General features: G+C 34.7%; 3 protein-coding genes across 3 annotated transcripts; 1 reads left to right on the top strand and 2 right to left on the bottom strand.

Moving 5' to 3' along the window:
* Window positions 1–13,211: 13,211 nt before the first annotated feature.
* On the bottom strand, window positions 13,212–15,825 carry LOC128215938 (melatonin receptor type 1B-A-like). The gene is made up of 2 exons (XM_052922538.1): window positions 15,531–15,825; window positions 13,212–13,921 (listed from the first exon to the last, which is right to left on the bottom strand). Exons 1-2 carry the CDS (start codon window positions 15,823–15,825, stop codon window positions 13,212–13,214), a joined length of 1,005 nt encoding a protein of 334 aa, XP_052778498.1.
* A 20,762-nt stretch (window positions 15,826–36,587) lies between these two features.
* On the top strand, window positions 36,588–44,045 carry LOC128215937 (melatonin receptor type 1B-A-like). Its single transcript, XM_052922537.1, has 2 exons — window positions 36,588–36,882; window positions 43,276–44,045. Exons 1-2 carry the CDS (start codon window positions 36,588–36,590, stop codon window positions 44,043–44,045), a joined length of 1,065 nt encoding a protein of 354 aa, XP_052778497.1.
* Window positions 44,046–68,006: 23,961 nt separating this feature from the next.
* LOC128215936 (melatonin receptor type 1B-B-like) lies at window positions 68,007–71,979 on the bottom strand. Its single transcript, XM_052922536.1, has 2 exons — window positions 71,685–71,979; window positions 68,007–68,716 (listed from the first exon to the last, which is right to left on the bottom strand). Exons 1-2 carry the CDS (start codon window positions 71,977–71,979, stop codon window positions 68,007–68,009), a joined length of 1,005 nt encoding a protein of 334 aa, XP_052778496.1.
* Between the last annotated feature and the right edge of the window lie 110 nt (window positions 71,980–72,089).

Here is a 72,089-nt window from a genome sequence, read left to right as displayed (position 1 = left end):
GCATAACCCTTGTAGAAGAGTTGAGCAAGATATATATTAGTATTCTGAAGACTTACATTTTATACACAAGTTATTAACACTATAAAAGACAGTTGATGAGTCTGACATTGAGGTTTGAATTAAGTATGTTTGTGATATTTGGGCCTGTAGAAGGAATTAATCTGCCAGAAGCAGTTTATGTGAAATTAATTATTTGGTAGGTTAACCAGGAGTAAAATAAATAAAAGAACATAAATGCCCAAAATAGTGTTTCTACGAAGAATAATAGTTCTTTTAATATTCAGGATTGACATGTTGTTGGACACCTTTTGTCATCAGCAGTCCACAGCCTTCCTCAATGTTATAGTTTTCTGGTTATCTGTGAGCAGAATAAAATATGTATTTCCGTTTTAATGTTGTTGCATTTATCGCGCAGGTTTAACTGTAGAACCATCACGCTTTATCAATGTTCTCTTTCTCAATGTAAGAATGCTGGGGCTTTTTTTAGTTTATCAAGGTCTACCCTCGCCTATTGCAAGATTATGGCTTGACCCTGCCGTAACACCATCACTACCTATACTGTGTTTAATTGCCATACGCGGCATGTAACAGGAGTGACTGCAATTCACAAATACATCCAGCTATAAGAAGATTTTTAGACAGAGTGAAATAAAAGATATTCCAGTGCGATATACTAGCTCTTTGTAAAGAGATCTCTTATTTTTTGTGCTCAGTGTAAAGCATCAGTACGAGGAGTACAACTTTCTTGAGTTTAACCAGTGCTAACTACATCATTTTTCCTGTACAACCCTTTTAAGCCGAACGCTAGGCAAAGGGGCTACTGGTACATATTTCAAGGTCTGTATGTTGGATACGACCTGTGTTTGAACCCGCAACTCTCCTCACAGGCAGAGAACGCCATTCCACTTAGCTTTCGTGTGGTTCTGTGGCCGTATTCAATATTATTCGTAATCTTAACCTTAGACACGCCACAGTTATTCCAATCAGTCAATTGGCCACTTATTTTTACTGTATAATTAAAACGCTTTGATACTTATCTTAGAATGAAGTAAACTTTACGGTGGTTATTGAACACGTCAGTCTAAGGAGCTTGTTTATGTGATTGAGTTTATGAAGGTCTGCCCTTGCCCATCGGCTGCATTAAGATTGCTCCCCACATCGCGACTTCAGTGTTTTTAAATGTCATATGTGACATGGAATAGAAGCAATTTCCAAGCACATCTAGATATCATCAGAAGTGAGGAAACAGATTGAGGTACGAGGAGATCGGAGTGCGATTTCCTTGCTCCCAACAAGGTGACCGCTTGGATCTTTAACATGCCTCATCTCTCCCGGATTCAAACAACTTTTTACTCCAAACATCCAAGTACTACCCTATTTAATGCCGATTGCAAGAATGAAGCTAATCTGACACCAATATTTAACAATTTTCGACATGAAACAACGGGCTAGGGATTGAACATTACACCTTCCACCTGTGAAGCAAACGCTCTCCCACTAAGCTATCAGAGCTACCATATACGGGATGTTTGGTATTAGTTTATGTTTAAATGAATGCAAACATTGTCAGCTGGAATAAATGATATTTAAAAAACAACGATTTTTTTCCAAATTTATTTATTGCATATACGTAGAGAAAATAATAATCTCATTATTCTTCATGCAACATACAATCAAAACCATCAAAATATGTGCGTTCAAAGGAAACATTTCATCAATACAGTGCAAGCTACAAGCACAAAGCCAAATAACCCATTTCAGAGCTATAGGCGTTTATAGTTCAATATTGTATGTTATAGGATCAGTCTGATCCACAATCTATTGTTGATAAAATTAGCAGTCATATAAATGGAATGATTTATACTTTTGAAGGTTGTTCCTAATACGACTTTATTTAATTGATGACAATATGATAATGGAGTAGGAACGTAATATGCTAATCTGAATTGAATCATTCATTGCCTAAATAGCGTCCAATCCTTTTATGATATCAGCTTGAATATACGTAAACACCTGTTAATAGAATACATTTACTACCAAAGAGTTTTTGATACAATTACCAGTTATATAAATTGTTGATTTATACCTGGAAGGTTGAACCTTAATACGGCTTCAGTTAATTGTTTTCTTTTCTCAAGAAGGAATTTTCTATTTGGAATAGGATTGGAACGTGTTAAATCTGAATAAATTTATTGCCCAAATTACCTTGAACTGCTCATTTTCTACTGTCACATTTGATCTAACTTTTTAATTTCCTTGAAAAAAAAGTTGAATGAAACGCTTTAGAACTATACAAAATAGTTTCGTGAGTATGGTGTTAAGCCTGTTATTATATATATATATATACACACCTTCAATGTTAATGGAATAATCTGGTATTTCTCCCGTATGAACTTTTTTCAGGTGAACATTCATTTGGTTAATCCGATTCAGTAGGAACCAGAACCAGGTATTTAAAAAAACAGCATTTTACTGACATTAGACGAGAAAATAGTGCAAACAATGTTTTTTATTTCAGAAAATAGTGCAAACTGGAATGCATTTTTGAAAACACTTGAGAGATAAGTGCTAAATAGAATGTATTTTGAGCGAAAGCAGCATTTAAAGTCCCAAATTCATATCCTTCCCATTTGTAAAATAATATTCGTCGAAAGTTTTCCTTCAATAGCTATTTGTTCCGCTATCTAGGAACTTGAAATAAAACAAACTGATAATGACAGGAGAGCCGAAATGGCGTCATCAAATATGAATTATATATAACAAATAGTTAATACCAAGAAAAAAAATATGGTCTTTCGTATCAAAATAGTGTGTGTTTTTTTCAAAGGACCTTAGTGTCAAAAGTAAGATGGTTAACCCTTTTAACTCTGGTAAACATGGTGTAATAGTTCAAAATAATTAATTATGTTAACAATTATTTTTGAGAGTGAGATGGATTACATTGTTTTCGTTTTCACATGAACTCAAATATCAGAATGGTCACAAATAGAATGGGCGTGACTGTGCTGTAACTATTGTGCGGATTAATCACGATGCTAGTCATGTATACCTTTACCGCACACTATTTTATTATTGAACATCTGAACAGTTATGTCACCTGCAAACCTCACTCACAAGGCTCTGGTACAGTCTCAATCGCGAAGGAATCCGTGTCCCGCAACACTTTGTATATACGCCGCACAATCCAATACTTTGTAATGTAGGTGATGTGACTTTACGTCGACCTCTACGTTCTTGCAAAATTTTAATACGTCACCCGCAAGCCTCACCCGCAACTCTTTTGCAATGTTTCAGCTTGTGTTATGGGTACTAAAACTATATTTCTGACATTGGTAAACACGTGTATTTTAAATGTTTACTTCAATACTCCATTAAACCTGATGACTCAGTTTCTGACTGTGGTAAACATGGCTGCTTTTTTAAAAAAGAAAAGTATTTAACAAAAAAATTATCTATATAAGTGATGACGAATTTCTGACTCTGGTACAAATGTTGTTGTTGTTTTTGTTAAAAAGTATGTAAAAGGAAAATTATGTATATAAGTTATGACCCATATCCGACTGTGGTAAACGTGCAAGTTTTTTTGTAATGTTTTTTTAACAAGAATTGTCCATACATATGTGACGATAGAAGCTGAGGATGTCGGGGTTATACACCCTCAGTGGCTTCTACCACACAAGAGTGAGGACTGTTAAATCACATTTACACCCTCAGTGGCTTCATACCACACAAGAGTGAGGACTGTTAAATCCCATTTACACCCTCAGTGGCTTCAATTCCACACAAGAGTGAGGACTGGCTTCATACCACACAAGAGTGAGGACTGTTCAATCCCATTTACACCCTCAGTGGCTTCATACCACACAAGAGTGAGAACTGTTACATTCCATTTACACCCTCAGTGGTTTCATACCACACAAGAGTGAGGACTGTTACATCACATTTACACACTCAGTGGCTTCATACCACACAAGAGTGAGGACTGTTAAATCCCATTTACACACTCAGTGGCTTCATACCACACACGAGTGAGGACAATTACATCCCATTTACACCCTCAGTGGCTTCATACCACACAAGCGTGAGGACTGTTACATCCCATTTACACCCTAAGTGGCTTCATACCACACAAGAGTGAGGACTGTTAAATCCCATTTACACCCTCAGTGGCTTCAATTCCACACAAGAGTGAGGACTGGCTTCATACCACACAAGAGTGAGGACTGTTAAATCCCATTTACACCCTCAGTGGCTTCATACCACACAAGAGTGAGGACTGTTACATCCCATTTACACCCTCAGTGGCTTCATACCACACAAGAGTGAGGACTGTTACATCCCATTTACACCCTCAGTGGCTTCATACCACACAAGAGTGAGGACTGTTAAATCCCATTTACACACTCAGTGGCTTCATACCACACACGAGTGAGGACAATTACATCCCATTTACACACTCTGTGGCTTCATACCACACAAGCGTGAGGACTATTACATCCCATTTACACCCTAAGTGGCTTCATACCACACAAGAGTGAGGACTGTTACATCCCATTTACACCCTAAGTGGCTTCATACCACACAAGAGTGAGGACTGTTACATTTCATTTACACCCTCAGTGGCTTCATACCACACAAGAGTGAGGACTATTCAATCCTATATACACCCTCAGTGCCTTCATGCCACACAAGAGTGATGACTGTTCAATCCCATATACACCCTCAGTGGCTTCATGCCACACAAGAGTGAGGACTGTTCAATCCCATATACACCCTCAGTGGCTTCGTACATCACAAAGGTGAGTGCATCAAGGTCCGTTTTGACCATTGTCTGAGTTAAACATTCACGCTCAGAAAACTAAAAATGTTGCAAATTATCCATGGTTTACCTCATGTTTACCAATTGATGTGTGCGTATTTGTAGAAATTCGTAGAACAGATTGTTTGTCACGCCTACATAATATTTTAACCTTTTTTTTCTCCTATAATAGCAGTTTAAATACAAAATTAAAATGTTGACGTTCTGCGTTTAAGTCTCAAACACAAACTCAGGACGTTAGTAGGGAAGTTATGATATTTATCCCGATGCTTATAGAGGCATAACCCTTGTAGAGTTGAGCAAAATATATATTAGTATTCTGAAGACTTACATTTTATACACAAGTTATTAACACTATAAAAGACAGTTGATGAGTCTGACACTGAGGTTTGAATTAAGTATGTTTGTGATATTTGGGCCTGTAGAAGGAATTAATCTGCCAGAAGCAGGTTATGTGAAATTAATTATTTGGTAGGTTAACCAGGAGTAAAATAAATAAAAGAACATAAATGCCCAAAATAGTGTTTCTACGAAGAATAATAGTTCTTTTAATATTCAGGATTGACATGTTGTTGGACACCTTTTGTCACCAGCAGTCCACAGCCTTCCTCAATGTTATAGTTTTCTGGTTATCTGTGAGCAGAATAAAATATGTATTTCCGTTTTAATGTTGTTGCATTTATCGCGCAGGTTTAACTGTAGAACCATCACGCTTTATCAATGTTCTCTTTCTCAATGTAAGAATGCTGGGGCTGTTTTTTTTTAGTTTATCAAGGTCTACCCTCGCCTATTGCAAGATTATGGCTTGACACTGCCGTAACACCATCACTACCTATACTGTGTTTAATTGCCATACGCGGCATGTAACAGGAGTGACTGCAATTCACAAATAAATCCAGCTATAAGAAGATTTTTAGACAGAGTGAAATAAAAGATATTCCAGTGCGATATACTAGCTCTTTGTAAAGAGATCTCTTATTTTTTGTGCTCAGTGTAAAGCATCAGTACGAGGAGTACAACTTTCTTGAGTTTAACCAGTGCTAACTACATCATTTTTCCTGTACAACCCTTTTAAGCCGAACGCTAGGCAAAGGCAAAGGGGCTACTGGTACATATTTCAAGGTCTGTATGTTGGATACGACCGGTGTTTGAACCCGCAACCCTCCTCACAGGCAGAGAACGCCATTCCACTTAGCTTTCGTGTGGTTCTGTGGCCGTATTCAATATTATTCGTAATCTTAACCTTAGACACGCCACAGTTATTCCAATCAGTCAATTGGCCACTTATTTTTACTGTATAATTAAAACGCTTTGATACTTATCTTAGAATGAAGTAAACTTTACGGTGGTTATTGAACACGTCAGTCTAAGGAGCTTGTTTATGTGATTGAGTTTATGAAGGTCTGCCCTTGCCCATCGGCTGCATTAAGTTTGCTCCCCACATCGCGACTTCAGTGTTTTTAAATGTCATATGTGACATGGAATAGAAGCAATTTCCAAGCACATCTAGATATCATCAGAAGTGAGGAAACAGATTGAGGTACGAGGAGATCGGAGTGCGATTCCCTTGCTCCCAACAAGGTGACCGCTTGGATCTTTAACATGCCTCATCTCTCCCGAATTCAAACAACTTTTTACTCCAAACATCCAAGTACTACCCTATTTAATGCCGATTGCCAGAATGAAGCTAATCTGACACCAATATTTAACAGTTTTCGACATGAAACAACGGGCTAGGGATTGAACATTACACCTTCCACCTGTGAAGCAAACGCTCTCCCACTAAGCTATCAGAGCTACTATATACGGGATGTTTGGTATTAGTTTATGTTTAAATGAAGGCAAACATTGTCTGGAATAATGATATTTAAAAAACAACGATTTTTTTCCAAGTTTATTTATTGTATATACGTAGAGAAAATAATAATCTCATTATTCTTTATGCAACATACAATCAAAACCATCCAAATATGTGCGTTCAAAGGAAACATTTCATCAATACAGTGCAAGCTACAAGCACAAAGCCAAATAACCCATTCATGTAACGAAGAATGTTGAATTGTAACTGTAAGAAAAACAAATTAAAAAAGGACAAAGACACAGTGCAAACATTCTAATTTGTTTGCTACAAACAGCATTATTTTATTTCCTTTTTCACCAAAAACACGGATGGGTTGGTGTCCATTTGTAATGGCATAATTCCGGTCAAGCTTGTCGGTTTGTATCCATAAAGTCGGTGGTTAAAGTCTAAATACAAATGAGGCAACAACGTTGATTTTGTCTTTGAAGCCTTTCGTACTTGCACTGGGACGGATTTAGTCCTTTTAAAGAGTTTTATGCCGGAAAACCATTTCTTTGAAGATTTTGTTGCGTTTGTCTTCGAACGTGTTTTTGGCGACTCTTGACTGCAGACTCTTTCGTCCTTGTTGTCTATGCATTTTACGCTGACGGCTTCGCAGTCTTTGTCTTACTGTCTTACCGGTGTACCTCGATTTTCTCAGCACATTGTTGTGGTTCTGCTTTTAAGTCTTTATAGTCTTTCTTAAGAGGATTCACAGAACGTGCTCGCAATAAACTGTCTTGGCTTTTCTTTTTTTGAGAACATTTCTGTGTTCTCTTCATGTTGTTTGGATCATTCGTCTGAAACATATCCCTCTTTGAAGAGTAATACTTTCGTTAATTGCTTAATCGCTCATTTCTATTGTTGCCAACTCGCAAGCTCGCAAGCTCGTATTCTTTTGAGCTTGTTGGAAAAAGGTAATGGCTGTGTTCTGCAGATTCTCTATCTTGTCTATAAGATCACAAACACTTTCCTTTATAGTTGACATACAATCGTCGATGCATTCGATGACTTCGAAGGAATCCATTGCTTTATTTTTAGTACATCAAATTAGTTAATTGTTGATAAGAAAACACGGAAATTTATTTTAACCTTGTAAAACTGAAATGCACCATCATTCATGACAAGACACATATATGTATACTTATAGGATAAATTTCTTATAAAAAAACATACCATGATTTCTATGTGTATCTATAGAAAATGTAAAAAACATAATGATAATATGAGTGTCAATGTTTTGTTAGCAGAGACAGGTACGGACATCTCACGTGATTAGTGCCAATCAATCTCAAATAATGGATAACGTAACTGAGTTGTTTATTTGACTTTACAGTTTTGTAATTAAAAATATATCAATATTGTGTGCATTTAATGATGTTCTGATCGTCTACAAAATTCTCGGCTGGGGTTTTATTCATATGTCAATGTAGCTCAAATATAGAGTCTTCGTAAAATACATCAATGTCTTTTTAATTGGATACAAATCAATTCACTAGTCCAAAAGGTTAGCAGCCAGTGTTTCGGATGCAATTTTACAACGTCAATGTGTAACGTAAACATCATAGTACTGTACTTAAGTTTCATTTTGATTATATAACAGAATGTTTTTGGAACTTTGGGTACTTATTATCAATCTCTCAGTGCATTGTACCCAGTAACTGTTAACTAACCTTAAATGAACATAAGCTATTTTCATCTGGCCGTCGCGGCTGGAATGTCAGTAAGCGTATGTGAAATTGTATATAAAATGAGTGTTCCAAAAGTAAGATATCGGAGAGGGGTAGTGAAGATAGGTTTATCTAGAGCATTAAAATGTTGGAGAACTTTATGATAAAAGAAATCATCTTGAAATTGTAATCATGGTATTACGAATTTAAGTTCACACCGTTTCATTCGTTGCCGTTTACAACGGGCACTTGCATAATGCATTGGTTATACAAATTCGAAATAATCAAGGAGATATTTGTACTTTTTAATTAGCTTTGATTTTTTTAGTGAAACCGAATAATGACCGTGTTCGAAAACCTTATAATCACAAAAAGCACAACAAAATATATCTTAAATATGAAAGAAAATATCAAGGCAATCGTAAATTTGGCCAAAGGCTTGTATTTGTTGTTGGTACTGCCACTAAACTGAAAATGCTATTTGTCTTAAACATCCAGGAACATGTTAGTTGTCAGCCTTTTGTTAACCATTAAGACTACTAAGTGCAACACGGACATGATTTAAATTGGGATATTTTTCGTGAACTTGAATTTTGAATTCGATATTCTTCGAGTGATCATCCCTAGTAGTCAAATATATATTTACTAAATATATCTCCTATAGTGCTAAAGATAAGTTATAGTCATTTCCAATCAACATTTTCCCGCGTATTTATGCAACGTATAATGACATTGATACGACTGTTATTAAACAAGATGCATCTTTGGATCATTTTGGAAAATAAATAAATGGCAATTGCTCCTTTGGAGATCTTTTAGCCTGCTTATTTCCATATACAAACAACACTATGTATTTTGTTTTCGGAAAACATTATTGCCGCATCGGAGCTGAATGTTTTCAGAGGTAACAATGAGTTATATTTGCTTTAAAAAGGTCTTTTGTGTGCAATATTATCAAACAATATACAATACAGTACAACATGATACATTATTATACAATAAACAAATACAACAGTTTTCAATAATATGACCCCTTAAAACAGAACTTGAAAATCATCCTGTGCACATGTGACAATAAAGATCATTCTAGGCGTTTTCTTGTTTCTCGAATTTATTCACCACCTCAGCCCAAATATTAACAGGTTTGCCTCGCTCACATGTCCACGTTGTGCATGGTTAAACGTACGTATGTGGTAAGGGCGAATGACAAGACGTATAGTTCATGCTATATTAATCAATGAAAATAAATTATTGTCAGAGACTCGATTTTTTTAAATAATTTTTTGGCCACATTTGTCTGGCTACTTGGCGCATTTCACATTCCCTGCATATTGATTAGTGCAAATTTCTTTAAATATCATTAATAGGTAATTTCATTGTTTATGGTTGTGGTAATACACCTGATAGATGTAATTTAGATTTAGATTAGCAGTCAATGGGATTCATGCCAGAAATACACGATTGAATGCTCCTTAGGATATAGTATTATATAGATTATTTTTAAATGTGTACGAAATGTTTTTAGAAGGCAACACTGAAAGTTTACGTTATGAACAAACAGAACAGAAACGACAATTTGACTGTTTGTCTTCATTTGAATTTGTATCGGAGCATTAACAAAGGGACAATACTACTGCTGGCGTTTGATTTACAGCGAGAAAAAAATCCTCGTTTATTGCCCTGAAGTAGACAGATACCGCGCTCATCTGTTGCACTCGGCTAAACATTACCGGATATATGTGACACGTGCTATGAGAATTAAATATTTCATAAATGTTGCTTCTGTCCCGAGACTTAGACACTCAAGGAGAAGCCAAGATCTCATCTAGATCTCTGAAAAATCAATGCCAAACAGTATTAGGAGTAACCAAGAGTACCAATGAAAGTTATGAAATGGAAGAAATTGCAATACTCGTTAAAATAATGGTTTGAATTTATGAATATTGGTAGAATGCAAAACACGCTTAGTTAATCTAGTTTTTCACTTTCTATCTAGAACAAGAAGTGTGTGGACATCATAATGTATCTAATATCCTCTTAAACAGGATAAGCCTACTTTCTACCTATCATCAAAAGAAAGGGCGGAATTTGTATTGAAAATAAAATATTCAATTACGATAATTGCATTTCAGAGGGATTTTTTCACTCTAAGGAATGTGGAATTTTGTTATAATTATTGCCTTTTTTTGAAAGCATGTTAAGGAAAAGTCGGCATAATGTTGTCTTTCTGACCGTGTACTATTGTACAAGGGAGACTACAGCTGTTGTCCTATGGTAGGTAAACAGTAATTATCTCATAAAATTGTTTTGGTATAAACAAATAATATTTTTTAATGAATACTTGAAATATCGATTTTTAATAAAAAAAGTATTTTCTGTATAAACGTCCAATCAACTTTGATGTATGTCCGTCCTATTATTGTGGCTTGCAAAAATTGAAAGAAAGCTGAAGTGTTTCGAATAGACTAAAATAAGTTTACTTTGGGCATAATTACCATATTCCAAATTCAAATCATATTCAGTTCCTGTAAGTATATGAGAGGCATTTGTGTATTTTACTAAAATCTGATCCATAAACAAAATAACCTGTTGAACATTGCCTTCAAACAGACAAATTTATTTCGTTTTTGTAGTTTTGTTATTTATCAAAATGGAAAATCGTCATAAATCTTATACAACAAGATCAATTGTTGATAAACATTAGTAGCATATAGTAGTGATAATTGTACAAATACAGAATAAGAATCTGTTATTAAAACTGTAAACATGTGTTTCAAGTCAGTTCTCTTTACTGGGGGTACGGAGAGAGATAGTTTTCTCTGGCAACAAAATTTAATTTCCATTGGAAAAAGGTAAGACGGCATTCTAAAGTGTGAGCAATTATTTGCCCCTGTCCAACATTGGTTGGCATATTGTTTATATTTTTTGTTTTCAACAATTTGGACTCATACATAATTCGTTGATTTTTTTTCCATTTTACATTGGGATCTGTTTTCTTCAAACTTTGACATATCGGGTTTTAAACAATGAGTTAAGCCTTTACAAAAGCTGTCAGGAAAACTAAACCTGATGTAAACCTAAACTAAACCTAAGTAGTGAGGTGGAGTATGCGGTGCGTGAATGACTCCGTTGTCTTGGCTACAGAGATGGTGGGAGAAAGAAAATACCATGGGCACAATTCAGCTACATCGCCTTCCAATGAACATGACAATGAGCCAAAAAGTGTCGATGTTGCCAATTGGGGACATTGACTTCAACATTTCAAAGTTAGTCTGACTAGCCAATTTTGAAAATTCATTATATTTAATTTAACTTTTTTTTAATATTTGAGTAGTTTGAATTAAAATAATTTGTTAGCATTTTTATTTGTGACGCAAGTCATAAATGTTTTTGACTTCTCATCCTTTATAAAAAATATTTAATTGTCATTTGTTTTCCCATACATACTGTCATTTTTGACAGTCATTGTAGTACATTGTCATTTTACCTCGATGTTTATAACATATCAAGTATATTTTACAAAGGTTTACTGTTGGTCTAGTCATAGCATGTGTTCTTATGAATGCCCTTTGAATTTCCAAATCCTTCAATGATCGTATGCATAAATTAGTTATTCATGATGAGCTTTTTTATTTGTCATCATCTATGCTCATACAGTGTGATATATGTTTCACATACAGTTATTGTAAAGTTTGATTCAGTATATTGCAAAACTCCTCGATCATCCAATCCGCACCAACTTAAGTTAGTTATGATCATACAATGCACATCTTATTTTTATAACTACTGTTAATGCATTAAATAACAATATATGGCATTAATCAGATGATACCAGTTAACATTTGTATATTATTGTGAACACTAAAACGGAAGAAGAAAAGGAAGTTATGCAAATAACACTAATGTAAATGCAGAGGTAAATGAGTAGCATGTTATCGTTGAAAAACGCTTTGTTGAAAAAATATTGCTGCGAGTAATTCGTACCAAGTAAAGTGAATTTAGGACCAGAGCCCTCGCCGAATAAAGCGTTCATCAGTCGTTTTTTTAGTGGCTTAAAGGCGACACGAGGATTTGAGCCGATATCGGTAGAACGTTTTGCAAAATTGAGTGGGCATGATGTCAGCCAGCAATGAAATACGATGTAATACCGATATAGCTTGCGATATCTGTTTGGTGTCAGGCCGATGTGTATGATAGTAGAGATTTCCAGATAGGTCGTAACAGAATGTAAATAAATGCCCACATAGGTAGAATACATCATTAATTTCCTAAAAATATGGTGATTAACATTGTAATGGTTTAATTATACTTACACCGTTTTTGCTATAATCATTGGCTTATATCTACACTCAAACTTAACTGCAACACAGTTTATGCACTTATACCATTATACATGGCAAATGAGGTTATACACAAATTATGTTTATTACATGGCGGCAGTTGTGATACAATAGATGTTTTGAAATATACGTAGTGATACCCAATTGAGTATCGGAGAGTCATACATTATGAAATAAAAATTCATTGTTTACAATATGATTCAATCATATTATTATTCAAATAAATTTATACTACAAGATACATAATACATAAAACGTTATTACAAGAACAAACATATTCCTCTTTATACATTGCATCTGTATTGTATAAACATCAACCCGTGACCAGCAGAAAAGGGGCTTAAAGATCAAGTGAAGTTTAAATTAATCAGTCTGTTGCAAAGTAACAGAAATGTTAACACAAATCTATGACGTAATTTTCATTTTTCATATTTGCTCCAGGGTCTGTTTCTGCGTTTTGCGATTCAGATTGAAACAGTTAAACTAAAACAGATAAACTTAATTAAAAAGTGAAAAATCTTTTTTGTATCCAAGTTCCACGTTTATCTATTGATGACATTTTTCAACCAAGCAAAGGTTTCATTATAGGCTTCTTCGAACTTCTTGTTTGTAAGATAGTAAATCAACCAGTTCAGTGACGGGTGCAAATGAGCAAACACCGTGCAAAATACGTGCAACTCGTGTGGAAATGTATCTCTGGTGTCGAGTATAAGCACAAGCGCGTATGGCGACCAACAGCTTATAAAGACCGCGTAGATGATTCCTAATGTCTTTGCAAGATGGAGGCTCTTCACATTATGGTTAGATGATGTTGCACGATCACTATTCACACTTGCTAGCACTTTTCTTCGTCGCCTGCGGACAAACATATATATGCGGACGTAGGCGGTGATTGTAATTAAAGCCGGGATCCAGACCATAACTACCGAATATACGACAGTATACGGATATGAAGCCATTCTGTCCCAAATACATTCCAGGCTTTTCTGGTCAAATCCATGGTCTCCAACGTCCGCTAGATTCAGGAATACAAGGATTCCTCCAAGGAGATAAAGCGATAGACAAACACACAAAGTGTTCCATCGAGAAAATAAACGAGTGTACAGGTCGTGTGAACATATGTAAAAGTATCTGTTGATGCTCATCATCATAATCGTGGTTAGCGAAGTTACGCATGAAATGGTACAGATACTTCCGACTGCTTGGCAAAGTCCCGTGTAGCGGTCAAAGAATTGCTCGCCTTCGAGTTTTCCTGAAAGAAATTGTAGGTGATGTGTTTGCCGTATTTTATGACAGCTGTGCGTTATTACCAAGGTTATTATTTATAATTGAACAAAATGAAAAATAGACACAAACCCAACGATAGGAAAAAGAAAGACTTATAAATGTTGCTCGCATTTGATGTACGATGATGGCTGTATTCTCGAAATTAATATAATTAGTTTACTACATCACACTTTTAAAGTGGGATTTAGGGTTTGAAAATGGAGGAACTAAGTGGGTTGTAAAACATATAATTTCTCCAATAACGTACTTTATACTTCTCGGAATACGAAAGAATGGCAATTTGTTGACAATCCTTAATGAAGATGAGTATCAAAAGCGGGCAACTTGATTTAAATTTGAGGCTTGCTATCTAATGAATTGGATTGAAAAATTCAAACATGGAAATGATAGTTTTTTTCTGGATAATCGTTTTGATTAAAGGATAAGGGAGAAGTTTCTTTTTATTTAAAGAGCACTAAATGTCCTTCAACAACGAAGTTCAAATATATTTGTTTCATTAGAGAATCACAGTAGTTTGTTATTTCATTTGAGTATCACGTTTTCTGAATTTACCCTTTACATCTTTTTATTGTTTGGTTTCTGTAAAAGGAAAAGCAAATAAAGAAATTTATTTTTTCCATTTATTTCTTTAACTGCATCCTTAAATTTCAATGATCTTAAATGGGTAGAAACATCTCATATAACAACAGGCTTATTTCACCCACTCCGTTATTGGCAAAAGTTCAATTCGCTCACATATATGGCAAAATAACGAAAATGTGACACTTTCAACATTCAACTTAGGTCTTTTTTCAACAACCCTACAATTTAAAGTTCACAAATTCATACGGGTTAAACATTCAACTTTGATTTGTAAGGAACTGCGCCACAGTTTGGACCTCACAAATCCACCCGGATTCATCTATCAACTTTGTTCTTTTTTAAACAGCGCCTCATTTTGCAGTTCGGTTGCAAGACGGTTTTTCTTCGTAGCTACATTCGGCTTTGATCTTCATTTTAGACCAAAGAATTGATGTATATAAAATGCTGTGTTTACATTCACCTCAGATAAAAGGTTTATATTGCTATAATTGCTTACATTATATACAATCTGAATGGCATAAAATTAATACTGAAAAGATGAAATTTTGTTTATTTTTGTACTCAAATAACAATAAATATAGCGATCATGGATACCAATTGGTGCCCTAGTACAAGTAGTTCGTAAAATGTATATAATAATGTATCGTGTTATATGTACTACATAGCTCAAATTGATTCTAAGTTGCGTGTATAATGCCTTAATAATAAAGATTCATAAGATCTTAACTGATAACTTTGGAAGTTGTTGTTTCGATTGAAAATGGCCAAGTTGTTCCGATTGCCGGATAGGCAAGTAGAAACACTACTATCGGGTATTATTGTAAGTAGGTCGGGAAGCATAAACAAATATTTATATTTAGTGTATCAAAAAAACAACATTTTTTTCACAATGCGTAAATACTTAATGCGAGTAATTTAAATCGAAATTATTAAAATAATAAATTATTTAAACGTAATTATTGAAAATATTAAAGATAAATAATCATATTTACCTATAAGACTCATAGGGTCAGCAACAACGGTAACATACAGGTCCGAAATAGCCAAATTCACAATGAAAATGGACTCCACATTCCTCAGTTTCTTCTTTGTAGCAATGACAAACAGAATCAACAGGTTACCCAACGTTCCAACAATTGACGCAAAGCCAAGCACAATAATGCATGGAACTGCTAGTTCAGGCATAGTCTGCAGAAATTCATGTCGTCCATATAAAACTACACCTGATGATATGTTGTCTACGACGCTATAATTATTGGTAGCAACCGAGTCATTAGTTTTGTTCATCGTTGTTTTTTAATTCCAATATTAAAAATATACTACTATTTTCCAATATTACCACAAATTTTCGAAATTACAAACACAATGCTGATATATCCAATTGAAGCAGAATTTACGACTAAGTTAGCAAGAGGAAACCAATGAAGCACCTATTCCGAGCCATGCCAGGGTCCAATTTCCAATGACAATTGCGTGTTTCTCAAGCACATTTCTAACCTTAATCTGTTTACGTCCTCAGAAGAAAATAAAAAGCTAATTAAAGCTGTCCCCTATGGTCGCTACTGTCTCATCTTTCTTGAATCTATAATCGCTTCTGAAAGCGATGGTGAAATTGTTTATTATTAGAATAACGCCATGATTCCATCTGATCAATTGTATAAGACTTTACAATTACGGATTTTCTTTTGTATAAACGTAAGAGTAGGTAATCTGCTTCTTACAATGAATATTATGTTGAAGAAGTTGTTTCTTATTTCAAATCGAGATAAATAGATATTTAAAATGTTTATAAGACGGACATTCGAACAATATGTAATTTTTTCTCATAACTGATCAATATTAAGACGTCTTCTCAAAATATATGATAAGAATACAAGCTTCGCAAGAAGACATACATATAATATTTTGGTTGTTTTAACACTGGAATGGTTTAACAGACCTTACGGTTTATAAAAGGGTTTTATATGGATGCTATAGTGATTAGATAAACAAACATGCATCTACACTAAAGTATTGGTGAAATTAAGACTAATGAACGACTCTGAACCAAACTTTCTGCCAATCAACCTTTCATTACCGATCTTAAGGATGGAAATGGATGATGTCGAAATAAGGACGAAACAACATGTTGTTGTTATTTTTATATTCATTCCTGAACAGTTTTCTGTGCAAACTTACTATAAGAGTACATACGAATGCAACATTTCTTTCTATGTAGAAAAATGTTAAAGCTTATATAGAATATTCTTTTAAACCTGCTAAACGACACCCCAGATGCTAAGTAAAATATAACGACAATATCTCCGCGTTTTGCGTAATATGTGAAAATGCTGAAACAATTTGTTTTGTAAAGAGGAGGGGGGGACTCAACCGGTATACATAAGCAAATATTCATTCCTGACCTAGCAGTTATTAAGATGCGCAAAGGAGGACACGATAATCCTTATCGGAAGTAGCACCAACTTGATGGCAATTAGGTAAAACACAGGAAGAAAAACACATCAAATGATTATTTACTTTAAGTACTTGACGACCAGACAACGAAATTATCGGCCGATTATAGGTGAATTCGAATCAACAGTTTGGGTTCCTCCAGTGTGAGTAAAAATAAAAAAGGGTGCTCGGCCAGGCCACATGGTCCCTCCTCCAGTACTGGCTATCGATACAAATTGAATAAGTATGAGTGTTTAATGTACATGATCAGTAGAAATTGACTATATCAGAGATTTGCAACAAATCAAAGGAAAATCAACCTTCCCAGACAATATGTACGAGGTCGGGAGCACTTAAAAATTGAGACTTCTATTAAAAAAAGGCCTTCTAAAGGATGAGTCAATCACACATTTGTTTTGGTCCTTGCTGATCTTCTACGCCCAGCTAACAGGGTTGATGCAATCATTCCGTGGCTGCAAGTATAAGCAGCTTTGAACTACTAGGACACAGGTTTTTTTGAGAGCGTAATTAATTTTTATTTCCCAGGATTGTAGTTTCTGTATCACTCGTCATGACATCACGACTTGCTGACTCTCACAATTCCCTGTAGTAGTGTCCGTCTAGAAACCGAGAGTGGGTCCAAGGATCTAGGAGGCATACCATGAATTATTTGCTGTATCGACTACAAGGAAATTAACAACCAATTGTTTAAATTCTTGTATATGCTCTGCTGCATATTTGTCAGTACATAGTTTCTAATAATAATAATAATAATAATAATAAGAAGAAGAAGAAGAAGAAGAAGAAGAAGAAGAAGAAGAAGAAGAATACTTATAACAATAATAATAATAATTTTTAATTAAATCAAAGGACTAAAGCTTAGATATGTAATGACGTTTTATTCCACTGTATTATGGTTTGTAAAAATTTCATCCTCAAAACTAGAAAGCAATGTTATTGCCATTATATCATCGGCTTAAATAAGATCCCAGCAATTCATTAAACCTATCAGATCACACCGCTGCTGGAATCATTTTAATTCTTAGATTATGTTTTGTCTTAAAAATCACCATATAAATTGCTCAGTTACAAATCAAAATTTTCAAAAATGGGTAAAGGATTACATTTTAATCAATAGATTCGTTCCAAATGCATTTAGGCATAACTGATATTCGGAAACATATCTTTTTAGCTATTCATTATCGCCAACCCGTTAATTAATTCCGTTTACGCATCATTAGTACCGTAAGATGATTGACTGACAAAATCTCGTTTTCATTAATATTTATGAAGGCGTGAAACAGTTTCTTGCTAGGAAACGACATGTAAAAATTTAAAACTCTTCAGTTTCGAATATAAACCATGACCTCTTACATGGAATCTTGTTATATGAAGTTCATAACCAAAAGCACATTTTACTGTTTCTGTTTCTCATTTGTTTTCTTTACCATAAATTGTATGAATGTATGTTCAAGCTGTTCAAGCCGCGCTCGCTGCTGCCAAATTTCATCGCGTAAATTATCATCAGGAGAGGGTTTCTAGGCGTCCTCTAATCTTTCAAACGCGCTTCTTCATTTTCAACACCAACAAGCTGATCCTGAATGCTTGTAGTACGGTTCCAGACTTTTTCGTAGGGACGAATTCCTTATAGCCGCGATTTTTGGCAACGAAGAAAACAAACGTCCGAACCGGATTTAAACAAAAGAACAAGTCAAGTGAGACAGGCACCTATAGCAGATGGTGGACAAATAACCTACGGCAATGAGAAAGAGTTTTTTAACCATAAGAAGTATTAAATTTCCTCAAAAATAGTGTATTCATGCAATTCAATATAATAACATTAATTTTACTTCCTTTCGCTAGTATCTGATTTTATCAAAAAGGATTAAATATTTATCAATATTACCAAATTAGCTTTTATGGAATTTTCAGTCTTTTTCTTGGACACCTAACCCACTAATAGCTCTCATGAGTCTGTAGAAATATTCCAGCTTCTAACATGTCTTTCGTCACGCAATGAAAAATCTCATGTTGGAAAGTCTATCATTGAGAACTTCCTAGACTAATAATGGTACACGTCTTTCGTCACGTTGCGTTATGCCATGCAAAATCTTACGTAGCAAAGTATATCCCTACATTTAAAAAGATATATGTACCTCATTGAATCGGATAAAGATCTTTTAACCTTCCTACATGTCTTTGATTGGTGACGTTACGTTATGCAATGTAAATTCTTACGTTTAAAAATATCCTTCTCTTAAAACTTAAAATGTATCAACAAGCTGATATAGAAAGCAATATATCATATGGCATGTAAGATTATACGTTAGCGGTGCGGATTGAAATATATGAGCCGAGTGTACATGCCAAAGCTGTACTTGTTTATGGAGTTATAATGAAAAAAACTCCTTATTGCATTAGGCTTCTCGGATGCTTTACATTAGCTATCTACATTGTAGCAACAAGTATTGTTAGAAATAGCTTTGTCTGAGGTATGTTCCACTTAAATACATCAGTAAGTGTGTTTTAACAGGCAAAGCACTCTGTTGAGGGCAGTCTTATGGACTAGCTGTATTTCACTCATTACTGTGATACAAGTATCGACGCAGAAGCTTTGCATTGAAGGAAAGTTGCATAGTATCTGGTTACAAAATCAAGGGCTTGTTCTTTAAGGAGTAGTGTGCATTTTTTAATATGTTCCCATCCGTCTTATTTGCATTGATTAGTGATCCTTTCTTATTCTTACAATGCAGTATTGCTTCCGTGCTAAAGTTCAATTGATAGTTTATATTGATTGATAATTTGCTTTTTTTTAAATTTGTAAATATTCAATTTTCGTTTCGTTGTCTCGTATTTCCTAGTTATTTGTTGTTGTCATGTGTATGTTTGCAGGATAGACTCGCTTATGAAAAAGGTTATATGTTATGAAATTCAATTTAATATCACATCGGAAATCACATGTTGATGCGCCACTTCGTTTTATTTTCAAATTTGAATAATAGACCAATGCTTTTTTGGAAATTAAAAACATACTATAATGCGTATGTCCTCGAAAACAAAATGTGTTGGCAAACATTTCGTATGCAGCTGGCCAACAAAGTAAAAACTGCGGTTATACAATATCATTGTTTTTACGCAAACGTCATTAATACTTCAAATGTAAACAATAAATTTAAGATGACCATGAAGAAACTTCAATATATTTTCTCGACCATCCCTCAATTAGCAGCTGACAAACATTTCAACCAATGCGTGTCTGATTAATTATTTCGTGCGCAAACTGTTTGTAATTTGTAGGCGGACTTCAAACGTCGTTGATGATTTCAACTTTCAACAATACATAGATTATGACCATGAAAAACTTCCATATATTTACTTGACCATCGTTTAATTAGCAGCTGACAAACAAATCGGCCAATTCGTGTCTGGCTTATTTCATATGTGCGCAAAGGTTTTACGTTGATCGATTTAAACGAAAGGACCTACAAACTCTAAATAAGAAAATAGATCGGACCCCGACATTAAAAATATACTTAACTCATAATATCAAAAGAATATTGATCAATATTTCAAAGAAATCTTACATTAGAGTAATAGGAATTTGTGTAATTGTTGAAGAACAAATCGTACCATAAGTAATTGTTTGCTGTAAAATATGTTTTCTTTGAAATATTGTCCAAATATTCTGTGACAGAATGCCCCTTTAAAAAGAGTAAAGATATAAACAATATTTAGATACTTTATGTTATGCGGCGGAATGAGTTGAGACTGAGATTAAGATATTTTTTTCATATTGGGACCGGGCTACATTAGCCTGCGACACAAGAGCATGTTTTAGGCCCATCAGACACCGAACCAAACTCACACACCGTTTGCACTAACATCCTAAATTTTTTTAAATAAATGACAAAAGGCTTAAATATTGTCAACTGCTCCAAGAAATGACAACAGAGGTAGATGCAACACTATCAACTGCTCCAAGAACTGACAACAGAGGTAGATGCAACAATGTCAACTGCTCATAGAACGCCGATAGTGCCGTTATTTGTCGTTTTGACATAATAAGTTCAAGTTAACTTATTTGTTACATCAGATAATTGATAAAGATATGACACATTTGATAAGGAGGTCGAATCTTTACCTTTCTTTTGCTAATAAAAGTAATAATAATAAACAAATCTCATGATAACTGTCATATAGGTTTTGTTAATGGTTCTACTTAGCTGTTACTTTTATATATATGTAAGGTTTATTATTCATGCGAAGTGTCGTGTCTATCAATAGAGCTTTTAAATGATAAGGGAAATATTGTAACAGTTTTCATGAAAAAGGAAACAAATGTCTTTCGTCCTTGTTGTATATGCATTTTACACAGTCGGTTTCGGAAAAAGTGTTAGTCTTGATGTTCTTCTTCTTGTCAGCACATTGTTGAATGTTGGCTTTTAAGTCCTTGCAATCTTTCTGAATATCATTGACAGGATCTGCTCGAAATTATTATCCCTTTGTCGGACTTTGTTTGAGAACACTTCTCAGTTCTCTTTACGCCGAGTTTTAGTATGTATTTATTTTGATCAAATATTAATCAGATAACCGTCATCCAGTTTCCAAATACAGTTGAACATTGTTAATCCGAAATCGTTGGGACCCAACAAAATATTTCGGAATATCGATATTTCTGATTAACAATTTTTAGAAAATGACAGCGTTCGCAAATTAGAGAAAACATGAAATACATAGTCGTGAAGATTGCAGTGTCAGTAACACGTTACCAATACGATACATTCGGTTTGAGGGTTCATCGTATACTAACATTTGTTGATTTATTGTTTAATAACTGACAATTAATTCGTAATTATACTTCTTTATTAAAACAATATTAAACATTTAAAACAAAATGATATCGCATGTATACATTCGGAACATAACACGGATTGTTCGGTAGTGGGTCGATGGAGCAATACGGCAATCGAATTTGATGATTCGATTATTTTCGAATGATATTCAGGTTGCGTTAACCAGGAATTATATACACACTAAATCTCCAAATGAATCACTCTTTTTTCTGACATCAAAAATCATACGCGTGCTCAATGCCATTCTTTATCAAGCGCTGATTGTGCTCCATTGTCACCTCAAGCCGATGCCCAAATGTATGAAGTCAAAATCAATCTCACCCTATTTTACCTCAAGTATTGTGTGCAAATCTATGACGTGATCGAGTTTGAAATAAGAATTGATAAAAAAGTGTGAAATACCAATTCGGGACCGTAATTTTTACTTCGGAATAGCGATTATTTCGGATTAGCGATTTCGGATTAAATATCTTAATCAAAGAAGGAGTAAAATCGGGACTGAAACATGATTTCGAAATAGCGATAATTTCGGATAAACGGTATTCGGAAAAGCGGTGTTAAACTGTACAACGATGTAGAAAATCCTTTATTGACCTATGAATAAGGGGGACATAGTTTCCATTACTAAAAATTAACAATTTTCGGTACACACTGAACGTGTCCTGTGTTTGTAACGATCTGTTACGTAGAGTGGAGTCATATGTCGATGTAACCGAATGTTAACCAAGTTTTTTACATGGCTAATACCTGAACAAATCTTTAAATCGGTTACTTCCCTATAAAAATTAAGTAAAATTCCAATCAATTACATTGCAGCTTTCCGAAAATCTAATTACAGCCCAAAATATTGTTCATGGTGAAAGTATAAATGTGGTTGCATGATAATTATCAAATTATTTTTGACAATATCAAAAACTTAAAATGCGGTTAATTCATTATTATGGAAAGTAGTCTCTATCGGTGCATGAAAATTGATTCACATTGTCAAAAAACAAGCAGTAAATCTGTCAAGTGTGGTATCTATGTTAGTTGTTTTCTAAGAGTGCATATATAATAGCGAAAATATCTCAATCCGTACTTGATGACTTGGTTGGATCTTTTGTAAAGATAGCTAAGTTGGTATGTTTTCTATTGCCAATTATAATGCAACGCGCAATTCTGTATCATTAAATGTAAAAAGCTACTATTCATATTTTTTCTCCATAAAAAAATGTTCACCTATATTTATCAAAACAACTCAAGTCAGGTCAATTCAAGTCAAGAATTTATTTTGTAAATAATGGCCTCTGGCCAAAAATACATTTCAAAATAGTCAACATCATACGTAATGATAGGTGTATTATAGAACATTTATTCATGAGATGACAACGTGTACAAAATAAAAATAATCCTTATTCCTAGATACAATTCATAAGATGAAGTATGTACATTGCTAATTTCCGTATTGTGTTAAAGTCATTTGTGGCTAATAGGGCATAAAGTCTATTCAGATCCTCACCAGATTCATACCGATTTAACAAATATTGATTCCTAATTCCTAATATGTGTATACGTTTTACAACATTACCATTATCATGCAAGTTCATTGTGAATAACAAAAAAAATGGAAATGCAAAAACGTTGATGCACCATGATTGATGACAAGACACATTTAAATTTACAATGATGTTAAGTACTATCCAATTTCTGACATCACACACGTAAATGTATGTGTAGTAAGATAAAGAAAAAACAATGATATGGTAGATTAAATGTCTATGGTTGTTTTGGCACATACATGTCCGGACATCTTTAAAACGTGATTTATTTAAATAAACATTTGTCATCTGGTAGGTAAAAAATGTTAAACTAAGTGATGATCAATATTTTACAACATATTTGGCTACGTTTTATTAAGTGGACTTGCCTTTTTTAACTTATTTAGATTTATCAGGAAGCTACTGAATATAAAATGATTTTTGAAGAAAGATATCTTTCTAACATGCAAATTATGATGGAACGAAAATCTGATGTTGATTTCTGTTACCCGAATACAAACAACACTTTTATTTTGTTTCGGCAAAACACTATTGTCGCATTGAACGTAAACGTTCTATGAAAATAGTGTAGGATTTCAAAACGCAACAATGAGATGTAATTATTACATCATTGTTTATCATATGTAATATCATCAAACATTATACAATACAATACAATGCATTACAATACAATACAGCACAATACAATACAAAATAATAAAATACAATACAATACAATTCAATACAACCCAATACAATTCAATACAACCCAATATAATACAATACAATATAATACAATACAATACAAAACAATTCAATACAATACAATACAAAACAATTCAATACAACCCAATATAATACAATACAATATAATACAATACAAAATAATACAATACAATGTGCATCAACCCAAACAAAGAATAACAACATACAGTTACAAAAGTTTAATATCACGTAACATTTGAGTGTTGTTTTAAATTACTGAATGGTATCCTTTGAAATATATCATTGAACAATGAGCTTTATAACAACTATGTCATGAAAAGATTGGGTGCAATTTATAATGTTATAAATATTTTAAAAAACTGGACGGATGGATATCTATCGGCACGCGTGGTTGCTCACAAAAAAAAATGACATTAATATTACTCTTTGTAAACCTTGCACTCATCTTACCCAGCCATTTGAAAATAACTAGACCTTAGTTTCCTCTGAAGGTTAATAAACATGTGACCCACCGCACGTAATCAGTGCGCATACAGATTAAGGAACGTATTGGTTAAGTTAAAATCAAGTATGCATTTTCAATACAGAGGATGAGTTACATTTTCTGTTTAAGGAGATATATCATTTAAAAATATCTTTTTTGAAAAAAAAAACAAACAAACACATCTTTATATTTATCATTATAAAAATAAACTATCTTAAGTCAGGCATTGTACACGTTACAATGCCGATCATTCGAGGAGTTTCCGTGCTGAAATTTTCCTGCCCTTGAACATTATCACTTCAACACATAACTACATTTAACATGTTACTTCGTTTATATGATCACGTAGTTCAAATTCACAAGTACGCGTTTTGACAGTAGGTCAATAACACGTTTTGACAGTCGGTAATAACACCTTTTGCCAGTAGGTCAATAACTCGTTATGCCAGTAGGTCAATAACACATTTTGACAGTAGGTCAATAACACGTTTTGACAGTCGGTAATAACACCTTTTGCCAGTAGGTCAATAACTCGTTATGCCAGTAGGTCAATAACACATTTTGCCAGTAGGTCAATAACACATTTTGACAGTAGGTCAATAACACGTTTTGACAGTAGGTCAATAACACGTAAAGTACATGCTATATCAAATACTTTCTTAATCAAAACAAATGCGAATAACATTTCAAATTTTATTTTAAAGAAAAAATAACGAAATAGTGGCAACCTGACTAACCATTTTATTATATGCCTATCCATTTCCTTTCAAGAACCCAACAGTGACTATACAGCACACCGTATTGAAAAATCCGTACAACTATAATGTCGTTTTCTGATCCCGTATAATGCTAGTACGGTGTCTAGCAACTATTTTCACGTCGCTAAAAATATTGTTAGAAAAATAACTTGAAAAACCTGTCTTATCTTAGAAATATGACATGACCTTATTACTTTTACTCACGCCACTAGCGTGGCAGGTAGATTTCCAGGACATTAAATGCAAAGGAACATGGGGACTTATAGTTATAGAGACTGACTTACCCACTTCCCTCAGTTCTGCATTTATTTCTCGTCAAAACATCCTACGAACTATCGCTTTTGACCATTGTTTAAACGGCCGAGTTACGTCTGAACTAGAAAAGAGGATTTATTTATACTCGTAAAACATAGTACCGTTTAAGTTTTTGTTTTTGTTGTTGTTGTAGTTGTGTGACATTTATATATGTTGTACATATAAACCATTTGTTTTTGCTGAGAAATAAGAACTATTTCCTAATTGTTTTGCTGAAACAGTGAATTCTGTATGACGTGCTGATTTGTTTCACTGATGTGGCTTCCATTGACTTCAAATACACAAAAGTACATAACATAGTCATACGCGCCATTTATCCTCTATATGGAAATTTGAAGGATAGCAGTAAATTTAAAAAAAATGAAACGTAAAATTCAAAGGAATACATAGAAAGATAAATAACAAATGGACTATTACGACAGAACGCATTTCTGGTGATGTCAAAACTCGTTCGGTGAGTTTGCGCATCGAACTCGACGTGATACAGATCACCAGAAAAGCTTCCTTTCATATCCCTTATGTTCTCAATGCTTAGTATATTTCTGTCCTTTTCAAAAGTCAAAAGGTCGTCAAGGCAAACAAAGAACGTGATTTTTACTGGCAAATGCTAATATTCACCGTCTAAATTGATGTTTTTGCGAACAAACCTACGTGCCGGTATCTAAGGATGTTACACTATTCATATTTCATGCTATTACATTATAACCGACTTGAAACAAGACGACATATCGTTAAAATAATATTTTCTGACGTATTTTGTTTTTCAGTTTATTAAACATTTGTTACGATTAAATGGACCTCACAATTTCAGGAGCACGTCCAAGGAAGTATACATATACACATTGCAGTGTAATAAACGCAGTCAAATCCGGGAATGGAGCCGGATCATAGTTAATATATGCATACTTTTCAAGTGAGCAACATCGACACAGACCATAGGAAATACTCGTTCAACTTATAATAGATAAACTAATAGGCCTATATTCGCGAAAACAAATCACACCGTGTATACAATAGGACCGGAAACATCTATGAACATTCACTACGATTGTGAGAAAGGGAATTTCCATGACGTATATTAGTGATTATGTATCAGTTGTTGGGTGTGAAACGGTTCAGGGAATGGTTGTTAATAATGTACAAATATTTGTTAATATATTGTACATTTCCTTTTTTGCGATTCCAAATATTGTAATCTATTTGAAAGATATACCCGTTTGTATATTTTTAAAAAATGAAAATACTGGTCATATTCAAACAAATACTACACAGACATATGTACACATGTTTACGATTTATTAATATGTCATCAAGATTGTTTTGGGGTACAAAAAATGGCCAACCAAATTTGTAATGTACATTGTACATAACTATATTCCATTCTATGTGTTTTTTTTCTTTACCAAATCATGTGCGGTTATTTGACGAGATAAGTAAGAGGAGGATCTTGTGTATTGTATTTTGCTAACGTTGACCTTATTTCCAAATGTATGAAATGCTGTAATTGCTCAGCTCTGTATCAGACTTTTCTTTATTGACTCTTAACACTGTGGACATGCGTTCTCCAAAAAGCATGGAGATTAAAAGGGCACAATATAGGTTTGCATTTGCATGATTATGTTTATCTCATTTGACACAATGATCAAAACAAAAACCAAGCATATGAGTTGTGTTCAGATAAAAATTAAAAAAATAATACTGAACTGAGTTATTTGTGCCTACGTAGCTTTTAATGGAAACACCATTTTAAAAAAGCTCATATATTGTTATCTGATGGACACGCAAATGTAAACTTTAGACGTTCACGCCATTTTATGCACATCTTCCTGTTAAACTTGAAAAGAATGAAGGGCCGGCAGCGATGCAAACGAGGGTGTGAAAGATTAAAAACTAAAACGGTTAAGAGGTACATGTTTTATTTCGTTTGCGGAACGATCTTTTTTGGGAGTGAAACATATATTCTTGGCGACATATTTGGGGTAGTAAGGAGTTAAACAAATTTTATAAACGAAGTTTTTTATTTTGTACAAAAAAGCATTCAAGTCTGTCGACACTATTACTTCGTTTTCATGTCAAAATGCCCCAGACTACCTATTCAAATAATACTGGAGACTTGTTCATGATATTCTGTCAAATAAGAAAGTTATTCAGAAAAATAATTAGCTGTGTATGGAATTTATTTCAGGTTTGCAAGACATTGTTCATGGGCAGGTTTTTTTTGTATTAAGACATTTCCGGTAAAACGTAAATGCTTTTTGATTGGGAATCATACAAAATATGCTTTTCATGTTGCAACGGATATATGAATCAATCATGCTAGTTAAATATTGAACCTTAAAACTAAATAGAAATTGATTTTTTTTAAACATTTTCAATTTTAGTCTTTCAATTGACTTTGCATCGCTTCCAACCCTTAACGGTGAAGGGATAAGCTTATAAAACTCCTCAAATATAGACATTATATAGGCAACTATTTAAGAACTCTACACTATTTGATACGATTTATTCGGGTGTCTTGGGTTATTCAACAAAAAGTTATCGCATTTTTGTGGTAAAAAGAACACTTTTATCAAATGTTTCCGGAATTTTATAGAGATTTTTCAACGAAATAGGATTTCACTGTTTTGTAATGATATCAAACAATGTAAGAAAAACAGCATATCACTAGAATGACCATTGAACTTCCAGAGCAGTCACGATTTGAAAATTGACAACGATGGTTTTACCATAGGTTTGCTGCACCTGTAAACGTCATTTTGTGCGATGTTATAGATTGGCATAACACGAAGACATTATTAGATGGAGTCATTAAGAAGCAATTGTTGCGTACAAAATATGAAAACAGCAGTTTCGGTATATATGTCAGATGCAGCACAGCCAACGGCCCTTAACACTTGCTTACAGCAGTTCCGGTGTGATTAAAACTACTCATACTATCTAGGGAGGACTGTAAGAAATATAAAAGTGACGCAAAATGCTCACCTACTTTACAATAAAACATGCACCTCTAAACACTTGGCACGTTTACTATGAATAATTATATTACTTTATGTGTAAATGACATAAACCTGTTATAAACAAATGCCAACATAACATATTTGGCTTTAAAAATTAAATGTTATTTTGGCTAAACACAATTGTCAAGTTCATAATCTTTGTACCAGTTAAACACATCCGAATACAGTGCGCCCTATTCTCCCTTTGAACTCTGTCCCTCTCCTTTAGCACCCTTTCCTTCCTAAGACCGTTGAGGATGAAAGCTGTCAGTCCATTTACATCATATTTGGGCGTTCTGTAAGATACAAATAAACGCATTTACGCGAAATGCTCACACATTCACGATAACCAAGCACACCTTTTATACAGTTAGGCTAGTTACACGTTATTTTATATACTTGGCCTGCGTAATATGGGTAACTATATACCTTAATGTGTACATGAATGTGTACCTGTTCTGGTGGTGGACGATCCCATAGAGCTAGTAAGACAAAAGTAACAAAAATAAACGGTTCAGTTTAGTTCAAACTTATTCATTTTACAAAGATTATGAAACGGGTTATTTCAACATTATATTAATCGCTCTTGTTAGCACGATGTTAAGTGTGGATGAAGTGCTCCTACGCAGGGGAAATCGAGGCGAATGCGTTAACCATTGCGCGAACCGGACCCACTGGGAGAAAAAAGGTGAGATACCACAACGCCTTTTAATGCACTTAAATAAATACAGGCATCAGCCATAGCTCAAGATAGGACACCACCGTTCTACCTGTTTAAAGATAGGCTTAAACGCCTTTTCTCAAGCCTGAGTTATGGCTCAATAACAATATTTTTCCATTATCTTAAAGGCAATTAAACACGTCAAAGTAGGTAGGGGTCAGTCAGGAGACCCATTTTGTACTATGTCCTACCAAGAACGGCCAAATGTTCCTTATCAACTGTCGGTTATGTACCTAGGGGGCTAACAATTCCTCCATGTACACCCATTTCCCGTACCGATAGCCAAACGTTCAAAATAAATCTATACATGTAAGAAATAAAAAATAACAAAGTTTTAACCGATAGCTAAGCCAGTTTGCCGCTATATGCTGCTCGAAGCTGGACCCACAATGCTTGAAATGTTGTGGTATACATGTTTTTCAGGTTGACATAACATTAAAAGACCTATTTCATATATCTCACGAGACGATATTTGCGATAGATTGATACCAGAAAGAACAGACTCGTAAAAGGATATATTCCATGTGTTAAATTGAATTGAAGACATTTGATTCGAATATTCTACTCAGTACTGGTCTTGGTTCTTCCAGGATGCCTGTGTTTGCTGCCATAGTCTGCCTCAGAATATACAAGAACAGTAAGAATTGCATTGTGGATTGTTGAGTCTCAAACTCAAGACTCAGAGCAATATTAAAAATGACCCTTGTGCCCTTAGCAAAGTATACGACTACACAAAACTGGTTTCATGGTTTAAGGCAGTGCATATGACCTGTGCATATTTATTTTCGATACGGCTAAATTATAAAAATGAATAATATTTATTAATTATTTGAGAATAAACTTTCAAGAAGTAGAAATGCTTATCGGCACGGTTTTTTGCGACGATGTTCATTATTTTTTAAGAAATTTGAATTTTAAATGATGGAAAAACTTGTCTTGGTTGTTGAAATATATAAATGGTTAAAAATCAAAAAAAATCTTTGTGGTTTGTGAGAACCAGGTTTTAATGTGTATAGTGGTATCAGACTTCGCCTATGCATTTAATAATTTTAGTTAAATGGTTTGTTGCTGGTCGGAAACAAAATGGTACTTGATTGAGAACGTATTGACGCCAACGACAGGTCGACGTCCGGGCCGTGACAGTTCGCGAATAGGGACGGCGACTGCAGCAACGGGGCTGGTTGCGAGCTTAAGAAAGAGCGGCGGCCTGGCCTGTTGCGAACTGCACACGAAGACAGTGGCGTCTTCCAAAATTGCGTCTACGTGGTCGAAGACACGCTACAAACGATTGTCATGCGGTCGCGTTTCGTTTCCGTGGTTTGCTACAATCATCGCGAGCCACCAACAGTATGAAATACAGGAGAGCTTTAATCAGCCTTTACCAGCTCTTTACACCAGTTGTCTTGATACATTATTAATTTTGTTATGCATTTAGCTACTACAATGTCCATAACCAAAATGTTAGTCAAGAACACCCAATGTACATGCGTACAGAATGGCATATAATAAGCTAAAGAGGTACATATGTACGCAAATCATCAAGACATATCGTGCAAAGATTGAACATCACGGGCTTAATAGAAGAGGTGGCACTGACGTATATCATGCTCACAAACTGTTTAAATACTATTTTTGGTCATGCAATTTTACCTGCATAAATCTATATAACGTCAATGCCTATCATACCTACGTATTAGAGTGACACGACCAATTGGCAACTTTAATGCAAATAAACGCACATCTTTCTGTTAAATTAAGATTTAACGGGTTTGGGAGAGAAGGGAGGGGGGTTTTGTCTCTCACGAGTACTTTAGATATTGACCATTTTAATAAAAAATATTTTAACACTCGATAATGGTTCAAACGATAAAAATTTCCCTGATAAGCAGATATCTTTTAAGGTCCAAATATTTTACATGGGATCATTGAGCATTAGTTTCGAAATAAAAATATGCGAGTAGTACTGCATTTATGGAAATATTAAACATAATGTTGACGAGTGACTGATTCGAGCAGACAGGGGAAAATTGTAAAAACATATCGATAATATTTCATTATAGTGACTACCGAAATGCAAAATTGCTTATCAAAGAGCCATGATAATCCATCCTCGATAAAGATTTGTTATGAAGGCCGTTCAGCATACGGAGGTGATTGTGATTGACATACAGATTCAGCAGCAGATACGAATACTAATTGATTGCGTTTAGAGCTAGGAAGTAGCGCAAATAATTGACAGAAATAAAGGTGTTAACCATCTCCCTTTGCATATCGAGTACTCATGTAAAAGACCAATTCGGAAATAGTTTGAATTTTTAGGTTGAAATCAAATGTTTAAAATTTCTTAAATGTAATTGCACAAATAAAATCATACTTAATGAACTGAATAATTTTTAATGCGTTGTTTACAACAGAGCAGGTTCATTTTGTTTTCTGATAAGCTAATGTCAAAATCCCTGAAAAAACAAGCCAGATGAATTTGGTGCTTATGAATCAGACATCATTGAGTTTGTCGGTAAAAGAGACTCAATCACGTTTGGTAAAATAACATAATCTTTGACTGGCATTTAACGGAATGTGTAAGAGTTTTACTGACTAGGTATTAAGTCTAGAAAGGTGCACAAAAGGAACCTATAAACTATATTCCAGTACTATGTTGAATTCATTTCAGTGATAAAAACAACAACAAAATACGTAAAAATGATGTTTTTAATCAATAGGTACATGGTTACACGTCAGGGAATGTAAATAAAAGATAAAATAGCAGCCGGAAGAAGAAAAGTGGGGCTCAATAACTCAGTTAAATGAATAATGGTTTCCAAACTGCCTGCAACGATTGACGTTCCGACACGTCCGTTGTCCCTGATTTTTTCTCATGTCTTGCTTTAGGAACTACATGTAACAAAAATTATATTGATAATTTAACTGTGATGAAATGTGTTTAAAGTCTTATCGAATAAATGTGTATGCCTTTGTTTCCTGTATGCACTAAAATTGATATTGATATTTGCAAAGTATATATCGATTCCTTTCCTGGACATTCTGATAAGTTTTCAATATGATGCTTATCTTATTAAAGAGCATGCACTTTTAATGCATTTATTCAACACATATTTCAATCATATTTATAGATAAATTTGCATTTGGCCATTAATCAATGTTGTGGAGTAACATGGTACCCTAATCAAGGTCTTGACAATGTTTTGCAAAATTTTGTGTGTATTAACCCTTACCTCAGGTAAGTATTAAAATTTATTCTTTTATACTTATAGTTCTTCATTCTACCCGAATATGTCAATGATTTACAATAGCAATTACCGTGTATTTATATTTTAAGGATATGAAAAAAAGAGGTTCATCAAAGATGATTTTAACGTGTCATATTCTATTTTTATAGATAACTTGTACGTATAGATTCGCACATACGTGTTGATTTTAAACTCTCTGTGAATAATAGATGAGAAACTAATACGCACAGAAATACGTAATGTTTTATCCAGAAGAACATTGGTATGTATCATCGCTTTAAATTTGTGCTTTTCGCCGTTCTCAAAAAATCAACAACTCAAATATTATCGGCTTACTCACTGGCGTCTAACCCATATTTATTCGACCTCGCTTCGAATTATTGAATCGATACCATTCCATAACAAGAGAAATGATAATAGTATATTAAACTCCCGCATAATGAATGAAACCTTGGGTTATGAATATTCCTATCGCTTGTATCTATTTCCTGCGTAACAATTAGCTTTTAACTAATTTGAGAGTCTACGAACAGCATGAAGTCCATTTTAAGGTTTTACGTAACGCATTTTCTCGCCTACCTAATACTTCTTATCAACCAGTTGAATATAACAAATGAAAGAGAAGGCTTTGGCAAAAAATGAGTGTATATGTTCAAAAACGGATATCGACAATATAATTTGAGGCCTATAATTTTAACCTCGTCTGACAGTAGAAAATGACGCCGTGCTTATTTTTATATAATTATCAATAATGATGTTAACAATTAGGTCGCTACCCATCGAAGTCCATGCACTTTGAACGACAAGTTTACTCTATAAAATAGACTCGGGAATATCAATATTAAGGCTCACGTTCCTGTTTAACTTTCACGATAAAACAATAACGTTTGACTATATCCGGCCTTAATTGGCAAATTGTTTATATATTTCAGCAAAGTAGAAGGATTTTTCTTTCGAAAAGGTACCGGTAGTCTGTGAGACCGTTGCGAGTCTTTCGGGATATCATGAGTGGCATCGCTAATGTCGGGAACATACTTACTAGAAAACGCTGTATCGCCAAATGCATCTTGTACTTTGTTGGTGCCAGTTTAGTCCTTTTGAATACAGCAGGCCTCGGCGACCATTGCTTTGATAAAAGAGTCTAGAATGAATCTGGAACCGTATGGCAACGTACCAATATACAGTCGTGTATTCGATAGTATCTGTTCATAAGGCAACATAGACTATGGATAAAAGAGACTAGAAAGCAATTGGGTTTAGGTCAAAAGCCTAAGTTATCACTTCGAGAAGTCTTCGTTTGTCATCTACATTGTTTTTTATCACATGTTTGGCACGATATGCACCGCTTATTGTGGCGGACTCCAGAGACACATTTAAACACGAAGTGAATGTGTACATCGCAATGTTTGTGCATTTGCATTTTTCACTCAACTGGATGATGTACTATCTCACGAACAAAAATTGTGCGAAGGCATACATAGGGGAAATTATGATAGGACGTTTTTTTCTGGTGACCTGTATCACGTCGAGTTCGGTGTATAAACAACATGTTTACTCACCAAACGAGACGTGATGCAGGTCACCAGAAAATCGTTTTATCGTATATTCCATTTATTATATACCTGCCTATTTAATTATTCCTTTTTATTTTTCGGTTTTAATTTGATTTCATTTTACCGCCATCTGTCAAATGTGCGTGTGAATTCGAATGTGTTACGTAGTTTTATTGTAATGAAATCATGGAGGCTACTACAGCGAAACGAAGTCAGAACTTACAGAATTCACTTTATTGAGCAAAATAAGAACACAGTATTTTATGTTTTAGCAAAATTAACAAATTGCTAATACGAAAATAATTATTAAATGTCACAGGACAAAAAAAAAAGAACAACAAAAAAGCTGTACTTATTTTACGAGTATATACTAATCGTCATTTCCTGTAGACGTTACGCGGCTATTTTAAGCAAAGTTAATATTCGTGGGATCTTTTGACGATCATTATATGCAAAATTGAGGAAAGTTCGTAAGTCAATCGCTATTTCTATCGATGACGTGAATTCACATTCTTCTTTGTATTGGCGAGCTGCTCATATTTATGATAATAATTAATAAACATGGATAATGCAACAATTTATGTGTACGAAATGGCAAACAACTAGTTCACTGTTCAAAGCATGTGTGAAGTAGCTGTCCAGATAGATGAGAGGTGTTCTCTCCTTCGTGTTTATTCTCATGGTTCTTTGAAGAACATGAAAACCATGTTCCTGAATATTAAGATGCTTCTTGAGCGTGAGTAAAATTAGTTAATTTTAAGTTTTTTTTTAAAGTTTTTGGTACCGCTGTTTTAGCAACGCGGAAGTAGCGAGATTACGCACAGTACTCGCATAATACGGAATCAGAAAACGACGGTATCATGATACGGATTTTTCAATTAGGCGTGCTGTATTTTCCCTGTTGGATATGGAAAAGGAATTTGATAGGCATATACTAAATAGAAGTATTTGAAAGCTGCTGTTTGAGTGACCGTCGCGCCCTGCCGGTGAGTGTACCTTCTGACTAAAAAAAAACTGGGACAATTACACCATCAGCTATGAAATATACGAAGACAAAGCTTGAACATAGACAGACATACTCGAGTTGTTGTGAACAAGTGATCAAGATGATTTGTAGATAGGAATGAGATTAAGAATTTACAGTTTTGTCACAAGAAAATGCATCTTAAAGTATTTGTGTTCTTTTTCCCTAATTATAGTTATTTATATTATGAATTACTTTTGTTGTAATGTTATGAAATAAAGAATATAATGTAATTGCACAATGTGTTTAAATTATTGAAGAGCATATAGTGCGAGTGTGGGTGAAGTCACTGTTTCGATCCAAGTATTAAATCCATTAACTCGAATATAGACGAATAGCGTTATAACTAATCCGCACGCTTTAGCTCTGTTCCGATAGGGTATTTAATGCATATATGAAAACAAAAGGAGCTACCAAAAGTGGTAACTGTGTTGGACAATTATGTCAATTCTAAATCAACCTCTTGGGTTCTGTAAATAGAATACAGCTGGCCTATTGAAAGAAATGACGGGCTATAGTTGTGAAAATTATTTTGTAAAATAGAAGGTTTCTCATGCCGTTCCCAACTGTCTGCGTTCAACCAATTAGGTGTTTACCGGATGAATGACCATTTATAATGTCCTTGAATAAAATGTTAATCGTTTACACTGCCATAACTGGAGCATACAAGATAATGAGCATGTTGAAGTGTAAACTGTTTAGATTACAGCCTGGATATGGATTGTTTTTGAGTGACTTTTTATAAAACTTAAAGTCATTTAAATCAAGGGGGTTTGGTCTTTAAAGTTTAAGTTTATGTTGCTGATCATTTTTCAAATGATCATGTTGGAATATTCGTTATGATTGTCGTGACAAATGATACTTCTTCTTATTAACTCTATCAAAATGTTGCGTTTTCCTTCCTTTCCTTGGATAACGGAAATATGAAAAAACAGATCTAGTTGACAAGATCCCGTTCATTAAAAAGCGTGCGGATTAATCACAGCAATATGGCGGATAAATGGATAATTATAAACTAAGACTAAGACACATATTTAATAATGGCTGAAGTATGATTCACACAAATATTAGCTTTGACGATAATTTCAAAGTACATCAAGAAACTTTATCTCCGACATTTTACAAATGAAAGATTTTTAAAGCTATGCTTAAATCAGGACTCTGGTGCTTTGCCATTAACCAATTGACATTTGAAAAATAATCCTATGATAAACTGTCGTGTCTTGGAATAGAGCCCGTATTGGTTTCCAGCCGACTCAATGATTACAGAATTGCTTGATATGTTCGGTGTAGCATTGCGAAAAGTAACGACGCTTTGCTCACGTTCATTTTTGCTTTAGAATCAATCTCGTTCCTTTTAAGCTTACAAAATTAAACATATGTAGTTTAGTCGGATTACACAATAAGATTAAAAACACGCGATGAACAACTCTGAGGACACGATTGTTACCAATAATAATAGCGTCGCTGACAACATACCATCAAGTGTAGTTGTATACGGACGACATGAATTCCTGCAGACTAGACCTGAACTAGCAGTTCCATGCATTATTGTGCTTGGCATTGCGTCAATTGTTGGAACGTTGGGTAACCTGTTGATACTCTTTGTCGTTGCTACAAAGAGGAAACTGAGGAATGTGGAGTCCATTTTCATCGTGAATTTGGCTATTTCGGACCTGTATGTTACTGTTGTGGCCGACCCCATGAGTCTTATAGGTAAATATGAAATATTTGTCATTTTAACCTGCATTAGTTTAATTTAGTAATGTATATAAAGCATTCTCTTTAGGTGTTTATTTCGCATTTATTTTTATTTTCAGTCATTTGCCATTGTGAAAAGCTAGCTTTGCATAAATGCTATTGGCAATTTGTTACATAATTATACCTTCTGTTTTTTTCACAATATTATATTTCATCCTAATATACGTCACGTGACTTTGCCATTATGAAATACATTTTAGTCATCAATAGTTATTTTGCAAAGGGTCAATACTACCGACGCGTGCAGTCTTAAATTAGATGTATTACTGTCGCAAACGCCTGGGTACAATATGTGCTTTTAATATATTATTGGAAAACCAAGGTTCTCGGGTGAATATATTCTATCAACTTCCATGGGATCTGATATTGAGATATCCTATCATGTGGTATTAATGCTGAAAAAGGAATAATCATGTGATCTAAATTTCTATCCATAAGGTAACATTATCAAGATAAACCTATTATGCGAATGGTAAATATAAGTTGCTGTTTTTGCTAACTTTCCAACAACGTATGTTGAACACATCGACAAAATTAAGCAATTGGACTATATAGAGTTTCATCATAATGTTTTCGGTCAGTTCTATAATTTTCTTTGTACTTTTCTAATGACTGTACACTTACCTTCTTCACTTCTTAAAAGTAAGTATATATCGTACAATATAAGGCCACATCAAATGGATTATTTGCTTAGCGTCAGATTACCTACATAGCAAGCAAGAAAATAAAATAGTATAGTCCGTGAATCAGCCTCTTAAAGTACATGTAAAAATAAGGATCAGACAAGCCATCTCACAATGTAAAACTTAAGAATATAAATATACACACCAAGATCCATAGAAACGTTATTGTATCTGTAACTGTTTTAGTGTTTTCAATATACGTCTAATCTAATTTCACTGTCATATAAGCTTTATAAGTTCAGCATTTCTTTTGGTATATTTGTTATTTGAAAACTGTTTTCTCGGTCGCGAAGTCCAATAATATACCGGCCAGATGGCATTAAACTTCTTTAGGATGAAAAGTTAAACCAAGAATTCTTCTACCTCCTAATATATTATAGTAGTCATAGAAACTATGAGACTACTAAATCAGATGTTTGGGTATGGATTTTTATTAAGTGCAAACAAATCTCTAATTGTAATGCTGTCGACCTTTCAACTCCATCATATGGAATGGTTTGTTTAATTAAAGTTTAAGAAGCAGTGATGATGAACATAATACTCTCTTTACACACCTGTACTGTCATTTTCATTTTCATTCAAGCAACCCGTTAAACAAACATAGCTTAGCAAAAGTACAATAAAAACGAGCCATATCATATCAAAAATCTATACCGTCTCAAAATGTTTTGAAAGTATGATTGATCTTTTTCACATTTCATTAATTAACATTCCGTTTAGTGAATGCTAAAATAACACAATTCAATTACGACTATTGCTGCCTACCATCTCTGAGAATACTGCAACCTATGAATCTTCCAAACTCTTTGACTTTGTATAAGCAAATATCAGACGTTCGTGCTTTGAAGGATGTTAATTCTTCTTGTTTAAAGGTTTAATTTATGTATATAGGTAGATATATCTCTTGTCGACAATGAGAAAAAAATAGGTTATGAGTTAGATCCAATCTAAAACGTTGTGATTAAACGTGCTGAAATAGCTCCAACATACATTGCGAAGGTAGAATCAATTTCTGTTTATAAAAAAATCACAGGTAATTTATCAAGGGCATTTGCAGATACTTAGAACAAAATAATGTACAGCTCCAGAAGTAGCAGAGCATGCTAAATAACACTTCTGATTTAAAAAAGCGCAAAGCTAAGGCTTGACTGTCAGTACCGACGTCATGGTAGGTTTATGAAGTGCATACTTCAAAGAAGTAGTCCGTAGTTTCCCCCAAATCGTACACGTGTATATAAAACCTGAAGAAAATATTATTGATAATAAACACTCTGATAGACATGTTCATAAGTGGGCAATTGAATGTATGTTTGAAAAACTGCATTATGTCTGATGTAAAATAAAATTCCAGACATTATGCATAGAAAATAAAAAAAACAATGCGATGTATTATGAGTTTGAGTATACTTGCGTAAAATGAACTTACTCTATCAAAATGGTTACGTACGTGTAGAATAACATATAACAATGCATATAACAATAGAATATTGATAACATGAAGTGGACATCCGCTTAGCTCCTCCGGATTTGTAATATTTGAAACAGACAATTGTACGTAGGTTTCGCATCATATCACTTAGTTTCAACCCATAAAAACTTTAAAAATCATTGAATACAATGGAAGCTATGGATACACAATTAAAACGCGTACCCTGTTAAGATGTTAATGTAGTTTAAGATATCTTTGTATTGATTTGACGTCAAATTACCATAACGCTATAGACACTAGAACCCGAAACCTAAACATTTTTTTAAACTACGATTACTTTTACAATTCTTTAAATTAAGCTATTTGTAGACAGATACTTTTTTAACAGAGAAATTCCAGTACTTCAATTTCCAAAAGCGTTATCAAAGCTCTTTGAATATAAGGAATTTTATATCACACCGATAAACAGGTGTGACAAGAAACACAGTAAAGGCTTGATAATAATCTGTACCCAATGAATTTGTAATATAACTGATCATGTGCTATTTTATTAGATTAAGCCAGTGCGCTCTGTGTTTTTATATAAATAAGATTAATGTTTTTGATTCATCTTCTTATCTTGCGGGACTTGTAAAGCAATTAATTAGAAACTCAAATCCGATTACAACCACATCAATCCTGTCCCAAGGACAAATGTAAAATTCCTGTGAAATTACCAAGGCATTTTTTTCTTTTATCTTTATTTAGATTTCCAAAGTATGACCAAATTCTGTGACATCATGTGAAATGTAACCAATGTCGAAATAAGCAAAATTATGAAAGCAGCATATTAATGACAATTCATGAAGATGGCAAATCGCGACTCCATATACAAGTATCGTATTACTGTATTAACATGTTCACTTTCATTTCTTTTCCCCTCATTTCTTAGTACAATAATTCAATCATTTAAAAACTATATATTTAACATTAGTACATATATTTTAATCTTATCATCGAAAAGTTCAGATGTAAATCAGTATCTACCACGAAGATATGAGCACTGTTCCTCTTGTTTGGTACATTAATTGGCAGGTGATATTTATATCTGGTCGTTATGTTGATACATGTTTGCTGTTTACGCTGTTCGTTGCTCTTTGCTGCGATGAACATTGCCAGTGTAACATTGTTCATATTAAATTTGATTTGATTAATGTTTGGACAGTGGAAGGTTGAACCAGCATTGCACTGACTTCCTCTAGGCAGTAACTATAACATTTAAACATAACGATACATGTACATTGATAGACAACGATACATTTATAGATAACCAATCATTGATAGACAACGATACATTCATCGATAACGATACACTGATAGATAAAGATACACTGATTGACAACGATACATTTATAGATAACCATTCATTGATAGACAACAATACATTCATCAATAACGATACACTGATATATAAAAGAACACTGATTGACAACGATACATTGATATTATAACGATACATTCGTATATAACGATTCATTTATAGATAACGATACATTGATAGACAACGTACGTTCATAGATAATGATACATTGATAAGTAAAATACATTCATCGGTAACGATAAATTAACAGTAGCGTAATCTGGTTATGTTGTTTTTGGACGTTATTTGTCTCTCTTCTTTGTTTTTGTTCGACTTTAATAATAGTGTCTTCAAACAAGATCAAATATCAACTATGTAGATTCCAATACAGTTATGCATTGCTCTAAATCATATTAGAATTCACTGTATAAGCTTCGTTGTTTATCTGATGCAAAACTCATATTTGATGTACTATTATCTGAAATAAATACTGCTTAAACGTAACAAGTTGGTAATTAATTAGTTCGCCTAGCTCGACACTGTAGTCTTTATGGTACTTTTGACAAATGTTTTCTCATGAAAAACGTGTTGGTTAGTCCTTTCTTTCATTCTGTAACCTTAAAATTAAAATCTAGGAATAATGGTCGTGATACGTTGGTGCAATGAAACAACGTTTATAGCTTGAGCTTTACATATCTTTTCCAGTAGGTTTCCCAGATGAAAATATCAAATAATAGTTTAAATGTTTTATATTTTACACTTTTAAAGTCACAACATTAAAGAAATGGAACTTCACAATTACATGATCAAATAAAAAGGTAAATGCTTTTTGTGTACATAATGCTGAAATAACAACGTTTGCGTTATCTTTGAAGGTACCATATATCTGTAGACATATATGTACATATCACAACCAATTTGACACCAATGCATTGCTTTTTCCCAAAAGTAAACAAGCCTCAGCTTCCCGTGAATAATAAGGATTTAAATAAACCGATGATATATTTTTCCCTGTAAGCTGAATTCTAAGAATTAAAGTACAGTTTGCAAAACCCGAGATGTTGACATAGCATGCTATGTAAAAAAGGTCTTTCAACTAGTCTTTTCAACTTTTCTTTTGCCTGGAAACTGGCTTTTTGCTTTAACATAGCAGATTCGACGAAGACAAATCATATGATACACTGGGTCAAGAGTACTTCGGAAAAAATATGCTAGTTCATAAATTATCAATCATAAAACTCTGAATCGTAACAAGTTTAAGTAGCTTATTTCATTGTGTTGAAGGTCTCGGTTAATCTTTACAACATTTACTGAAGCTTATCGTTAATATCATAAAATTAATTTATTTTTTAAATCCAAAAGATACTAAGAATTTAAATGTTACAGAATTTCTACCCAAAACATGATTAGTAAACGTTTTCCTGTTACGGACTTAAGAAGTTTCGAAAACATTTGGCAAGTCTGTAACGATTAACAAGCAATAAAAGTAACAATGGTACATAACACTCAGTAACTTGTCAATCGAAGCATATATGTGAAAAAAACTGTTAAAGCTTATGTGATGAAATTACACCCATCTATGCAAAACTAGCGTTTATTCAGCATGAACAATTCATAACTCAAACTGCTGAATGCTGAAAAAGAAACAGCCCAGGAGGCAGGGACGCTTAAACCCATTTCTGTTTCATCCGATTCTAATTATTCTAACATTCTCTCTTAAAATTATTAAGTTATTTCGTTAAACAAATCTTATAGTAGATAACACTATAATTTAACAGAATAACTAGTGCTAGCAAAGGATTTGTAAAAATGTTTAGTTTTACGAGAAATGACAAAACTGCCTAAACTTTTTTTCATACTTTTTAATCGCTTTTAAATACTGATTCCTTGAACCCTTTACCTCTGAATCCAAATTTGCCAACTTTGAAACCGTGGAAAACCGTGGGAAACATATCTGTGTTTATTTGTTCCAACTTTCCAATTACATCGGCATTTAGCTTCCAATATAAACCTTGTTGGTCTCGTTTGATATGTATAATCATTAGCGATTATGACATATTGACATTATTATAAAGAGAAACAAATCACACTTGCATTAAGCATTTAACACACACACACAGTTTGTCACTCCAGTGAGAATTTAAAAACAACAACAATACTTGAACTATTGAAGAAGTCTAGATCAGTGCAATAACATTAAACGGCCGTTTCTAGAATTGTATTCTACAGAACTCACTTTGAACGAAGTGTTTTTGTTACAAACTAAAGAGTAAAATGTGAAAATTTGGCTACTGGTTTTAATTCTGTAGCTTGCCATGATCCTGCATGTCCCATGATTATACAGTATAATTGAAAATGTGTATACAATTAATAGTCTCACATGTTAAATACTTTCGCGACCTCTACAAATCATCTTTTCGGACGTAATTGAAGTCTTACACAATGAAACATCATTCCTTAATGACATTATCTTAATTTATTCTGTGAACCAGACATATACAAGATTGAAGATACTATATTTATTATAAAATATTATATAAATTTCACTTACCCTTAACCTCGAGGGTGGGCACTATAATGGAACAGATGGATGAAAGCATTCTTCATTATGTTCTTAATTTGGAAGCTAACTTTCATTTATCTAGATAAACTCTTTTTCTTTTTTTTACATTTATTAAATACTATCAACTTATAGTTCAATAATTGTCACGTTTTGTAATTTAATGTGTCTGGATAAATCGTTTTAAAGATAAAAGAATTGTTATACAGGGGCATATCACTGGGTCCAAATAATACAAAACATGCAGTACCTTTGTAGCATTCATCATTACTACTACTTATAAATAATAATAATGGTTATATATACTGTTTAATTTTCAACTGTGTTTCAATTTCAGCCAAACTTGAGGGGGAGGAGTTTTTTGGGAGTGTACCGGGACTCTGCAAAACTGTTGCCAGTATCTGTACCATATCGTGTGTGACTTCAATGATGACGATTGCAGTCATGAGCTTGAACAGATATGTTTACATTTGTGCCAACGACATCTATAACAAAATATTTACCAAGAAAACCTGTTGCGCCATATCGTTATCGGTATACTCTGTTGGAATAATTCTCGTCCTGATGAATACCGTAGGCTTTGGTGACCATGGTTTTGACCAAAAAAGTTTAGAATGTATATGGAACAGAATGGAGACCTTCCCATTTACGATTATATTTTCTGTCATTCTTGTATGGATACCTTCACTTATCACGGGCTTATGCTATCTGAGAATTTATATTTACGTCCGGAAACACAGACGTCGAATACAAGAGCATACCTCTCAATCATACAGTTCCGACGGGCCCCTTAAGAGTTTCCGCCTTGCTAAAACGTTGTTCTTAATTTACGCCGTATTTGTGTCATGTTGGACGCCCTACGCCCTTCTAATTGTTATCGATTCGAAAGACACATTTTCGCACGAAGTTCATCTATACATCACTATGTTTGCCCATATGCACCCGTCTATGAACTGGTGTATCTACTTCATAACAAATACACATTTTGCAAAGGCGTACAAGGAGGTTTTTGAAAAGTTTTTGTCCTGTGAGAAACGGACAAAAACACGTGTGCACAGAATAGAAATACATCAGGTCAAGGTCAATGAAGCCATAAGACACTCCTAATCTAGTGCCTCAAAACGGCTTCCGGAAACAGCATCCCGCTACAGTGTCCAAACTTATGGTGTTGCCAGTGCTGTTATATATATATTAATACATGCAAAAAGTTTTTAAATTACAACAGTTAAAAAACCAACCCCTTTATGATTTACCGTAAGAAGCATTGTTTTTACTATCAATTTTGAAAAGACTTTACCAATTTTACGTCGGGACGTTAAATCTCTTAATTGATCTTCCAATTTATGCCATTTAAATTGACATTTTCTTAAAACTAAGCATAAATTAAACAAAAAATATGCTGCATTTCGGTGCAAGATTGTCTTCACTCTTAAAGTTGAAATATTACTTAACATCTCAAGCAACGCCATTCTGAAGTATTGCTTAAATTTAGATATTTCACCAAAACTCAACACATATTCTTTGTATTCTTGTTTTCGTTTAAACCTTTTACATGGTCATGGTTTGTCATACATGGTCATAGTTTGTCATTTGACATCGGATGTTGCTGTCAATGTGTACGAAATAAATATAACACAAGTCAAAGTCGATGTTAGTATCTCAATCCAAAGAGTCAAAGCAAGCGCCTTGGTTAAATCGACTCGGTACATGCATACATATGTTTCACAATTTTGACCTTGTAAAATGATTCTTAATGAATTGGCATTTAGTGTAAAATATAGATAAACGCACAAATTACATACAAAACTACGTGGCCACAACATTCCCGCATAAAAATGTCCATAATCTGTCATATGAAGATTGTAAAGCGCTTTTAAACGTGTATCTTTATAGGAATTGAGCGCTAAAACCTGGTAATAATGCTAAAAATATGCTTTGAATAAGCAGCATTTAACAGTATAGGATTTAATACATTTTAGTTTCTTTACTTAATTTTGTTTTGAATATCACAGTAAATGCAATGGCATGTGCTTACTGAAATGAGAAGTGAAAGGGTATGTTTAGAATACAATTAAGGTCATGGATTTGTTTTGTTCATCCCAGACCATGTTGTGAAAGAAAACAGAAATCAGGTTTTTTTTTAACTTTCGCTGTTTTTTGTCTATCCGTACCCGTGTTCCATTCTATACTGATCGTTATTTATTACCAGGTATATTTTTCATAGTTGTTGTTTTAGTCAACATTTGGTCCAAAATGACTTTGAAACATCACTTGAAACAAAGAAATATTTCTGTTTAGTTAAGCTGCCTTCTACAGCATCGACGTTATTTATTAGATATCTTATTGCTTACTAAAATAACCAATCTTACGGCAGTGTGTATGCTATGTTGAGTGTTGTACCGAGTAACTAATACTCACTACAATACGAACTGTATGTTAGACATGCTAAAAATTTAATAGTTTTATTAATTTTATTGAAAGTATTAAAGTTCTATATAGAATCATTAAAGTATGCATGCGTATAAGTATAGTATGAAATATATTTATTATATTTAGATGATTAAAACTTACATTAAGACAGAGCTACTAGCATAAAAATGATAATTTTCAAGTACATAATATTTCCGAACACGTGTTTGTATCGATCTAGACCCTAAAGAAATAGCCGCTAAAAGGGAGAAAATCAAACAAAAACTTCGAATAAGCAATACCCTACTCTTCCTGTTTTGTTTCTTAGTCCTGCATTAGAAATGGTTTTGCATTGACTACTCTGTATTTTTTTGTTTTAAAATAATACCTCCCCGTCAAGTTCAAGGATTCAAAATACTCACTAAAAGTTTAAGAACGTAAGAAACAATGACAAATCATAAAATCAGAATGAAAACATCCACCAATTATCTTGTGATTGTGTTTAACCACGTCATATCTTTATTCTGTATCACAGGCGTTCTGCTTATTACGTGATTTTTACGACGTACTGTAAGCGTGAGAAAATAATGACATGAAAGCCATAACTCCTTATGCAATGTTAAACCCTTTCAATGAATTATAATGGCCGTACACTTTTCAAGAGACAAGTATGCTATATATCATTACAAACTAAGGTAATGCAGAAGCTATTCGAATCAGCGTGCGGAAATTATTCAGCTATCGTTTATCGAGACGTAGGTTGTGGCTAGCCTATACCCTCCCATTCGTCAAAGAATCTCCTTTATTACGTTTTGACTTTTATCACTTAGTTTAAGTCAAGGATCAAGATCAAACAAACACCACACATCTCGCAATTTCAAACAGTCAATGAAAGCACAGTTGCATAAAAGCTAACCGAGATCCTGACAGAAGGCACAATGATCAATGCCAAATAAACACCACACAAAAGATACAACGCCACACGACAACAAACATTCAAATAACACCGTTGTTGAATGATTGGGTAACCGCCTTAACACCGTCATTGAACACTTAGTAAGATTGCAAGACATTTATCAGACATCAACATAGCCACAGTATGTCTAAAAGTTTATTCGTTAATGGTCGATGATGTTATTTGTCCCCATGTCATGTTACACAATAAGTCAGTTTATATCCTGGTGAAAGATTAACCTGAATATTACTTTGATTAAATTATAAGCATGCATTAAGGGTTCTCAACCAACAAAACGTCAACTTCTTATGTTAGTTAACTCATACTATTTCGTACTTGGGTAAGCGTATTAGCAAAAGGTTTTGGTCAACATAATTTTACAATCATTAAAAACTGAACGACAGGCACTCCAAAGTATTTCAATTGAAATAATTCACCAGATTTACCTTTAATTATGTCTGCAATGTGTTTTGCGTAAATAGTATTATTAGCAAACACAACTATATCAATGTTATTTTCTGCGGTCACCAGGCTTTAAAATTCAACATTGTAATTAAAGGGAACAATCCGATAAAAGGCTTATATGTTGGTAGAATACCTCAACTTTGAAAACAAAAATGTATTGCAGAATAATACTAAGTGAGTTAAATCAACACCCTAAGTATAAGAATAACACCAGCAATTTTTTTATCTTCAAGTTTTGGAACTTGGACAACAATGGTTGGTTCATAAACTGTCAAGCCTCCTTGCACTGACAACAATGGTAGGGTCATAAAATGTCAGTGCCTCCTTGCACTGACATCAATGTTCGGTTCATAAAATGCCAATGCCTTCTTGCACTGACAACAATGGTCGGTTAATAAAATGTCAATGCCTTTTTGCGCTTACATTAATGGTTGGTTCATAAAATGTTAATGCCCCCTTGCACTGACAACAATGGTTGGTTCATAAACTGTCAATGCCCCTATCACTGACATCAATGGTAGGTTCATAAAATGTCAATGCCTCCTTGCACTGACATTAATGGTAGGTTCATAAAATATCAATGCCCCCTTGCACTGACAACAATGGTAGGTTTATAAAATGTCAATGCCTCCTTGCACTGACAACAATGGTAGGTTCATAAAATGTCAATGCCTCCTTGCACTGACATCAATGGTAGGTTCATAAAATGTCAATGCCCCCTTGCACTGACAACAATGGTAGGTTCATAAAATGTCAATGCCTCCTTGCACTGACAACAATGGTAGGTTCATAAAATGTCAATGCCTCCTTGCACTGACAACAATGGTAGGTTCATAAAATGTCAATGCCTCCTTGCACTGACAACAATGGATTGTTCATAAACTATCAATGCCCCCCCCTTGCACTGACAACAATGGTCGGTTCATAAAATGTAAATGCCTCCTTGCACTGACAACAATGGTCGGTTCATTAAATGTCAATGCCCCCTTGCACTGACAACAATGGTTGGTTCATAAACTGTCAAGCCTCCTTGCACTGACAACAATGGTAGGGTCATAAAATGTCAGTGCCTCCTTGCACGACATCAATGTTCTGTTCATAAAATGTTAATGCCTTCTTGCACTGACAACAATGGTCGGTTCATAAAATGTCAATGCCTTTTTGCGCTTACATCAATGGTTGGTTCATAAAATGTTAATGCCCCCTTGCACTGACAACAATGGTTGGTTCATAAACTGTCAATGCCCCTATCACTGACATCAATGGTAGGTTCATAAAATATCAATGCCCCCTTGCACTGACAACAATGGTAGGTTTATAAAATGTCAATGCCCCCTTGCACTGACAACAATGGTAGGTTCATAAAATGTCAATGCCTTCTTGACTGACAACAATGGTAGGTTCATTGACTGTCAATGCCTTCTTGCACTGACATCAATGGTAGGTTCATTGACTGTCAATGCCTTCTTGCACTGACATCAATGGTAGGTTCATTGACTGTCAATGCCTTCTTGCACTGACATCAATGGTAGGTTCGTAAAATGTCAATGCCCCCTTGCCCTGACAACAATGGTAGGTTCATAAAATGTCAATGCCTTCTTACACTGACATCAATGGTAGGTTCATAAAATGTCAATGCCTTCTTGCACTGACAACAATGGTAGGTTCATAAAATGTCAATGCCTCCTTGCACTGACAACAATGGTAGGTTCATAAAATGTCAATGCTTCCTTGCACTGACAACAATGGTCGGTTCATAAAATGTCAATGCCTCCTTGCACTGACAACAATGGATTGTTCATAAACTATCAATGCCCCCCCCCTTGCACTGACAACAATGGTCGGTTCATAAAATGTAAATGCCTCCTTGCACTGACAACAATGGTTGGTTCATAAACTGTCAATGCCCCCTTGCACTGACAACAATGGTTGGTTCATAAACTGTCAAGCCTCCTTGCACTGACAACAATGGTATGTTCATAAAATGTCAATGCCTCCTTGCACTGACATCAATGGTCGGTTCATAAAATGTCAATGCTTTCTTGCACTGACAACAATGGTAGGTTCATAAAATGTCAATGCCTTTTTGCGCTTACATCAATGGTTGGTTTATAAAATGTCAATGCCCCCTTGCACTGACAACAATGGTTGGTTCATAAACTGTCAATGCCTCCTTGCACTGACATCAATGGTAGGTTCATAAAATGTCAATGCCTCCTTGCACTGACATCAATGGTAGGTTCATAAAATGTCAATGCCCCCTTGCACTGACAACAATGGTAGGTTCATAAACTGTCAATGCCTTCTTGACTGACAACAATGGTAGGTTCATTGACTGTCAATGCCTTCTTGCACTGACATCAATGGTAGGTTCATTGACTGTCAATGCCTTCTTGCACTGACATCAATGGTAGGTTCATTGACTGTCAATGCCTTCTTGCACTGACATCAATGGTCGGTTCATAAACTGTCAATGCCTTCTTGCACTGACAACAATGGTAGGTTCATTGACTGTCAATGCCTTCTTGCACTGACATCAATGGTAGGTTCATAAAATGCACATTGTTGTGGCTTGGCTTTTGGGTCGTTGCCATCTTTCTGAATATTATTTATTCACAGGACCTGCTTGCAATGATTATCCCTTGAATTAACATTAATTGAGAACAATTTTAAGTTGATGTTTACGTCGCTTTTAGTATTTATTTACATTGATCAAATATTAATCAGGTAAACGTTATCAGGTTTCAAAATACTACGATGTGGAAAGTCCGTGTTTGACATAACGGGGACATTCTTTCCATTACTAAAAAAGTCAATATCCTTAGAAACCGAAGGTGTCCGGTGTACGAGTATGTCACGATCTGTAACGTAGAGTGGAGACATATGTCGATGTAACCGAATGTTAACCAAGTTTATTATATGGCAAATACCTGAAAAATTCCACAAATCGGTTACATTCCTTTAAGAATTAAGTAAAATTCCGATCAATTACATTGCAGCTTGACAAAATTCGAAGTACAGCCAAATTATTTTGTTCACGGTGAAAATATAAGTGTAGTTGCATGATAAAGATTAAGATATTTTTCAACAATATCACAAACTTGAACATGCGGTAAATTCATTATAATGTAAAGTCTTCTCTATCGGTGCATGGAAATAGCGTTTCATTGTCTAAACATGTAAAATAACATGCGGTTAATCTGTCAAGGGTAGTAAAATGTTACTTAGTTTCTAAGAGTACAATTATCTGCCATAAACTTCGAAGGAAGATTGATTTCCTCTTGCTTTGTTAGATTTTTTAGATCAGTCTGATCCACAATCTATTGTTGTGTCGCCTGAAAAGACGACATATAGGGGTTACTTTTGTCGGCGGCGTCGGCGGTGGCGGCGGTGTCGGCGGCGGCGGCGGCGTCCGCGTCCCATTTTCGCTTGTCCGGGGTATATCTCCTAAACTATTAGTGGTATCAACTTGAAACTTCATATGTACATAGATCTAATTAAGGGCAAGTGCAGTGCACAAGAACTGTTACTCTTGCTTCCATATTTTTAGAGTTTTGCCCTTTGTTATTTTTCATGCTTAAAGTTTTGTCCGGGGCATATCTTGTAGAATATAAGAGTTATCAACTTGAAACTTCATATGTAGATAGATCTCATGGAGGGCAAGTGCAGTGCACAATAACAGTAACTCTTGCTTTCTTAGTTTTAAAATTATTGCCCTTTGTTAATTTTCATGCTTAAAGTTTTGTCCGGGGCATATCTTGAATAATATAAGAGGTATCAACTTGAAACTTCATAGCTAGACAGATCTCATTGAGGGCAAGTGCAGTGCACAATAACAGTAACTCTTGCTTTCTTAGTTTTAAAGTTATAGCCCTTTGTTAATTTTCATGCTTAAAGATTTGTCCGGGGCATATCTTGAAGAATATAAGAGGTATCAACTTGAAACTTCATAGCTAGATATATCTCATTGAGTGCAGTGCACAATAATAGTAACTCTTGCTTTCTTAGTTTTAAAGTTATTGCCCTTTGTTAATTTTCATGCTTAAAGTTTTGTCCGGGGCATATCTTGTAGAATATAAGAGTTATCAACTTAAAATTTCATATGTAGATAGATCTCATGGAGGGCAAGTGCAGTGCACAATAACAGTAACTCTTGCTTTCTTAGTTTTAAAATTATTGCCCTTTGTTAATTTTCATGCTTAAAGTTTTGTCCGGGGCATATCTTGAAGAATATAAGAGGTATCAACTTGAAACTTCATAGCTAGACAGATCTCATTGAGGGCAAGTGCAGTGCACAATAACAGTAACTCTTGCTTTCTTAGTTTTAAAGTTATAGCCCTTTGTTAATTTTCATGCTTAAAGATTTGTCCGGGGCATATCTTGAAGAATATAAGAGGTATCAACTTGAAACTTCATAGCTAGATATATCTCATTGAGTGCAGTGCACAATAATAGTAACTCTTGCTTTCTTAGTTTTAAAGTTATTGCCCTTTGTTAATTTTCATGCTTAAAGTTTTGTCCGGGGCATATCTTGAAGAATATAAGAGGTATCAACTTGAAACTTCATAGCTAGATAGATCTCATTGAGGGCAAGTGCAGTGCACAAGAACCGTTACTCTTGCTGCCATATTTTAGAGTTATTGCCCTTTGTTAATTTTCTTGCTTAGGTTTTGTCCGTGGCATATCTCGTAAACTATAGGAGGTTTCAACCTGAAACTTATTCCGTAGGTATATCTGATTGAGGGTTCAAATGTCACCTACACTTGAAAGTTAAATGGCAACATCATTGTCTATAAATGAATAAAATGCCAATCTAACAGCTATAATGTCGACAGTAAATAATTCGTCAGGCGACACATCCGACTCGCGGAGTTCTAGTTGATAAAATTAGCAGTCATATAAATGAAATGATTTATACTTTTGAAGGTTGTTCCTAATACGACTTTAGTTAATTGATGACAATATGATAATGAAGTAGGAACGTAATATGCTAATCTGAATTGAATCATTCCTTGCCTAAATAGCGTCCAATCCTTTTATGATATCAGCTTGAATATACGTAAACACCTGTTAATTGAATACATTTACTACCAAAGAGTTTTTGATACAATTACCAGTTATATAAATTGTTGATTTATACCTGGAAGGTTGAACCTTAATACGGCTTCAGTTAATTGTTTTCTTTTCTCAAGAAGGATTTTTCTATTTGGAATAGGATTGGAACGGGTTAAATCTGAATAAATTATTTATTGCCCAAATTACCTTGAACTGCTCATTTTCTACTGTCACATTAGATCTAACTTTTTAATGAATGAAACGCTTTAGAACTATACAAAATAGTTTCGTGAGTATGGTGTTAAGCCTGTTATTATATATATATATATATATATACACACCTTCAATGTTAATGGAATAATCTGGTATTTCTCCCGTATGAACTTTTTTCAGCTGAACATTCATTTGGTTAATCCAATACAGTAGGAACCAGAACCAGGTATTTAAAAAAAACAGCATGTTACTGACATTAGACGAGAAAATAGTGCAAACAATGTATTTTATTTCAGAAAATAGTGCAAACTGGAATGCATTTTTGAAAAAAAACTTAAGAGATAAGTGCTAAATAGAATGTATTTTGAGCATTTAAAGTCCCAAATTCATATCCTTCCCATTTGTAAATTAATATTCGTCAAAAGTTTTCCTTCAATAGCTATTTGTTCCGCTATCTAGGAACTTGAAATAAAACAAACTGATAATGACAGGAGAGCCGAAATGGCGTCATCAAATATGAATTATATATAACAAATAGTTAATACCAGGAAAAAAATATGGTCTTTCGTATCAAAATAGTGTGTGTTTTTTTCAAAGGACCTTAGTGTCAAAAGTAAGATGGTTAACCCTTTTAACTCTGGTAAACATGGTGTAATAGTTCAAAATGATTAATTATGTTAACAATTATTTTTGAGAGTGAGATGGATTGCATTGTTTTCGTTTTCACATGAACTCAAATATCAGAATGGTTACAAATAGAATGGGCGTGACTGTGCTGTAACTATTGTGCGGATTAATCACGATGCTAGTCACGTATATCTTTACCGCACACTATTTTATTATTGAACATCTGAACAGTTATTCCACCTGCAAACCTCACTCACAAGGCTCTGGTACAGTCTCAATCGCGAAGGAATCCGTGTCCCGCAACACTTTGTATATACGCCGCACAATCCAATACTTTGTAATGTAGGTGATGTGACTTTACGTCGACCTCTACGTTCTTGCAAAATTTTAATACGTCACCCGCAAGCCTCACCCGCAACTCTTTTGCAATGTTTCAGCTTGTGTTATGGGTACTAAAACTATATTTCTGACATTGGTAAACATGTGTATTATAAATGTTTACTTCAATACTCCTTTAACCTGATGACTCAGTTTCTGACTGTGGTAAACATGGCTGCTTTTTTAATAAAGAAAAGTATTTAACAAAAAAATATCTATATAAGTGATGACGAATTTCTGACTCTGGTACACATGTTGTTGTTGTTTTATGTATATAAGTTATGACCCATATCCGACTGTGGTAAACGTGCAAGTTTTTTTGTAATGTTTTTTTTTAACAAGAATTGTCCATACATATGTGACGATAGAAGCTGAGGATGTCGGGGTTATACACCCTCAGTGGCTTCTACCTCACAAGAGTGAGGACTGTTAAATCCCATTTACACCCTCAGTGGCTTCATACCACACAAGAGTGAGGACTGTTCAATCCCATTTACACACTCAGTGGCTTCATACCACACAAGAGTGAGAACTGTTACATTCCATTTACACCCTCAGTGGTTTCATACCACACAAGAGTGAGGACTGTTACATCACATTTACACCCTCAGTGGCTTCATACCACACAAGAGTGAGGACTGTTAAATCCCATTTACACACTCAGTGGCTTCATACCACACACGAGTGAGGACAATTACATCCCATTTACACCCTCAGTGGCTTCATACCACACAAGCGTGAGGACTGTTACATCCCATTTACACCCTAAGTGGCTTCATACCACATAAGAGTGAGGACTGTTAAATCCCATTTACACCCTCAGTGGCTTCAATTCCACACAAGAGTGAGGACTGGCTTCATACCACACAAGAGTGAGGACTGTTCAATCCCATTTACACCCTCAGTGGCTTCATACCACACAAGAGTGAGAACTGTTACATTCCATTTACAACCCCAGTGGTTTCATACCACACAAGAGTGAGGACTGTTACATCACATTTACACCCTCAGTGGCTTCATACCACACAAGAGTGAGGACTGTTAAATCCCATTTACACACTCAGTGGCTTCATACCACACACGAGTGAGGACAATTACATCCCATTTACACACTCAGTGGCTTCATACCACACAAGCGTGAGGACTGTTACATCCCATTTACACCCTCAGTGGCTTCATACCACACAAGCGTGAGGACTGTTACATCCCATTTACACCCTAAGTGGCTTCATACCACACAAGCGTGAGGACTGTTACATCCCATTTACACCCTCAGTGGCTTCATACCACACAAGAGTGGGGACTGTTACATTTCATTTACACCCTCAGTGGCTTTATACCACACAAGAGTGAGGACTGGCTTCATACCACACAAGAGTGAGGACTGGCTTCATACCACACAAGCGTGAGGACTGTTACATCCCATTTACACCCTCAGTGGCTTCATACCACACATGAGTGAGGACTGTTCAATCCCATATACACCCTCAGTGGCTTCATGCCACACAAGAGTGATGACTGTTCAATCCCATATACACCCTCACAGGCTTCATGCCACACAAGAGTGAGGACTGTTCAATCCCATATACACCCTCAGTGGCTTCGTACATCACAAAAGTGAGTGCATCAAGGTCCGTTTTGACCATTGTCTGAGTTTAACAATCACGCTCAGAAAACTAAAAATGTTTCAAAATATCCATGGTTTACCTCATGTTTACCAAATGATGTGTGCGTATTTGTAGAAATTCGTAGAACAGATTGTTTGTCACGCCTACATATTAGTTTAAACTTTTTTCTCCTATAATAGCAGTTTAAATACAAAATTAAAATGTTGACGTTCTGCGTTTAAGTCTCAAACACAAACTCAGGACGTTAGTAGGGAAGTTATGATATTTATCCCGATGCTTATAGAGGCATAACCCTTGTAGAAGAGTTGAGCAAGATATATATTAGTATTCTGAAGACTTACATTTTATACACAAGTTATTTACACTATAAAAGACAGTTGATGAGTCTGACATTGAGGTTTGAATTAAGTATGTTTGTGATATTTGGGCCTGTAGAAGGAATTAATCTGCCAGAAGCAGTTTATGTGAAATTAATTATTTGGTAGGTTAACCAGGAGTAAAATAAATAAAAGAACATAAATGCCCAAAATAGTGTTTCTACGAAGAATAATAGTTCTTTTAATATTCAGGATTGACATGTTGTTTGACACCTTTTGTCATCAGCAGTCCACAGTCTTCCTCAATGTTATAGTTTTCTGGTTATCTGTGAGCAGAATAAAATATGTATTTCCGTTTTAATGTTGTTGCATTTATCGCGCAGGTTTAACTGTAGAACCATCACGCTTTATCAATGTTCTCTTTCTCAATGTAAGAATGCTGGGGCTTTTTTTAGTTTATCAAGGTCTACCCTCGCCTATTGCAAGATTATGGCTTGACCCTGCCGTAACACCATCACTACCTATACTGTGTTTAATTGCCATACGCGGCATGTAACAGGAGTGACTGCAATTCACAAATAAATCCAGCTATAAGAAGATTTTTAGACAGAGTGAAATAAAAGATATTCCAGTGCGATATACTAGCTCTTTGTAAAGAGATCTCTTATTTTTTGTGCTCAGTGTAAAGCATCAGTACGAGGAGTACAACTTTCTTGAGTTTAACCAGTGCTAACTACATCATTTTTCCTGTACAACCCTTTTAAGCCGAACGCTAGGCAAAGGGGCTACTGGTACATATTTCAAGGTCTGTATGTTGGATACGACCGGTGTTTGAACCCGCAACCCTCCTCACAGGCAGAGAACGCCATTCCACTTAGCTTTCGTGTGGTTCTGTGGCCGTATTCAATATTATTCATAATCTTAACCTTAGACACGCCACAGTTATTCCAATCAGTCAATTGGCCACTTATTTTTACTGTATAATTAAAACGCTTTGATACTTATCTTAGAATGAAGTAAACTTTACGGTGGTTATTGAACACGTCAGTCTAAGGAGCTTGTTTATGTGATTGAGTTTATGAAGGTCTGCCCTTGCCCATCGGCTGCATTAAGTTTGCTCCCCACATCGCGACTTCAGTGTTTTTAAATGTCATATGTGACATGGAATAGAAGCAATTTCCAAGCACATCTAGATATCATCAGAAGTGAGGAAACAGATTGAGGTACGAGGAGATCGGAGTGCGATTCCCTTGCTCCCAACAAGGTGACCGCTTGGATCTTTAACATGCCTCATCTCTCCCGAATTCAAACAACTTTTTACTCCAAACATCCAAGTACTACCCTATTTAATGCCGATTGCCAGAATGAAGCTAATCTGACACCAATATTTAACAATTTTCGACATGAAACAACGGGCTAGGGATTGAACATTACACCTTCCACCTGTGAAGCAAACGCTCTCCCACTAAGCTATCAGAGCTACCATATACGGGATGTTTGGTATTAGTTTATGTTTAAATGAATGCAAACATTGTCAGCTGGAATAAATGATATTTAAAAAACAACGATTTTTTTCCAAATTTATTTATTGCATATACGTAGAGAAAATAATAATCTCATTATTCTTCATGCAACATACAATCAAAACCATCAAAATATGTGCGTTCAAAGGAAACATTTCATCAATACAGTGCAAGCTACAAGCACAAAGCCAAATAACCCATTTCAGAGCTATAGGCGTTTATAGTTCAATATTGTATGTTATAGGATCAGTCTGATCCACAATCTATTGTTGATAAAATTAGCAGTCATATAAATGGAATGATTTATACTTTTGAAGGTTGTTCCTAATACGACTTTAGTTAATTGATGACAATATGATAATGGAGTAGGAACGTAATATGCTAATCTGAATTGAATCATTCATTGCCTAAATAGCGTCCAATCCTTTTATGATATCAGCTTGAATATACGTAAACACCTGTTAATAGAATACATTTACTACCAAAGAGTTTTTGATACAATTACCAGTTATATAAATTGTTGATTTATACCTGGAAGGTTGAACCTTAATACGGCTTCAGTTAATTGTTTTCTTTTCTCAAGAAGGAATTTTCTATTTGGAATAGGATTGGAACGGGTTAAATCTGAATAAATTTATTGCCCAAATTACCTTGAACTGCTCATTTTCTACTGTCACATTTGATCTAACTTTTTAATTTCCTTGAAAAAAAAGTTGAATGAAACGCTTTAGAACTATACAAAATAGTTTCGTGAGTATGGTGTTAAGCCTGTTATTATATATATATATATATACACACCTTCAATGTTAATGGAATAATCTGGTATTTCTCCCGTATGAACTTTTTTCAGGTGAACATTCATTTGGTTAATCCGATTCAGTAGGAACCAGAACCAGGTATTTAAAAAAACAGCATTTTACTGACATTAGACGAGAAAATAGTGCAAACAATGTTTTTTATTTCAGAAAATAGTGCAAACTGGAATGCATTTTTGAAAACACTTGAGAGATAAGTGCTAAATAGAATGTATTTTGAGCGAAAGCAGCATTTAAAGTCCCAAATTCATATCCTTCCCATTTGTAAAATAATATTCGTCGAAAGTTTTCCTTCAATAGCTATTTGTTCCGCTATCTAGGAACTTGAAATAAAACAAACTGATAATGACAGGAGAGCCGAAATGGCGTCATCAAATATGAATTATATATAACAAATAGTTAATACCAGGAAAAAAATATGGTCTTTCGTATCAAAATAGTGTGGGTTTTTTTCAAAGGACCTTAGTGTCAAAAGTAAGATGGTTAACCCTTTTAACTCTGGTAAACATGGTGTAATAGTTCAAAATAATTAATTATGTTAACAATTATTTTTTAGAGTGAGATGGATTACATTGTTTTCGTTTTCACATGAACTCAAATATCAGAATGGTCACAAATAGAATGGGCGTGACTGTGCTGTAACTATTGTGCGGATTAATCACGATGCTAGTCATGTATACCTTTACCGCACACTATTTTATTATTGAACATCTGAACAGTTATGTCACCTGCAAACCTCACTCACAAGGCTCTGGTACAGTCTCAATCGCGAAGGAATCCGTGTCCCGCAACACTTTGTATATACGCCGCACAATCCAATACTTTGTAATGTAGTTGATGTGACTTTACGTCGACCTCTACGTTCTTGCAAAATTTTAATACGTCACCCGCAAGCCTCACCCGCAACTCTTTTGCAATGTTTCAGCTTGTGTTATGGGTACTAAAACTATATTTCTGACATTGGTAAACACGTGTATTTTAAATGTTTACTTCAATACTCCATTAAACCTGATGACTCAGTTTCTGACTGTGGTAAACATGGCTGCTTTTTTAAAAAAGAAAAGTATTTAACAAAAAAATTATCTATATAAGTGATGACGAATTTCTGACTCTGGTACAAATGTTGTTGTTGTTTTTGTTAAAAAAGTATGTAAAAGGAAAATTATGTATATAAGTTATGACCCATATCCGACTGTGGTAAACGTGCAAGTTTTTTTGTAATGTTTTTTTTAACAAGAATTGTCCATACATATGTGACGATAGAAGCTGAGGATGTCGGGGTTATACACCCTCAGTGGCTTCTACCACACAAGAGTGAGGACTGTTAAATCCCATTTACACCCTCAGTGGCTTCATACCACACAAGAGTGAGGACTGTTAAATCCCATTTACACCCTCAGTGGCTTCAATTCCACACAAGAGTGAGGACTGGCTTCATACCACACAAGAGTGAGGACTGTTCAATCCCATTTACACCCTCAGTGGCTTCATACCACACAAGAGTGAGAACTGTTACATTCCATTTACACCCTCAGTGGTTTCATACCACACAAGAGTGAGGACTGTTACATCACATTTACACCCTCAGTGGCTTCATACCACACAAGAGTGAGGACTGTTAAATCCCATTTACACACTCAGTGGCTTCATACCACACACGAGTGAGGACAATTACATCCCATTTACACCCTCAGTGGCTTCATACCACACAAGCGTGAGGACTGTTACATCCCATTTACACCCTAAGTGGCTTCATACCACACAAGAGTGAGGACTGTTAAATCCCATTTACACCCTCAGTGGCTTCAATTCCACACATGAGTGAGGACTGGCTTCATACCACACAAGAGTGAGGACTGTTAAATCCCATTTACACCCTCAGTGGCTTCATACCACACAAGAGTGAGGACTGTTACATCCCATTTACACCCTCAGTGGCTTCATACCACACAAGAGTGAGGACTGTTACATCCCATTTACACCCTCAGTGGCTTCATACCACACAAGAGTGAGGACTGTTACATCCCATTTACACCCTCAGTGGCTTCATACCACACAAGAGTGAGGACAATTACATCCCATTTACACACTCTGTGGCTTCATACCACACAAGCGTGAGGACTATTACATCCCATTTACACCCTAAGTGGCTTCATACCACACAAGCGTGAGGACTGTTACATCCCATTTACACCCTAAGTGGCTTCATACCACACAAGAGTGAGGACTGTTACATTTCATTTACACCCTCAGTGGCTTCATACCACACAAGAGTGAGGACTATTCAGTCCCATATACACCCTCAGTGGCTTCATGCCACACAAGAGTGATGACTGTTCAATCCCATATACACCCTCAGTGGCTTCATGCCACACAAGAGTGAGGACTGTTCAATCCCATATACACCCTCAGTGGCTTCGTACATCACACGAAAGTGAGTGCATCAAGGTCCGTTTTGACCATTGTCTGAGTTTAACATTCACGCTCAGAAAACTAAAAATGTTGCAAAATATCCATGGTTTACCTCATGTTTACCAAATGATGTGTGCGTATTTGTAGAAATTCGTAGAACAGATTGTTTGTCACGCCTACATAATAGTTTAAACTTTTTTCTCCTATAATAGCAGTTTAAATACAAAATTAAAATGTTGACGTTCTGCGTTTAAGTCTCAAACACAAACTCAGGACGTTAGTAGGGAAGTTATGATATTCATCCCGATGCTTATAGAGACATAACCCTTGTAGAAGAGTTGAGCAAGATATATATTAGTATTCTGAAGACTTACATTTTATACACAAGTTATTAACACTATAAAATACAGTTGATGAGTCTGACATTGAGGTTTGAATTAAGTATGTTTGTGATATTTGGGCCTGTAGAAGGAATTAATCTGCCAGAAGCAGGTTATGTGAAATTAATTATTTGGTAGGTTAACCAGGGGTAAAATAAATAAAAGAACATAAATGCCCAAAATAGTGTTTCTACGAAGAATAATAGTTCTTTTAATATTCAGGATTGACATGTTGTTTGACACCTTTTGTCATCAGCAGTCCACAGTCTTCCTCAATGTTATAGTTTTCTGGTTATCTGTGAGTAGAATAAAATATGTATTTCCGTTTTAATGTTGTTGCATTTATCGCGCAGGTTTAACTGTAGAACCATCACGCTTTATCAATGTTCTCTTTCTCAATGTAAGAATGCTGTGGCTGTTTTTTTTAGTTTATCAAGGTCTACCCTCGCCTATTGCAAGATTATGGCTTGACCCTGCCGTAACACCATCACTACCTATACTGTGTTTAATTGCCATACGCGGCATGTAACAGGAGTGACTGCAATTCACAAATAAATCCAGCTATAAGAAGATTTTTAGACAGAGTGAAATAAAAGATATTCCAGTGCGATATACTAGCTCTTTGTAAAGAGATCTCTTATTTTTTGTGCTCAGTGTAAAGCATCAGTACGAGGAGTACAACTTTCTTGAGTTTAACCAGTGCTAACTACATCATTTTTCCTGTACAACCCTTTTAAGCCGAACGCTAGGCAAAGGGGCTACTGGCACATATTTCAAGGTCTGTATGTTGGATACGACCGGTGTTTGAACCCGCAACCCTCCTCACAGGCAGAGAACGCCATTCCACTTAGCTTTCGTGTGGTTCTGTGGCCGTATTCAATATTATTCGTAATCTTAACCTTAGACACGCCACAGTTATTCCAATCAGTCAAATGGCCACTTATTTTTACTGTATAATTAAAACGCTTTGATACTTATCTTAGAATGAAGTAAACTTTACGGTGGTTATTGAACACGTCAGTCTAAGGAGCTTGTTTATGTGATTGAGTTTATGAAGGTCTGCCCTTGCCCATCGGCTGCATTAAGTTTGCTCCCCACATCGCGACTTCAGTGTTTTTAAATGTCATATGTGACATGGAAGCAATTTCCAAGCACATCTAGATATCATCAGAAGTGAGGAAACAGATTGAGGTACGAGGAGATCGGAGTGCGATTCCCTTGCTCCCAACAAGGTGACCGCTTGGATCTTTAACATGCCTCATCTCTCCCGAATTCAAACAACTTTTTACTGCAAACATCCTAGCACTACCCTATTTAATGCCGATTGCCAGAATGAAGCTAATCTGACACCAATATTTAACAATTTTTGTCATGAAACAACGGGCTAGGGATTGAACATTTCACCTTCCACCTGTGAAGCAAACGCTCTCCCACTAAGCTATCAGAGCTACTATATACGGGATGTTTGGTATTAGTTTATGTTTAAATGAATGCAAACATTGTCAACTGGAATAAATGATATTTAAAAAACAACGATTTTTTTCCAAATTTATTTATTGTATATACGTAGAGAAAATAATAATCTCATTATTCTTTATGCAACATACAATCAAAACCATCAAAATATGTGCGTTCAAAGGAAACATTTCATCAATACAGTGCAAGCTACAAGCACAAAGCAAAATAACCCATTCATGTAACGAAGAATGTTGAATTGTAACTGTAAGAAAAACAAATTTAAAAAAGGACAAAGACACAGTGCAAACATTCCAATTTGTTTGCTACAAACAGCATTATTTTATTTCCTTTTTCACCAAAAACACGGATGGGTTGGTGTCCATTTGTAATGGCATAATTCCGGGCAAGCTTGTCGGTTCGTATCCATAAAGTCGGTGGTTAAAGTCTAAATACAAATGAGGCAACAACGTTGATTTTGTCTTTGAAGCCTTTCGTACTTGCACTGTGACGGATTTAGTCCTTTTAAAGAGTTTTATGCCGGAAAACCATTTCTTTGAAGATTTTGGTGCGTTTGTCTTCGAACGTGTTTTTGGCGACTCTTGACTGCAGACTCTTTCGTCCTTGTTGTCTATGCATTTTACGCTGACGGCTTCGCAGTCTTTGTCTTACCGGTGTATCTCGATTTTCTCAGCACATTGTTGTGGTTTTGCTTTTAAGTCTTTATAGTCTTTCTTAAGAGGATTCACAGAACGTGCTCGCAATAAACTGTCTTGGCTTTTCTTTTTTTGAGAACATTTCTGTGTTCTCTTCATGTTGTTTGGATCATTCGTCTGAAACATATCCCTCTTTGAAGAGTAATACTTTTGTTAATTGCTTAATCGCTCATTTCTATTGTTGCCAACTCGCAAGCTCGCAAGCTCGTATTCTTTTGAGCTTGTTGGAAAAAGGTAATGGCTGTGTTCTGCAGATTCTCTATCTTGTCTATAAGATCACAAACACTTTCCTTTACAGTTGACATACAATCGTCGATGCATTCGATGACTTCGAAGGAATCCATTGCTTTATTTTTAGTACATCAAATTAATTAATTGTGGATAAGAAAACACGGAAATTTATTTTAACCTTGTAAAACTGAAATGCACCATCATTCATGACAAGACACATATATGTATACTTATAGGATAAATTTCTTATAAAGAACATACCATGCTTTCAATGTGTATCTATAGAAAATGTAAAAAACATAATGATAATATGAGTGTCAATGTTTTTTTAGCAGAGACATGTACGGACATCTCACGTGATTAGTGCCTATCAATCTCAAATAATGGATAACGTAACTGAGTTGTTTATTTGACTTTACAGTTTTGTAATTAAAAATATATCAATATTGTGTGCATTTAATGATGTTCTGATCGTCTACAAAATTCTCGGCTGGGGTTTTATTCATATTTCAATGTAGCTAAAATATAGAGTCTTCGTAAAATACATCAATGTCTTTTTAATTGGATACAAATCAATTCACTAGTCCAAAAGGTTAGCAGCCAGTGTTTCGGATGCAATTTTACAACGTCAATGTGTAACGTAAACATCATAGTCCGGTACTTAAGTTTCATTTTGATTATATAACAGAATGTTTTTGGAACTTTGGGTACTTATTATCAATCTCTTAGTGCATTGTACCCAGTAACTGTTAACTAACCTTAAATGAACATAAGCTATTTTCATCTGGCCGTCGCGGCTGGAATGTCAGTAAGCGTATGTGAAATTGTATATAAAATGAGTGTTCCAAAAGTAAGATATCGGAGAGGGGTAGTGAAGATGGTTTTATATAGAGCATTAAAATGTTGGAGAACTTTATGATAAAAGAAATCATCTTGAAATTGTTATCATGGTATTACGAATTTAAGTTCACATCGTTTCATTCGTTGCCGTTTACAACGGGCACTTGCATAATGTATTGGTTATACAAATTCGAAATAATCAAGAAGATGTTTTTACTTTTTAATTAGCATTGTTTTTTTTTTAGTCAAACCGAATAAAGACCGTGCTCGAACACCTTATAATAACACTAAGCACAACAAAATATATCTTAAATATGAAAGAAAATATCAAGGCAATCGTAAATTTGGCCAAAGGCTTGTATTTGTTGTTGATACTGCCGCTAAACTGAAAATGCTATTTGTCTTAAACATCCAGGAACATGTTAGTTGTCAGCATTTTGTTAACCATTAAGACTACTAAGTGCAACACGGACGTGATTTAAATTGAGATATTTTTCGTAAACTTGAATTTTGAATTCGATATTCTTCGAGTGATCATCCCTGGTAGTCAAATATATAATTACTAAATATATTTCCTATGGTGCTAAAAATAAGTTATAGTCATTTCCAATCAACATTTTCCCGCGTATTTATGCAACGTATAATGACATTGATACGACTGTTATTAAACAAGATGCATCTTTGAATCATTTTGGAAAATAAATAAATGGCAACTGCTCCTTTCGAGATCTTTTTAGCCTGCTTATTTCCATATACAAACAACACTATGTATTTTGTTTTCGGAAAACATTATTGTCGCATCGGAGCTGAATGTTTTCAAAGGTAAGAATGAGTTATATTTGCTTTAAAAAATGTCTATTGTGTGCAATATTATCAAACAATATACAATACAGTACAACATGATACAATATTATACAATAAACAAATACAACAGTTTTCAATAATATGACCCCTTAAAACAGAACTTGAAAATCATCCTGTGCAATAAAGATCATTCTAGGCGTTTTCTTGTTTCTCGAATTTATTCACCACCTCAGCCCAAATATTAACAGGTTTGCCTCGCTCACATGTCCACGTTGTGCATGGTTAAACGTACGTATGTGGTAAGGGCGAATGACAAGACTATTCATGCTATATTAATCAATGAAAATAAATTATTGTCAGAGACTCGATTTTTTTAAATAATTTTTTGGCCAAATTTGTCTGGCTACTTGACGCATTTCACATTCCCTGCATATTGCGTAGTGCAAATTTCTTTAAATATCATTAATAGGTAATTTCGTGGTTTATGGTTGTGGTAATACACCTGATAGATGTAATTTAGATTTAGATTAGCAGTCAATGGGATTCATGCCAGAAATACACGATTGAATGCTCCTTAGGATATAGTATTATATAGATTATTTTTAAATGTGTACGAAATGTTTTTAGAAGGCAACACTGGAAGTTTACGTTATGAACAAACAGAACAGAAACGACAATTTGACTGTTTGTCTTCATTTGAATTTGTATCGGAGCATTAACAAAGGGACAATACTACTGCTGGCGTTTGATTTACAGCGAGAAAAAAAATCCTCGTTTATTGCCCTGAAGTAGACAGATACCGCGCTCATCTGTTGCACTCGGCTAAACATTACCGGATATATGTGACACGTGCTATGAGAATTAAATATTTCATAAATGTTGCTTCTGTCCCGAGACTTAGACACTCAAGGAGAAACCAAGATCTCATCTAGATCTCTGAAAAATCAATGCCAAACAGTATTAGGAGTAACCAAGAGTACTAATGAAAGTTATGAAATGGAAGAAATTGCAATACTCGTTAAAATAATGGTTTGAATTTATGAATATTGGTAGAATGCAGAACACGCTTAGTTAATCTAGTTTTTCACTTTCTATCTAGAACAAGAAGTGTGTGGACATCATAATGTATCTAATATCCTCTTAAACAGGATAAGCCTACTTTCTACCTATCATCAAAAGAAAGGGCGGAATTTGTATTGAAAATAAAATATTCAATTACGATAATTGCATTTCAGAGGGATTTTTTCACTCTAAGGAATGTGGAATTTTGTTATAATTATTGCCTTTTCTGAAAGCGTGTTAAGGAAAAGTCGGCATAATGTTGTCTTTCTGACCGTGTACTATTGTACAAGGGAGACTACAGCTGTTGTCCTATGGTAGGTAAACAGTAATTATCTCATAAATTTGTTTTGGTATAAACAAATAATATTTTTTAATGAATACTTGAAGTATCGATTTTTAATAAAAAAAGTATGTTCTGTATAAACGTCCAATCAACTTTGATGTATGTCCGTCCTATTATTGTGGCTTGCGAAAATTAAAAGAAAGCTGAAGTGTTTCGAATAGACTAAAATAAGTTAACTTTGGGCATAATTACCATATTCCAAATTCAAATCATATTCAGTTCCTGTAAATATATGAGAGGCATTTGTGTATTTTACTAAAATCTGATCCATAAACAAAATAACCTGTTGAACATTGCCTTCAAACAGACAAATTTATTTCGTTTTTGTAGTTTTGTTATTTATCAAAATGGAAAATCGTTATAAATCTTATACAACAAGATCAATTGTTGATAAACAATAGCAGCATATAGTAGTGATAATTGTACAAATACAGAATAAGAATCTGTTATTAAAACTGTAAACATGTGTTTCAAGTCAGATCTCTTTGCTGGGGGTACGGAGAGAGATAGTTTTCTCTGGCAACAAAGTTTAATTTCCATTGGAAAAAGGTAAGACGGCATTCTAAAGTGTGAGCAATTATTTGCCCCTGTCCAACATTGGTTGGCATATTGTTTATATTTTTTTGTTTTCAACAATTTGGACTCATACATAATTCATTGATTTTGTTCCATTTTACATTGGGATCTGTTTATTCAAACTTTGACATATCGGGTTTTAAACAATGAGTTAAGCCTTTACAAAAGCTGTCAGGAAAACTAAACCTGATGTAAACCTAAACTAAACCTAAGTAGTGAGGTGGAGTATGCAGTGCGTGAATGACTCCGTTGTCTTGGCTACAGAGATGGTGGGAGAAAGAAAATACCATGGGCAAAATTCAGCTACATCGCCTTCCAATGAACATGACAATGAGCCAAAAAGTGTCGATGTTGCCAATTGGGGACATTGACTTCAACATTTCAAAGTTAGTCTGACTAGCCAATTTTGAAACTTCATTATATTTAATTTAACTTTTTTTTTAATATTTGAGTAGTTTGAATTAAAATAATTTGTTAGCATTTTTATTTGTGACGCAAGTCATAAATGTTTTTGACTCTCATCCTTTATAAAAAATATTTAATTGTCATTTGTTTTCCCATACATACTGTCATTTTTGACAGTCATTGTAGTACATTGTCATTTTACCTCGATGTTTATAACATATCAAGTATATTTTACAAAGGTTTACTGTTGGTCTAGTCATAGCATGTGTCAGTTATTGTAAAGTTTGATTCAGTATATTGCAAAATTCCTCAATCATCCAACCCGCACCAACTTAAGTTAGTTATGATCATACAATGCACATCTTATTTTTATAACTACTATTAATGCATTAAATAACAATATATGGCATTAACCAGATGATACCAGTTAACATTTGTATATTATTGTGAACACTAAAACGGAAGAAGAAAAGGAAGTTATGCAAATAACACTAATGTAAATGCAGAGGTAAATGAGTAGCATGTTATCGTTGAAAAACACTTTGTTGAAAAAATATTGCTGCGAGTAATTCGTACCAAGTAAAGTGAATTTAGGACCAGAGCCCTCGCCGAATAAAGCGTTCATCAGTCGTTTTTTTAGTGCCTTAAATGCGACAAGAGGATTTGAGCCGATATCGGTAGAACGTTTTGCAAAATTGAGTGGGCATGATGTCAGCCAGCAATGAAATACGATGTAATACCGATATAGCTTGCGATATCTGTTTGGTGTCAGGCCGATGTGTATGTTAGTAGAGATTTCCAGATAGGTCGTAACAGAATGTAAATAAATGCCCACATAGGTAGAATACATCATTAATTTCCTAAAAATATGGTGATTAACATTGTAATGGTTTAATTATACTTACACCGTTTTTGCTATAATCATTGGCTTATATCTACACTCAAACTTAACTGCAACACAGTTTATGCACTTATACCATTATACATGGCAAATGAGGTTATACACAAATTATGTTTATTACATGGCGGCAGTTGTGATACAATAGATGTTTTGAAATATACGTAGTGATACCCAATTGAGTATCGAAGAGTCATACATTATGAAACAAAAAGTCATTGTTTACAATATGATTCGGTCATATTATTATTCAAATAAATTTATACTACAAGATACATAATACATAAAACGTTATTACAAGAACAAACATATTCCTCTTTATACATTGCATCTTTATTGTATAAACATCAACCCGTGACCAGCAGGAAAGGGGCTTAAAGATCAAGTGAAGTTTAAATTAATCTGCCTGTTGCAAAGTAACAGAAATGTTAACACAAATCTATGACGTAATTTTCATTTTTAATATTTGCTCCAGGGTCTGTTTCTGCGTTTTGCGATTCAGATTGAAACAGTTTAACTAAAACAGATAAACTTGATTAAATAGTGAAAAATCTTTCACGTTTATCTATTGATGACATTTTTCAACCAAGCAAAGGTTTCATTATAGGCTTCTTCGAACTTCTTGTTTGTAAGATAGTAAATCAACCAGTTCAGTGACGGGTGCAAATGAGCAAACACCGTGCAAAATACGTGCAACTCGTGCGGAAATGTATCTCTGGTGTCGAGTATAAGCACAAGCGCGTATGGCGACCAACAGCTTATAAAGACCGCGTATATGATTCCTAAAGTCTTAGCAAGATGGAGGCTCTTCACATTATGGTTGGATGATGTTGCACGATCACTATTCACACTTCCTTGCACTTTTCTTCGTCGACTGTGGACAAACATAAATATGCGAACGTAGGCGATAATTGTAATTAAAGCCGGGATCCAGACCATAACTACCGAGTATACGACAGTATACGGATATGTAGCCATTCTGTCCCAGATACATTCTAGGCTCTTATGGTCAAACCCATGATCTCCAACGTCCGCTAGATTCAGGAATACAAGAATTCCTCCAAGGAGATAAAGCGATAGACAAACACACAAAGTGTTCCATCGAGAAAATAAACGAGTGTACAAGTCGTGTGAACATATGTAAAAGTATCTGTTGATGCTCATCATCATAATCGTGGTTAGCGAAGTTACGCATGAAATGGTACAGATACTTCCGACTGCTTGGCAAAGTCCCGTGTAGCGGTCAAAGAATTGCTCGCCTTCAAGTTTTCCTGAAAGAAATTTCAGATGATTGTTGTTGTTTTTTGCGGCATTCTGAAAGCTCTTCCTTCTCAGCAAGAAAATTATTTATAATTAAGATTAATAAATTGTGCATGCATACGCTGTAGGATGCTATCGGAAATGATATAATATGTTAACTACATCATAATTTTCAAACGAAATTTTATATTTGAAAACGGTGTAATCAAGTTGGTTGTAAAATATATAATTTCTCCAATAAAGTACATCAAACTATTCAGAATACTGAAGGACGGCAATTTGTTGACAATCCTTAATGAAGATGAGTATCAACGCGGTCAACTAGATTAAATTGGAGACTTGCTATCTAATGAATTTGAAAGACAAATTCAAACATAGATAATGGTACTCTTTCTCGAAAATCTTTTTGATTCAAAGTCTTAACTTTCATTTTACCTTAATTGATTGCCCTTAATGCCCTCCAACAACGAAGTTCAAATAAATGTATTTCATCGGAGAATGACTTTAATTTGTTATTTCATTTAATAACACGTTTCTGAACTTATTATTTCATCATTTTTATGGCTTGGTTTATGTAAAGTTTGTGACAAATGATATTCACTTCAGTTAATCAATAAATAACAAAGGTCAGAGTGTAAATATGTATATAACAAAATCAAAGTTGAATTGACGGTGGAATTAAACATTTCTTCACGTGTCATGGTAATTAATCACTCACACTGTCCGAAATTAATGTGGTTCGCTTGTACACGTGTCATTTTTCAGCTAAAGAGTCCATTCGGGGGTCCTCGGCCATTTTATCGGGAAAAAAATCTCGGATGTAAATGTACGGTTTACAATGCCAGAAATCGGTACACTTTAACTACGCTGCAAGTTGATTGCGTAGTTATTTCAATTTAGCACTCAAGTGTAGCGTAACCGCATATTTGCACGATTACCGCCCTTTGTTATAAATTGGCCAAATTTAACCGAGTTAAATGTCTCGCGGTGTTTTTCAAAGATTAGTTTTATATTTTAGACTTATTTATTCCATACAATTTTTTTTTATTAGCGACAGTAATATTTCAAGGAATTATGTTAAACGTTATGTATTAATCGGGAGCTGTTTTTATAAAGAGTATTAGTAAAATTAAAGCCGTCTCCCTTCAAGTTTTCGCAAAATGGAATATACCCGTTTTACACATGTTAATAATGAACTCGTCCGCCCGGGGAATATATAAGTACGTCGCTCAGCTGAAAGATTCATTCTGTGTTTGACCGCCGTGGAGGTAACTTCAAACAGTAAACCGGAAATAGTCTTTTGAAGGCAAATAATTAGAGTCTTGACCTTCTAGCTGTTTATTATTGAACACAGAGCATTGCGATCTGTGGGATAAAAAGGCATCAGGAACTTGACATCTATAGGGTTATCTAGCGATCCAGTTCAAGTAGCCAGATACATAGAGCATTGCGATCTAGTCTGGTGAACGGAGCTGGTGGCTAGAAACTCTAGTAAGCCGCATACCTGACATCTGCGTTGGCCACAGAGCATTGCGATCTGCGCGCTGACAAAGGTTAAGGTATTTTGCATCGCAAATAAACAAGCTCCCGTAAGAGAAAGCCATTCCAAGTGACTGAACTTTATATAAACCAATGCATAATCTTTGAACCCTGATTATTTGGTTGATTATGTTTCAACTTACCAATCATTTTTTATTTGTTTTAGTCATAAGGTAGAGGAAAAATAATTAAAACAAAAACATGATTCACTTATTAAATAGATTTATTGCTGTTTTATTTATATACACTGTTAAGTATTTACTGATATACTCTATGTAAACTATTTGATTTACTTTTAAGTAAATACTTTTTTGTTTGGCGTTTCCCGAACAACTCACAATACTATCCACAACCCATCACCAGGTTTTTCTTCAAGATCCTTCGGTGGTTATGGTTTTCATGTTTCGTAACGGAATTAAATGGATTAGAAAGTAAATAAAAACAAAAAACAACGAACAAACAAACAATAAACGGTAGGGAAACACGTAACAAACTATATGGGCGTCTTTTGGCGCTTCGTTCTTCTTGTTCTTTTGTGTCCGATCATAGATACATTCGCCCTAACGACACGAACAAAGCCTAAGAACATTGTTCTCGGGTCAAAATTCCACACTACCTACAAACCGGGAGGACCGAGAACTACACGAGAACAAAAAGGCGGAAAGTAAAGTTAAGAACGATGCGTGCATGATTTACAGCGAACAACTCTACTACCGGTTCCCGGTGTTAGGGCGTTTTGCGCGAGTTACACGTTCCGAATCGACTCGATTCTATCCTGTAAACAAGCGCCCAAAGACACCCTATGTGTCTTTGATGACATAGCGTTTCGTTATGCAGTGTTTCAAACGCTTCAATATCATTTTTAATATTTTTTTATGACCATATATATTATTTAAATTATAGAATCAGCCGCTGGTCTCATATGTCAAAATTAAGCAAAGGTATCGTCTAGTCTCTAGTATTTGTATAGCAATTTTATCGGGACACCAAACGAGAAACACAGTCTCTATCATCTATTTAATACCTTTTGAAACAGTCTGACTTTGCATCACGAATTTCTCGAAAGTTCATTCAAATAAACAATAAACTGAAATACCCCACCGTAAAATAACAACGAAGCTTGGTCCTGATAGACTCTTCAGCATTCGGAACTTCTCGGCCATTTTTATCGACAACAAGCTGGGTGTAAAATTTTGAAATATGTTATTAATTAAATGAACTGTTTTAGCTTTTAGTTGTAGATCTAAGGTTAAATTGACTGCCAGTGAAGTGTATTATTGCAAACATAACTAAGATTCCCAAGAGTGAGGTCATCAAGCTTATGTAACGTGCCGGCTGTATGTTCAATCGGTGTCGTAGAGCCTATATAGATCGCTCTTATATAATAAACTTTTAATAGTAGTTATCCAATATATAGTATTGATAGATCATTATAGTTACCTATAAGACTCATAGGATCGGCCACAACGGTTACATACAGGTCCGAAATGGCCAAATTCACGATGAAAATGGACTCCACATTCCTCAGTTTCTTTTTTGTAGCAATGACAAACAGAATCAATAAGTTACCCAACGTTCCAACAATTGACGCAAAGCCAAGCACAATAATGCATGGAACAGCTAGTTCAGGCCGAGTCTGCAGAAACTCATGACGTCCGTATATAACTACATCTTGGTGTGTGTTGTCTACGACGCTATTTTTATTGGTAACAATCGTTGAATTAGTAATGTTCATCGCTTCGTTTATACTTCCAACATAATAATTCTACTAGTATACTCCAAAATGACTGCACATGTTCGACACTAAAAAAAATCAAAATGCTGACAAATTCACTGAAAGCAGTT

Source organism: Mya arenaria, chromosome 14 (assembly GCF_026914265.1).
Source record: "Mya arenaria isolate MELC-2E11 chromosome 14, ASM2691426v1".
Taxonomy (NCBI): Eukaryota; Metazoa; Mollusca; class Bivalvia; order Myida; family Myidae; genus Mya; species Mya arenaria.
This window is presented reverse-complemented; position numbering and strand designations above follow the sequence as displayed.

Excerpts from the sequence above, each read along its gene's own strand:
- LOC128215937 (XM_052922537.1), top strand. The coding sequence starts at position 36,588 with ATGAACAACTCTGAGGACACGATTGTTACCAATAATAATAGCGTCGCT. Across the intron at positions 36,883-43,275 it reads CGACCCCATGAGTCTTATAG|CCAAACTTGAGGGGGAGGAG; the intron begins GTAAATATGAAA and ends TTTCAATTTCAG.
- LOC128215938 (XM_052922538.1), bottom strand. The coding sequence starts at position 15,825 with ATGAACAAAACTAATGACTCGGTTGCTACCAATAATTATAGCGTCGTA. Across the intron at positions 13,922-15,530 it reads TGACCCTATGAGTCTTATAG|GAAAACTCGAAGGCGAGCAA; the intron begins GTAAATATGATT and ends AATTTCTTTCAG.
- LOC128215936 (XM_052922536.1), bottom strand. The coding sequence starts at position 71,979 with ATGAACATTACTAATTCAACGATTGTTACCAATAAAAATAGCGTCGTA. Across the intron at positions 68,717-71,684 it reads CGATCCTATGAGTCTTATAG|GAAAACTTGAAGGCGAGCAA; the intron begins GTAACTATAATG and ends AATTTCTTTCAG.